The 72089-nt window shown below is 31.1% G+C and overlaps 1 protein-coding gene and 4 non-coding genes across 5 annotated transcripts; 3 read left to right on the top strand and 2 right to left on the bottom strand.

Moving 5' to 3' along the window:
- The first annotated feature begins 46313 nt into the window (after window positions 1-46313).
- Window positions 46314-71576, top strand: LOC135950760 (adenylate kinase isoenzyme 5). Its single transcript, XM_065500291.1, has 8 exons — window positions 46314-46317; window positions 46463-46759; window positions 46835-46977; window positions 68748-68930; window positions 69018-69544; window positions 69606-69822; window positions 70933-71097; window positions 71153-71576. Exons 1-8 carry the CDS (start codon window positions 46314-46316, stop codon window positions 71543-71545), a joined length of 1929 nt encoding a protein of 642 aa, XP_065356363.1. The 3' UTR covers window positions 71546-71576.
- On the bottom strand, window positions 54843-54964 carry LOC135952766 (U5 spliceosomal RNA). Its single transcript, XR_010576128.1, has one exon. It is a non-coding gene; the product is annotated as a U5 spliceosomal RNA (small nuclear RNA).
- LOC135952757 (U2 spliceosomal RNA) lies at window positions 59222-59418 on the top strand. The gene has a single exon (XR_010576121.1). It is a non-coding gene; the product is annotated as a U2 spliceosomal RNA (small nuclear RNA).
- Window positions 65113-65279, top strand: LOC135952737 (U1 spliceosomal RNA). The gene has a single exon (XR_010576102.1). It is a non-coding gene; the product is annotated as a U1 spliceosomal RNA (small nuclear RNA).
- On the bottom strand, window positions 68027-68193 carry LOC135952736 (U1 spliceosomal RNA). The gene has a single exon (XR_010576101.1). It is a non-coding gene; the product is annotated as a U1 spliceosomal RNA (small nuclear RNA).
- Window positions 71577-72089: the final 513 nt, after the last annotated feature.

The raw sequence follows: 72089 nt of genomic DNA, 5'->3' as shown, positions 1-72089 counted from the left end.
AAAATAAGAAAGAAAATGTTCGTTCGTATTTAGTGAGCCAGGCCCTAAATCTTGTGGATGTTTTGGGCGCTTAGATCTATGTTGTTGGTCCTGAATATATACCTCCTACTTGCAATATTTCCCTCGCCATATCAGATATCTGTGGTCTTCCTCAATTTATCTTTCGTGAGTCTGTCAGTTTAATAGTTTAATCGCCTCTGTAAGAAGTCTCCTCCGAATGGCAAGGCATTCTGAAATGATGGCAGCGTTTATGAAACTCGATAATTTTTTCGACATTCTATTGAACACTATTAGAACTAGGAGTTCGTATTTTAGCTCCTGAAAGCCTGGTCTGGTAGAACCATCAATATATCCTGGGTCTCTGTTACATTCGACTTTTTCTCCGATATTTGCAGACATTTTATACTTTTGGCGTTGTTCATAAACTGATGCATCCGAAATGGTAAGCAGATTTATGGATGATTTTATCGATGGATATTCTGAAAAAATATGTCATCGAAAATGTCGAATTTTGTGCCAACAAAACGTCATATGGGGGAAGTTTTGATTTACTTCTTTAATTTGAAAAAAAAGTGCTGCTGAAGTACACCGATTGCTCACCAAAGCTAATGGTGAACGAGTTCCATCGGTTTCAACGTGCGAGAGATTGTTTGTTCGGTTCAGAAGTGGTGAAGACCAAGAATTGGAGTTCAAACTTTACTCCATGAAGGTTGTTATCAAACTCAACAAGAGCTTGCAATATCATTGAAGCTATTCAAGCAACAGTTTCGAAACGTTTAGCGAGCAACAGTATTCATCGAAAAGCAGGGAAATTGGGTACCATACGAATTGAAGCCGTTAGACCTTGAAAGATAATTTTGCATCTCCGAAATAATGTTTGAAAGCTATAATAGAAAATAATTTTTGCACAGAATCAGATCGTATGTGAAGACCTTACAACCAGTCGAATCGACTCTGTATTTGGTGGTAGAAAGAGGGTCCTATATTATGAGCTGCTAAAATCTGGCTAGACCACCACAGTTAACCTGTGATTCGTTTGAAGCGAAAATTGGCCGAAAAACGACCAGAATATGCGGTCAGAATACGCCCATTTTTTATATTACATCATGACAATACAGATATTGCCACATGTTGCAATACCTGTTAAAAACTATTTGGAATGAAGTGGTTGGGAAGTTTTGCAAGGTTTTATAGTAAAGTCCTTGCTCCGTCCGACTACTATTTGTTTCGAACGAAGCAAATAGCTTCGTTATTGGCTTCAAAATATTAGCAGTTCTTTTGTCTCGGAATCCATATGTTGCCAGTAAGACGGGAAAAGGTCATAGCTAACAATGACTAATACTTTCAACCAATTTATATTGTACAAATCAAGATGTATTAATTTACAGGTGAAGTCAATAAGTCAGCTGATTATTTTTTGTTCGATTTGTTTTCTGTTTTCTAACTGTCAAAGTTTATTTACTTATATATAAAATTATTTTCCGTTTTCTAACTGTCAAATCTTTTTTATTTAAATTGAAAATTGTTTTCGGTTAAATCGAAATTTTTAAGAGCAGTTGGAATATCGACAAACGATCCTAGATTCCGTAATACTCCCGTTGATCTCCAGGTGGCGTGTCATAATGTCCATGGACGTTATGTCACACCAAAAAGAGTCATAGTGTCCATGGAAGTTATAACAATTTCAAATGTCCATGCACTTTGTGACACTTTTAAAACATAAATGTTTTTTAAAATTTGGTTAAGATTTAAGAAAGTGGCACTCTTATCCCGGATAGAATTGCTCGTAACTTTGGTGTTGTATTTTGGATTCATTTAAAAAAGTTTCCTGGATAACGTCCATGGACATTATGATGAAGGACATTATGACACGCCAGCTTATATCCACATCGGCATGACCCGTGCATTCGAAACGGTCGCTGTTTTTAATGAATCGAAATTCATGGCTCTACAAAACACACGGGACATAGTAAATGCACGGATAGCCTCATAGGAAGTATTAACAATTAGAACTGAATTAAAATTTGTTTCTTTTAAAATAAGAAAAAAATCAAATTATATTGCTTTTATTTATTTTTGTTTTGACATTTAGAAAATATTTTTACAAAAACAAAATAATGTTGTTTTTGCTTAGTTGTATTTGTTGTAGAATTGGGACTACCTGTAAATGATTATGCCATGGTACAAATGTTAAAAAATCGATATGCCTTCTATCAAAAAATTGTTTATTGTCTTTTAACATTGGGGAAATAAACCTGTAGATAAACAAAATGTCTCGCAATTTATCATCTTTCGGGAAACGTTATCCAAATATTAGGATCAAAACTATATGAAAGGATCCGATGTAGAATCTATTTGGATCAGTTGAATATAGGACTGTCATTTAGGCTGCCTGAGAGTGTGAAATTCACATAGAAAATTATTCAAGAACTCTAGAAGAGATAGCGAGACATTCATCGGTTATCCTTATATTGCTTCCTGAACATGGATACATTGAAGAAAACTGAAAGTGCTGATGCACTTGCGAAAGCTGGAATCACTTTAATTGGCACGAATTCGGTATTGGCATTCCTATATTGGGTGGAAACCAACTAATTTCCATTGCCAAAAAACAGATGGGCTAGGGAATGATTTCGACCAAGAAACATAGGACGAATGTTGAGATAGACACAAGGTATCACAACGGACCTAAGATTGGACTATGCATCAGGCGGCTGCCAAATATACCTAACATATTTGAAATTCTTATTGAATATTCTTAAATTTTCATATACGTTTTTCACAGGTTTCTTGCTTTCCCGAAAAGTTGTTAGAAGTATACAACGACAATATGTTGCAAACGTAACCATGAACTTTAATATATCCAACCTACTCAAAATATACACGGTGCAGGATATAACATGCAGGACGAAAACAACACCAAAAAAGAAATAAAAGTAACAAATACTAACAACAAATAAAAAAGAAGAAAAAAAACAGACTGCTAGAATTCATGAAATATTTATGAACTCTAGGTCTTGCAGTTAGTACGAGCGACCAACCGGCAGAGCTAAAAATTCAAACATTAGACAATGACAAAGTTTAGTTGGATTTCGAACGCTCAGGATTTCAAAACATAAAATCGGAATGAAAATAGAAACGTAATAAAAACTCACAAAGAACAAGTAGAAGGGAAAGCAAACTCTGTTCTGTATAAAACAATTATAATATTTACTATATTGTTGAATTAAATAAAATTATACTATTTACACCATACATGTTTCAAATAATTCTAACTAAATATTTCAAATACTAACACAAAGTGTTTTTTTTTTAAATATCAAGTAAATACTAAAAAAAATAATAGCCAAAACATGTTGCATGGAATGAGTATTAAGAAAATCAAGGAAAAATTTAAAAAATTAACCTGGCAAATTTTATTTAAAACAAAATTTCATTAAATTCTGAATTCTATTGAAAATTTTTATTTGTTGTTAAAAAAAAAGTAATAGATTTTGTTGAAATCATGGGAGAATTTATAATAAAAGAATTTAAAAGATTTTTGAAAAAGTGCCTTAAAAAATAATAAATCAATTGGAATTATTAATTTATTACCGCTAGCAGTTTAAGTGAAATAAAAAGCAATAAATTTTATTAACAAAAATTGTTTTATAACCTAAAATTTTTCAATAAAATAAAAATTAAAACAAACAAACAACAAATAAGTAAGAAAATCGTAAAGAAACCATTAAATTTAATTCTAACAAATTGTGCCGTGTCAAAAATTGTTGTGGTTGGAAAATAAAATCTACAAAATAAATTACAAAATAATATAGAGTTAGAAAGAAATAAAGAAATACAAAATAATAAACGGTAACAAAAACAAAACGGAAATAGCTGTGATTCTGCTATATTGGCTACCGAATGGATAATGGGTATTTGTTTAGACACAGGTGAGTCGCAACATTTCTTCCTTGTTTTTTTTTTTTCTTCAATTCTCTTTTAGCTGCTTGTTTCCTTTCTTTATTATAATTTGTTTAAGCATAAACAGCTTGGAGTGGACAAAATACACAATTTCCCACAGAGTTTTCAGAATATGATATCATGTTTCTATTGCTTTAAAAAAAAAACATTCACATTCACAACAAAATTGAAAGCATGAAAATCTTAAGACACTGTGAATTAAAAGCAAACTATTTCTATATACTTAGTTGTTTTGAATTTGCCTAAAATGTGGCTATTATTAAGTTTGTCTTTCGAACAACCATTATTGGCATAATCGACTAAAAATGTTCTGAAGATTAAAAATATGTTTACAAGCTAAGAAAACTTATTATTTTGTAATAATTATAAGCCCCATTTTTTCAATCTCTAGTTATTATACCCTTCACCTTCGTGAGAAGGGTTTTGTAGTTTCCAAAACCACAATATAATTTGTGGTTTGTTGTTTCCACAATATAATTTTCCGACCGATACTATAAAGTGTATATATTCTGGATCCTTATAGATAGCGGAGTCGATTAAGTCACGTCCGTCCGTCTGTCTGTCTGTTGAAATCAATTTTCTGAAGAACCCCAGATATCTTCGGGTTCTAAATCTTCAATAATTCTGTCAGACATGCTATCGAGAAGTTTCATATTTAAAATCAGCAAAATCGGTCCATTAATGACTGAGAAATGAGGAAAAAACCAGGACAACCTCGATTTTTACCTATTTTTGACCTATATCTGGATTACTAAGTCATTAATATAGACAATATGGATCTAATGATAAATATTTCAAAGACCTTTCAACGACGTATGTAAGACCATAGTAAGTTGAACCTACAATGGGTAAAAATCGGGAAAAAATATTTTTTAACCCGAATTTTTTTTTTCACAAAAAAAAAAAATTGAAAAAACAAAAAAAAATTAACACGAATTTTTTTTTCACCAAAAAAAATATTTTAAAATTTAAAAAAATAGTTTTTAAAATAACAATTCGAAAAAACAAAATTTATAATTTCGATATATGTCAGTCTATTTGTTAAAATCTACATTCCGAAGCCCTTAAATAACTTAAGGAAATTAATAAAAATGGGTCTTCCAATAGGGACTTCCGAACTTTGACAGTTGATATCGGCCATATTATTGTAGCTACATCTGTCGAATTGTCTTTCATTTATTAAGTTTTTTGTGTGTTCTATTCGGGAACATTCCGCGCGTTTTGCCCCTTTTACTCGTTAAGGCCCATTTTTGGATGAATGGGTAAATCAATAAACAAAATTTTAAAATTTTGGACCGATACCAATCTACATGAGATATACAGTTTATCACGGGAATTCCCGGGACGAGAAATTCCGTAAAATAATCAATCGGGAAATTGTGCGAGAATTCCCGGAAATATTTTCCTTAGTTTTATGTGATTTTTTTGAACTTGATTTTCTCTAAGAGATGCTTAAAGCACCAAAAATAATGCAGAAGATTCATTCAAGAAAAGAGATTAAACCCAAATAGACCAATAACAAGTTCATTATTCAAAATATTCCAAAAACTCGTGGATATTCAAGGCATTCACAAAATTCTATCCGATCGAAAATTGAATTCTCTTAGTATTTTGCTTTTTCACAAAGACAAAAATAATTTTTGTAATAAAAACACCTTCCGTGGAATTGAATTTTGTATAATATTATTGGGGTTTCTTCCAGTTTTAATTAATATCTTTATTTAATTTTTGATTTAAGAAGCAAAACAATGCAATTAAAAATTAACAGAAATAAATGGAAATTAAATCCATTCCGATACAAATGACAAATGATGACAGGTTTGTATATAACCAAAATTAGAAATCGTATCAGTTTATCTCTTTATATTAAATTTTTACTGGATTTTTTTATTTGTATCCAATTAAATTTTAAAACAAAAGTAATTTTTTAGATTATTAACGAAGTCTACATTCTTAAAATTGAATAATTTGTTTTAGGCGGGAAATTTCAAAATGAATTCCGATTTCCCGGGAAATGAAAAAGTGCGGGAAAAGAAAAACTGTAATGAGATCCAAGAGCGTTTAATGCATTCCGAAAATTTACTGTTTGTATGAATTGATTTTGGATGATATGGAAACCAACGACATATGGTTTAAACAGGGCGACGCTACGTGCCACGCAGCTGATGTCACATTGGACATTCTGCACGTGGATGTCATGTAAACTGGCCACTGAGATTGTGAGATTTTTTCTCGTTTCTTAAGTCACAGGTCTATGCGAATATTCCACAAACCGCAGCGGACCTCAAAGTCAACATAACCTATACTATCGGTCTAATTCAGCATGATTTATGCGTCAGAGTCATTGAAAATTGGACAATTTGGATTTGCGTCACTTAACGATGCCGCGGCAGACATAATGCCGCGGTGGAGTAGGTTGACATTGAAAATTAGGATAATCAGTTCATAAATAGCTGAGGTGGGATACAATTCCTCAGGCATAGTTAAGTCACAAATACTTCGTAGAATGGGGTATCAATAATTTGCCAAATCTGTACTTATATAGTTCAGATTTAAGCGAAAATCCGAAAAACCCGACAAATTAAAAAATAAAAACTGTTATAATATAGAAAACGGTTCAAGATCACTTATCGTTTTTAATGAATAATAAAAGAATAAATGTTTGTATAAATTGTATGCAGTTGAATAAAATGATACTCAAAATTTGACTATTTTTGAGCCGACGGATAACAGTTAAATGGAGGATATATCCCAATAAATTTATTTATTAAAATTTGATAAAAAAATTTAACTCGATGCTACATTTTATTTTTCGATTAAATGCTTATATAAATATCTTTGTAAGTTTGTTTATTTGTTTGACAATCACGCCTAAACGGCTTAACCAATTGAAAGCATTAATAGGCAATCTGTATTTTTATACCAGAAAGGGATAAACAGGGTATCTTTAGTTCTTAAACTATCAAGACTAAACAGCTAAACCGATTAGATTGAAATTTGAAACGTAGATATATCCTTAAGACCCAACTATAATATGCATCACGTATGTGACTATGAACTATAATGTACTTAAGAAAGTTTCGTCAAATTGTATTTGCTTAAAGGAGCACATTCCGTACGTAATTTTATGTAATTTATCTGAAATTGGTCTGGTTAATAATCGCGGATCATGGAACTTAACATACAAATAGGGTTTTTAATTTCCCGACCTTTTTTGATTCCCGGGAATCGGTAAAATTTTTCTCTACATTCCCGAGTACCCGGCTATTCCCGAAATATATAATAATACTGTAAACTATGAATATTATAACAAAATTTCATATAAAAACTTAATGTTATAATCATTATATATAGAGCTTCGTATTAATTAATTCAATTTGAGCTTAATTCACTAAAATCTTAATCCGTAATTAAAAAATGTCAGCCTTTCATTTCATAAATCCATTCCCAATATCTAATTCTTTAGCTTCCTTCAAAAGCTTCGTTTAAATTGAATTAATTTTGATGCTAATTAATAACAGAATTTGTTCAAACTTTGAATGATTAAATTTTTGTTGATTCAAATCTACTACAAATTCAGTTAAATGTTTTTATTCATTCAGTTTTATTTAGATTTTAATAATTTTCAAAATGAATTGAAAAATATATCTTTTAGTAAAAGGAATGAATTCAATGCATTTAACTAAAAACATAAAATTTATGTTGATCTCGAAAATTTCCAAATTATTGGATTCAAAGGTGAATTTTATAATACAACATCCGCAAAACACACTCATTATAAAGCTGTCATTGTTACCAAAATGGCCAAAATCAATTCTATATTTGAAAATACCAAATTGTGTGCCACCATCAAAAGTAGGGGAATTTGATGGCACCGGTCAATCTTGGCATTGAAGATTATTCACCTTTATTTCTAGATCGTGCAGTTTTCCATATGCTTTTTAAAATGATCATTCGAAAAACTCCAAATAAATAATAATAATGCCGAGATATAAACGAAAAACTGTAAAGAAAAACTTTTTCCTTTTTTTTAATAAAAATTGAGTTCTAACTTGTTTTTTTATTGCAGTTTCGTCAGTTTTTAATTCCCGGGAATCCCGACTAAAAATCCCGGGAATCGGGTAGTGAAAAATTGGCAAAAATTCCCGGGAAATTTATAACGGGAATTTCCGGGATAAAAACCCTACATACAAAATAAATAGATATTAACAAATATCTGGTGAACTGTATTACAGAATATTTGGTAAATAATAATTGTGAAAGTCTTTAAGATTAATACCACAGTAACAAGTTTAGCTAAAAACTTCGTAGCTTTAGGACCTCCATGTCTGAATCAGTTTCTTATATTTTAGGATGTTTGGGGTCGGATTAGAGGGAATATAAATAATTTAATATCTGGAGAATTATTTTAATGATATAAAAGTGGGTGTGATCAGAAATGTGTAGTGGTATCTTCCACACCAAGTATATAGTTATTTTCGAATATCAAGTGAATGTAATAGTGAGAGTCTTTCTGTTATGCTAAAACTTAAGGGAAGTGCCCGCTCCCATACAAAATTAATATGGAATGCAATTAAACACAAACAAGATATTTATTACATACATATATTCATATATTTTTTTAAATAAAATCCTTTCAAATTTTTTAGCTTATTGGGATAGGGGTAGCGAAGCGCACCGGGTTAGCTGGTAGATATAATTTGTTAAAAGTTAGGAGATATTTGTATTAACAGATTGCTCCCAAATTATTTCATAGAAGTTTGGAGTATGCATTTATATGTTAAGTAGTAGATATTCTCATTTGTAACAGGTTTATGCTTATTTGAATCGAAATTTGAGTAGATACCTAAGTAAATTAAACATTTATTGGTAAAAACATTGGATAAAATTGTATGAAAGTGATTCTGAGTCGATCGGTGGGTTTTTTTAAAGCAGCCATTGGCGTGGTTCTTATCGCCCCTGTTAGGCTTAACAAAAATATCATGTCGATCCTATTAAGTGACTGCCATAATTGGCAACACGCCTTAAGCTGGAGGTCCACACCACGCGTTTTGCGCTTTCTCCCATTATACGCGGCTGTCAAAAACGTAGAATCAATGAATTTGTACGCTGCAAGTTACAAGTACAAATGCGTAGAATGCCTTGACGCGTAGAATGCTTAAAGTAGATCTACTTTCTACTTTTATAAGCGTCACAAGCGGCTCACGAACATGTCAGCTGATTTTGACAATTTATATTTTTTTTTAATGTGTATTTTTCAATTTTAATAAATTAAAACAAGTTTAATAATAAAACAAAAAATTTACGCTTAAAAAGCATCGCATGTAACTTGAAGCGTAGAATGCGAAGTAGGTATGAAAAGCACGCAATGCTTTGACGTGTAGTGTGGACCTCCAGCTTTACTATTGCCGCGGCGCGCCCTGGATAACCAAACAAATAGCTTTGGTTTCAGTCTTCCTTTCATTCAAATAAGCTTCTGACATGAATGCCTTCCTGATTCCCTCATAAAAATTCAGGTTAGAAAGCAGACTTAGCTTATTCCTAGAAATTTTGCTGAATTCTATAACACGAGAATAAGTCTCGATACGCTTTTTTTTTATTACCTACTAAAAAACCTTAAAAATAAAAGTTGATAAAAAGTAAATTTTTAGCTTTTTCTGAAAATGCGCGCCTTGAAAATGTTTTTTTTTGGATATGTCGCAATGGAAATTTTTTCCCTCATGCCAAAAGCTATCGAAAAATCGATAGCACAATATCGATTGCTAAATCGACTCACCCTAATGTTGACTGTTGATGTCAATTCATTTCCAAAATATTTTGATTCTGTCCCACTGTTAATCAAAATTCTTATTTCATTGCATGTTATAAATTTTTTTTTCCAAGTAATCAACACTGATTTTATTCTATTTTTCCTGCAGCCTTTTTTTGAGTTCGTTTTACGAAGAAACGGGATTTCCGCGGACTCGCGATCTAAATAGTCTCATAAATGTTCTATGGGATTCATGTCTGGGGACTGAGCAGGCGAATTAATCACTCACGAACAACGTGGGCTTTATGCTTAGGGTCGTTTTCCTGATACAATTCAAAAGATCTTGCAATTCCCATTTTTTCTGCATATTGTTTCAAATCATCTCTCGAAATGTTCAAATAAACATCCTTGTTCATAACGCCTTCGATTAATACCAGTTTCCCAACCGCTTTCGCTGATATGCCGTTGATAGCCCCAAACCATTACAATTCTTCCTTTCCATTAAATTCACGAAATGTTTTTTCGGGTAATACGGCCGTTGAACACTTATTTTTTAATTGAGTGACTTATTGTTACTTCTGAAACTGTCTTTCCAAATCCCGCCTTAACTTCAGTAACAATTTTGGGGACACATAAGCGTGGGTTAGCCTTGATTTATCTAACAAAATAGTGCTCTTCCATTTCGGTAAGATTTTTTGGCCGCCCAGTTGGTTTTTTAAAATCAATTCGATTCTGGTTTTTATATTTTCGAATAATATCACCGACAGTATTTGACTTCATATTCAATATTTCAGCAATAATTTTATTTTTTTTTCCTTTTTGTAACGAAAATCACAAATTTTTTTTGCTCTAAATAAAAAACTTAAGAATGACAATGTTTATTCAGTTAACATTATTTGTTTGACGTTAATTAATGAGTGTATCCCAATTTTACAAATAATTTATGTAAATATGCAGGTTTACAGCGGTGAATTTTATGGTAAAACTAAAAAACCGAATATTAATAGGGGGTCAGACGGCATGTATTGCTTGTGTATTGGGACATGTATTCGACACATATGGAATTCCATGTGTATGTCAAAATGCACTTTATACATACGATTCATAATTTCCACGTTCAAACGTACATATGTAATTGCATGTGACATAACCTCTATTAGTTTATATGTTTGTTGTTTTTAACAATATATTTATTTAAAACATTTTTAAATAACAATAAATATATTCAATGCAATGAAACTTATTTTGTTATGATTTTTCTTTACTTTTTTTTTTTTTGTTTTGTTTTTTTTTTATTTTGCACTTACACAGTGTTGTATTTCAAAATACAACACTGTTATACACACGAAAATAGAACATGTTCTAATTTCAAAAATGTCACGAGTAATACACATGTATTTTACATACACAAAGTTTCAAATGTCCCAATACATGGAACAAAACACAAGCAATACATGCCGTCTGACCGTCTGCATTTCTGTAGTATTTTATTTTCTTATTATTTTAAAATATATTCACTCAATATTAATTAAAACCAATTAGGGAAAAGTGAGCTCTAAATATATATCTTTAAGTAAAAAAATAAAGATTAACAAGATTTCATTATATTCATTGAGAAATTTCGGATTTCAAAAACTGATATATAAAATCCGAATATTAATGAGAGTCACTGTATATCTTAATTTCGATCTGAGTGGTAGTAAACATTTTTATCAAAAAGTGGAGTTACCTAGTTTTTCAATACGACCACAGATATTGAAATGACGTAAACTTAAATTTTAGTTAAATACAACATCAGCTTTGTTTGGGCCACCATAATTTACATTTTATGTTCCTGTATAAAGTATGAATAATGTAAAAATGAACTTACCATAACAGTTTTCACGTGTTTAAGAATTGTACAAAGTAGGAAAAAATAAAAATTTTCAAAATATTTTTATTAACAGCAATGTGCTGGGCAAATAAGAAATTAAATGTAATTTTCTTTATTATAATGAGACCTTCGATTTTTTCTAAATGAACCTGTAGATTTGCAAAAACTTTACTCGTGAACCCACGCAAATAAACAATATTTGAATAACATACCTCTCGGAATTAGTTGTAAATCGTTTACGTATGCAAACATAAGTAATTATTGAAATTAAAAAAAATTATTAAATTAATGTGAAGGTCGTCGTATAATGATTACACTAATATTACGGCAAATTGCAACTGGCACTTTCGCCTTTTCAGCACTTCCGTCCAATTATCACTTCCGCGTGCCCTTGTACAAATACATCTTAATAATGTAAATAAAAGACGCTACATTTTAAAACTCATTCACTCTCTCTCCCGCTCTCCCAGACTTAATGACAGACTATTAACTCGCTAGAAATGGTGTTCCATATTAACAGTTAACTTTGACCCAAACATGTGTTCGTTCATTCGTTCATTTTTGTTGTTGTTTTTTTAAATAAAGAGTGGGTGAACCACCTCCTTTTACTTTTTCTACATCCGTTTATTTGTATACATGTGTTTGTTTTTGTATGGGTGTAATGTGTGTGTGATTGAAAATGTGTGTGTGCAGGAATTTAATTGTATTTTGTAGGTCTATGTTGTTGGTCGTCGGTCATGTGGTCATACTCCTATTTACATGTCTGTTTTGTTGTGTTGTTTTTATTTTTAATAAGTAATAGACCATTCCAATGTGTTCCATGCGTGTTTGTCGTGTTGTGTTGTGAGTGATTTGTTGTTGTTATTATCGTTTCTCGTATATACGACCTTGATCCTATTAGATTTTATTCTACTTATTGTTATTGTTGGTTTTATTGTCCTTTTTTCATTTCATGCTCTACTCCATTTCTCGCTTTCGCTTTTTATTTATTTTTTCGAGAGAGAAAACCTATTTGAGATGATTATCGTGCTAATTGTAAGTGGATAATTGTATCAAGTACTAGTTTGTTACCTTATGAATTATCGCTTTAATTCATTTTTTTCTTTTGTGGGTTTTTCTATTTTTGAGTTGAGTTTTTCACCTTGATTTGATTTTAAGATTTTTTATTTATTAATTTTTAACGTTTGGAAAAATTTATTTAGGCCAAAATTAAAACTGTTGCTTGCAGTTACATTTGTTAGAACATAATAGATTTTTTCCAGTTTCTAAACAATTTATGGAAGTTTTATGAATGTTAGGGGAACTTTATAAAATAGTTTGGATAGAAAAATAAGCAAAACCCGGCTGTATATGGACAAAGATATAGATATGTTTTTTATAGACCCATTCAATGATTTAAAGAGGATTTGTGAGCATGTTAAGCTCATTTTTGAAGGTAAAAACGGAAATCTGGCACTACATTTTTATGGAAATAATTTGGGAGAATGCGGGGTCTAAATCGGACTAGGTTCTGATTATATTGTAGAAGCTTTCAAATACATATTATTGTCAAAGTCCCAGGATAGCCCTTATGATTTAAAATAAAAGTTACACAAGAAATTGTTAATTTGAACGGAGTGCATTCATTATAATAATGCGAACTCCCTTGTATGAAGAATTTGATCGTTAAACTTAAACTACAGCAAATGTGTGTGCAACAACTCGACCTCTACTGAGAGTACTTCGTTCTCGGTCTATTCCACACATCATCCAATATCGGGGAGCATTTTGACAGACGCTTACAATGAACTTAACTTCATTGGGGAAATCTGCCTTTCTGGTATATCTTCAATCAAAATCCTATCGTCCCCAAGCGAATTTACTCGAATTATGTGACTGACCATAGTCCAGTGATTCATTCTCCAACACAATTAAGTCACCTTCATGATATTCAGTTTGCTTCGCACGATTTCATCAAACGGAGTTACTATGAGGCAACTCCACGGGACATTTCCGTAACTCATAAGTTTACTTTATAAAGTTACATTATTATTTCTGAGACGCCTTAAGTTAAGACTCTTAACACAAACCGAAATTTTAAGTTCTTAAAGGAATTATTAAAAATCTAAGAATATTCGTATTATGAGAAAATAAAGGTTTAGGTTAGGTTTCCAGGCAGCCACGAAATGAAGAAAAGAAGAGCAGCTCACGTGGGTCCAAGCAATGGTCCCTTTGTGTTACCTGAAAGTAGAAAAAACAGAAAAAAGAGGGACAGATAGAAGTGAAAAGAGAGAAGGAGAAGATTGAAAAAGTTAAGAAGGAGATGTCCGAAGAAAAAGAGAGAGAGGAGAAGATTTTAAAGGTTGCGTACCAATGAGTCGGCGGTTATTAGCTTACTCTAAAGAGATTCCCATGTCTGGTCTTTTTAACCAATTACTACGCCTTATAAAGGCATTAATGCACTCAAGCCTCATATTCAAGAGCTCAGAAAGACTATTTAGGAAACGATGTCCCAGAAACCTTAGGCGTAGATATCCTAATGCCGGACAGTGACAAAGAAGATGAAAAATAGTCTCATCCTCCTCCTCGTTTTGACAACTTCTGCAGAAGTCGTGGTTTGGCAAGCCAAGTCTCCTAGCGTGGTTACCAAAGGTACAGTGTACTAATTTGTAGCTTGCATTTGGATAACGGAATCCCACATAGGAAATCTATGTTTCCGTCATGTAACATGGCGCCTTTTTTCGCCATGCCCGTAGTATCTCCGTGTCCCCGTACCCACATGAGTACGACTGTTGAATGTCTCGCCATCCTGTTTAAGTCTGCCCGGCATTCCTGTACTAAATTAGATGTTGTGTATACACCTAGACATTTTATTGCGGATTGACTGTCAGTATATATACGAATATCCCTGCCTGATATCTTGTTATAACTGAGCCAGTTAGCGGCCCTTTTGATGGCTGATATTTCAGCCTGAATAATGCTACATTCATTTGGAAGTCTAAAAGATAACCTAATGTCGAATTCCCGAATGTAGACACCTACTTCAACTTCAAAGAACCGTATAATGGTTTAAATTTGTTACAAAATATCACGATTATAAAAAACTTTAAGTTATTCGGACATCCTAAATTGTTTTGTAAAATATTATCGGAAACGAAAATATTTTTTTTATTTCCCGGGAATGGAAAAGGTCTTGATAATGTCTTCTTGATCATTGATAATCACCTTGAGTAATCCGAAATAACTCTTTATTATTGGGTGTATGACTTAAAAATGTGGATTTTGTTCAAATGTTTAGCTTTTATTTTGAAACATTTTTACAATATAAATTTATTCAAAGTAAGAATGGATTCCGAGTCAAAATAACTGCTCATTTTTTGAGGCCAAGAATGAATGAAGCCAATATTGTATACTCTATTTCAAAGTGAAGCGTATCCCAGAGAGAGCGTTCTGCATCGATCGAAACAAATTGTAGTAGGACGGTGCACGCTCTGGACAATACTTCCCAACCACTTCATTCTAAATACTTTTTAACAGGTATAGCGTTGTCATGATGTAATATTACGGTTTCATGACTGGTTTCATTTCGGCCAATGCTAGCTTAAAAACGAAAAACGAATACAGATTTCAGCATCTCATAATAGATAGGACCCTTTTGGTCCCACAAAATACACAGCATTACCTTTGCGCCATAGATATTTGGATTTGGTGTTGACTCGGCTGCTTGGCCGAACTTCACATACGATATCTTACGCTTCGGGTTATCGCAATGGATTTTATCGCAAGTAATGATTCGATGCAAAACTGATTTTCTATTATAGCGTTCAAGCAGCATTTCAGACAGGCAAAATCGTCTTTCAAGGTATCTCGTCTTCAATTCGTATGATACCCAATTTGCCTGCTTTTGGATGAAAGCTGCTGCTCCCAAATGTTTTGGAATTAGTGCTTGAGTAGCTCCCAAAGATTTTGCAAGCTTTTTTTGAGTTTTACAACAATCTTCATGGTCTCCAATTCTTGGTATTCAAACTTTTTTGGCTGGCCTGGGCGATCTTTGTATTCCGTATCAAAATCACCTCTTCTGAACCGCACAAATCATCTCTCGCACTTTGTAACCGTTGAAAATATCTATATCATCTTATGGATTTCGGTACAACAAAACAATTTCCTCCTTCCTTAATCGGGTATAACCGAGCATTTATCAAATCACATTTATGTTAATTTAGATTACAATTTATAATTTTTCAAAACAGAATCGAAAGCATTCAAATCTGTTTCCTGTAACTACATCGTTAACAAGCAGTCATCATTATCCATAATGAACTTCATAATCTGAAACTTCAGGTACATCGTGTTTTAAACCTGGTGAATAAATAAGGGCGTCAATATGTGTCATACCAACCGATGAACTGAAACTATCACAGTTAACCTCTCGAACTTATAACTGTGGTATTTCGGTTCAAATTTTAATTCTTTTCGAACAAGTCGACAATATTACAGGAATTTCGGAACAATATTGAACTAGAAATTACAATCGTTCCGGTTGATATGTGTGGAAGAGTGAAAGGCTCCAAATATGCTCTCGATGCTAGACTGAACAATTCTCACTTCTATGAAGATATCGAAGACTTTATGTAGGGTATATAGTAGGAAAGCCTAGAACATTATCAGTCCTCATATCCAGCATTTGTTCAATTTACATTAGAAGAACGAATTGGAGTATCTTGAAGTGTTATTTAGAGAAGATTGGGTTTCTAACCTAGTTGATCTTAGGAGAAGATATGTACTCATTAGATCGCATAATGGTTCAATGAACCAGCCAAGAATGTATAATGAATTTTACATTGTGATTTTATTGCACGTGAAAAAGGGTGTACTGTTTTGTAAATAAGATCTTCTAGGGAAATGCCTAAAGCTATCACAAGATTTTCGCTTAGGAATAATTATTTCAAAATAAATGAATTATAAATATTTTTCATAAGCCAGAAATAACTTAAGTTTACAGAAATTATAAACTTAATTTGTTTAACCACTTTAAATACATCCATTAAATTGTATTGCAAAATTGATTTTCATGATAAATTCTAAATTCATAAAATAAATACTTACTTTACATTGGCATTTAAAGGGCCAGCTAAATAAATAATTTCTTACGACCATCTGGTTTCTTCAACGAATTTTCCCTGACAACATTGTCTTATGAAAATCTTTAAAAATAAATAATAAAAATACAAAATATTAAACGATACATAAGTAAACTCCCACAAAAACCTCCCCAACTTGCAACATACCATAAGGCACGTGTTCCTTGGCTTGGGTTGTGCATATGTAATTGATTAATTAACATACATATGTATCTATATGAATATTTTGGAAATTGTAGGTACTTTTCAAAATCTATGACCATGAGAATATTTAAGAATGAAAAAGGACAAAGTTTATGATTTATTTGGTTTTGTAAAGACTGCTATTTTCGGAAACATATAAGGGTGGCCAAGTTCATTTCACTCGATGCCATTTTATGACACGTCACGAACTTTTAAGAACATACATCTTTTAAGAACTATGTATGTCATTCTACAACTTTATTTAGTAATGAATCACTAAAGAATTGGTGTAGCCTCAAAACGCCATTACATCCAGAAAAACTCACTGTTTGGTGCGCTTTATAGGCCGGTGGAATCATTGGTCCATATATCTTCACAAATAACGATGGTCAGAACGTACAGTCAACAGTGAGCGGTATAGGGGCACAGAATATACAGAAGTGTCAAATTTGACGTTTAAAAAACGCCAAATCAGATGTTAGGGCAGTTCTCATAAAAAGAGATAGCAACATATTTTGTACTACAATATCAGTGATGTGTTAAAGCAAAACGCTATATACAACACGAATTTGGTAGACAAAGAAATGTGAACAAAACAAACAAATAAATTTGTAAGACAATTTTTTCGTAGTCTGTGGCAAAAAATTTTTTAAAATGGAAAATTATAAAAATGTGTGTATTGTTTACGTGTAAATTTAAATGAAACAAAATTCTTGGTTGTTTTTTACGTTTTCCACATGTACAATGGCAATTAAAAGTGAAATATTACAAAAATAAATGATTGCATCAAACTAAATCGGAAAGAAATTGAATTATTGCGACAGAAAATTAAGACTAAAACAAAATGAAAAGGGCAGTTACTAAAAATGAAACAAATATATAACTATATTATTTTCTGTCTCGTGACGCCTCTGTATACTTTGTGATAGGGGTTAGGATAGGTTATAAAGACAGCCAGTATTACCAGATCACTTATGTCCATGAATCGGTCCCATTGTGATACCCTAAGGGTTCATGTTCAGATACTCAAGAGGTCCTTCACATATCTGCTAGCCCGTGCTTAAAAGGACTACCCATTGTCGTAGTTCGAGCCCCCGGTAGAGCAGGGAAAAGACAGTGGAGATTTTCATTGTAAGGAGTATTTTCAGTCTTCTAGTATGCGCACCAATTAAGCAGTGCCCTGTAAGCTCGGCTATCAAAATTCGTACCCGAGTTCGTGATATTTGATAGTTTGATTTCCATGTAAAACTTTCACTTGGCACCGGGATCTAGAAAATAAGGCCCTAAGATAACTTCTACATTTGGATCAATATCCTAATTTCACCATATCACGATATCGCTAAATTTTTACTATAGGATTTGTAATAAAATGGGGTACTCATCGATAAATATTATGTATTTATCCTTAATTCAGTAACCGATGATATTCCACGTCTTTTCTTCCTTCTTCTCTACATCTAAACAATTTCTAGAGCAATACTTTCAGGGGTTCAGACCATAGAATAAACATATAGAACGGAAGGAGAGAGTAAAATATTGAAAAATTACTCTCTTTTCACACATACGGGTGATACAATAACAAAATAAATGCAATACATTCTCATGAATTAGGTTTTTGACAACAGACTTAGGTTTTTGGCTCTCAGTTACCTATCTAGTTGTTGCCTATGGTTCAGACATTCTTTTAAACATACAGTGCCCAATAAGTGCAAGTGAATACCATCCGGTAAATCTGACAAATTTAACTATACCTGCCACTTTAGACAGTCTAGTAGAAAAATATCTTAGCCTGCACTCCTGTAGAGCGTGACATTCATATAGAAAATGTTGATCCGATTCTTTCTCCTCATCATACAGACAACTTCTACAATAGTTGTTACGTAGGCAATCCATGTATTCCGACACATATCAAATCATATTGTACCTAATAAGTCCAATCGAGCTCCTAGCAAGAGTTGAGAGAGTCTTAATATTTTTCTGTGCCAGAGGTCCAGAGCATTCCCGATATTCCATCCATCTGAGTTCCGTCTCTTTCAATGTCCATTCATCAGTCAATTCGAAACATTACCTGATGGGATAACTCTTGCGCCAAAGTTTGAATTAAGGACGCATTCGAGTATTCGTCAGCAATTTGATTTCCTCGGATGCCCTTACGTCCTGGAATCCCAACTATTTCAGCAAACTTAGATGAGCAAGATAATAGATGCAATTGAAAAGACCTTATTACGTTGAGAGCTTTTGATTGATGAAAGGCTGTCCACGTAGATAATTATCGATGTTACGACATTCAATTTTCAGATTTTGCTCACGGCTGTATCGGGCAATCTAAGAGAAATAAAAAAGCCAAGTTCATTACAGAAAATACCCGTTTCATCCTTAAAACACTAACGTTTTAGCCTGAAAATTATATCCAGTATTTTGACAAGACTGTCCTAAGAAGAGGATTTCATGGATCAAGTAATAGGAATACAAATTAGTCGCGGTACCATGTATACAATGGAGTAGCTTGTTTTAGTGATCACGTATCTCTACCAAACACCATAGATCCCAATTGGTTTTATGAACGCTATTAATACAGTGTAAAATAAAAGGTATGAGCCAACATCTCTTGTTTTCTTTTTTACAAGTATAGGAAAAGGCGCATAATTACTCCAAGATATTTGGCCTCCCTCGATAATTCCAGAACCGTGGCAAAGTTTGGTTCCTAGACTGATTTCCTTACCCATGATAGTAGCGTGCTAATTTTCACAAATATTACTGGAAAGACAAAAATTTTCGAAAATCCTTGGTTATAAATATTTTTTAAATCTGTCAATGCTGTTTTATTGCTAACTTGGTTTGATTTATAATGACTTATAAATTTATTTGGGAACTAGCTCATTTTTATCACTTATTTTGTTTTTATATCCTTCACCATGAGTGGCAAGGGTATATACATATAAGTTTGTCATTCCGTTTGTAATTTCTACATTTTTCATTTGCGACCCCGTCTGTCGGTCTGTATGTTGAAATCAACTTTCCGTAGCACCCAAATAACTTTCTTACGTGATTCATACATCAATATATCGAGACTTCTTCCGGCTCGGTTGCTTGGAATTCGACAAAATCGGCTCACAAATGGCTGAGATATAAAAAAAACCGGTACAACCTCAATTTTTGGCCTATTTTTGATCTATATCTGGATTACTAAGTAATTAATATAGACAATATGGATATCTAATGATAGATATTTCAAAGTACATTGCAACGATGTATATTAGGCTATAGTAAGTTGGACCTTCAATGGGTCAAAATCGGGAAAAAAATTTAACCCGATTTTTTTTTCATAAATTTTTTTTTCTCAAAAATTCTTTTTCCAAAAAAATTTGGAAAAAAAATGAAAAACCAATTTGGAAAAAAAATTAAATACATTTAAAAAAAAAATTAATTTTGTTTAAATAAAAATATATATTTAAAAAAAAATATATTTTTAAGTATAATTTGGTGAAGGGTATATAAGATTCGGCACAGCCGAATATAGCTCTCTTACTTGTTTTAGTGTCTTTAAGTCTTTAGTGACAAAAGTTACTTTCAAAAGGCAATGGAAATGATCAAATATTTATTTAAAAAAATTTACAAAAAAAGAAATATTTGCCTGTATCAACCAGATCAGTTGCGAGTAACGGAGGGTTAATATCGTAATTGTATTTAATTCCATTTTACTGAGTCAATTTTGATATAAAAAAATGGACTTAACACTTTTGCACACCACAGTATAACAACGAGAATAAACGAAATAATTGTAAACTTTTTTACTCAAACAGTGTATTTTTGCTTGTTCTAGCGTTTTGCATTAAAATCTAAAATGTAGACTTAAAACGTTTGCACACTAAGCTAGCTATTAGTTATACTGACAGTATGAATGATGACAAACTGATTGATCGTATGAATACATAGGTTCCTGATGAAAAAGAAATCTTAGCATATATATTAAGCCATTATTTATGCTACTATAAGTTAATTTTTTTAATAAACAAAAACAACAATTGGTTCAATGACCCCAAAGTCTTGAATCTATTAATAATGCTTCACTTATTATGCATTTTGCTTAAAATTCTTTGTTTTATCTCTTCCTATTCTATTTATTTCTCTATAAAGCTTTAAAACAATTATTTACTTTTGGCAACTCTATTCTCATCCTTAAGTTATGCTATAATTTTAATCTTTATTTACACATACTCAAAACACAATTGTTTCCTAAAATTGTTAAATATTTGTGAGTGTATGTGTGTGTGCCGGTGAGTAAATAACGGTATTAAAAGAAAACTAAATTTTGAATGTGTCTGTTACACAAAAAAAAAAAAAAAAACACAACAAACTAACGTGAGAATTGTGTCATAAAAATGGTAAAAAAAGCAAAACAAAATAGAAAACAAGAGAGAGCTTACAAAAAAACACGAAACATCATAAATTACTATTAAAAAAAATGAACACAACAGCAAATATTTTGTAAATAAAAAAACCAACATACACATAGAAACTAAATAGAACTGAAACATGTATTGAAGAATTAGTCCTTGTGTGTTCATGGATGTTCATTGACCACCAAAATGCAATAGAATAATATTGTACAATTGTTGTACTCACGAACAGCGGTAGTAGGTGTAATAGAAACTAAATACTCTCGTACTCGGCCCCCTCTCCTTACTCACAAACATCGCCTAACATCATACTACATATTTACTGACAACAACACCACATCCTGCCGCCAGCCAGCCAGCCACTTTTAAATGACAATCCTGTGAATAGTAGACAAACACTTTTTTGTACAACTATAACAGCAACAGAAATATACGACATTCAAATAAAAAAACATGTCAATTAAATCGTTGACTGACTCTGAGTAAAACAACAACAGGCATAACAGCAACAACAAAACCAAGAGAAACAAAATGTAAAATCGAGGAAATCAATAAAAACATGAACTGAACAACTTTTCATCTGTGCACGAGTACACGCTTTTCATTTTCATGGGTGTTTGTAGTTTGTATGTGTTCAAAATTACACTACTCGACAGCCAAAAAGGACTTCTCTAAAAAAAAACATTTTAAAATCGTATGGGCAGTTTTCGAGATATTTTCACTATTAGGTTTTCACTAAAATCCCGTTGTTTTAGCAGTTTCAGTTAAAATTTGTTTTTAACTATTTATAAAAATCTACGAAAGTAAGGCTCTTAATTGAGTACAATTTGTTATTTCAACATTAACCCACCATCAATATGTAGTTTTGGCCTTCTATGGGAACTTGAAACTTCTGCAGCTCGATCAACGCCATCAAAAAAGTGTTTCCAGTTCCACCGGGAGCGTCCAAAAAAAAATCCCTCCAGTTCCTTCTTTCACAACTTTCATAAGAGTGTCGTAAGCATATTTTTGTTGACGATTCAACGGAGAAACGTTGGTTTGAACTGATTTCCTCAAGGCATCTCAATCATATCGCGTCGCAACTCTTGGTTAAATGCGTCGTGCATTATAGGATTGGGAGCTGTCATGGCTAACTCAGATAATACCTTGTTCGACATCATCAAACACATGTCCTCAATTTATATCAAAGCCTCGTTGTAAATTTCCTCACTTGATGTTCCAATTAGGGTTTTTAATTTCCCGACCTTTTTTATTGTGGGAATCTGGGGGTTCAAAACCCCAAGTGTGAACATAGCATAATACACTTAACTGAATCGTTAAGAGTTAAAATTAATTTTGAACCCGAAAATGGAATTAATTCCTTCGATCCTATTTTATATATGTATGTTATAAAGTCTTCATTTAATGATTTGTTATTTACAAAATATAAAAGTTTATACAAATAATTTTTAAAAAATATAATGACGGAAGGCGAAAGATGAAAATTTTCAAATTATTGGATTCAAAGGTGTTCATTTACAAAATCAAGATGATTATGAATTTTTGTAATACAACATCTACAGAACACACTCATGATAAAGCTGTTATTGTTACTAAGAACTATTTCTGTGTTTCCTTTCAAGGCCAAAATCAATTCTATACTTGACATAGTTGGGGGTAGTGCACTAAATGTTGATTGAAATCAGCATTGCACTATCACTCACTAAAATTGCAAAAAATTTAGTTTGCACTATTTTTTATCAGCTTTAGTGATAATGCTTATTTCTTAACTAGCACTAAAAAAAATAGTGATAGCGATAATTTTTTAACTATCACTAAACGAAGATTTAGTGCAAAAATCTGCACTACAATTAATTAGTGCAAAATTTTAACCTGCAATCAAAAAAAGCTGCATTGAACATACTATCAATTTTCAAAAATGATTAGTCATGAAATTGTTGAATCCAAATTCGAAAAATAAAAATTTTAAATATTTTTTGTTAGTTAGTTAGTTAACTTTATTGAGACTTCTTTTTTTCATATTACAAGATTTACAACATTAAAAATTATAAGAAAACTTAAAACTATAGCGTATTATTTTAATTTCATGAGTATTCATTTGGTTATGCGACTAGCTTATCAAAATTCTAGAAAAGTAATTACTTATATGTAAAATTAATTATTAATATTGTGTGAAACAATGTTTGCTCCCGACATTTAGCAATACGAGTAGAGTTATATATACATTTATTGAACTTAAAACTAAAACACTTAAAAACTAAATCTTAAATCTAATTAACTAAAACCAAAACAAAAATTAAATAAATAATAAAATTAACAAAAAAAAAATAATAATAATTAAAAATAATGTTCACCCCCTATGTATTCCGGGAGTTGTACTTGAGTATAAGTTTAGACCTGGAAAATGATTTAGTGGTTCATGTAAAATTCCAACAGTGGAAAGGTAATTAGTGTTTGACCAACTAAATCCTTGCTCGTTTGACAGAATATCTTGCATTACATTGCCTTCAAAATAAGACAGTCTGTCAACAAAGCGTTTCGTCAAATCCAGAGCATAGAAAGAAAGTGGAGATATTTTGGCCTCCTCATAAATAAATTTATTTGAAAACCTTTTATTATAAGCTTTGAAATTCTTCTCTATGCACTTTCGTACAATATGCCGTTCAAAAATATCCATCTTTTTCATCATTGTCTTTGAAATGCTGAACCATATTGGAAAAGCATATAGAAGAATTGGTCTTATACTTACTTTGTATAAAAGTAATTTAGTATTAATTGACAAGAATTTGCTATTAAATAGCTTTGAAAAGGCACCCTTAACACGATTTGCCTTCTCCATGTTAAAAGCAGCATGTTTATTAAACTTTAAAAGTTTACTAAAGTTAATTCCGAGATATTTTATGCTGTCCTTAAACGTGATTTCAGAACCATTTAACATTAATTTCAAATTCTTGCTCTCCGGAACAACAGTATATTTACATTTACCGGAAGCATTTCTTAAACAGATTGCATTGCTTTTCGAAGCATTAATTTTTATTCCCCAATGAGAATAAAATTCATCAACATTCTTAAGGTGCAATGAAACACGTTGAAGTGCAGTTTGAGGTGACTCATCATGAGCATAAAGCAATGAATCGTCGGCATAAAGTATTCCTTTGGAATCATTATATTCATGGGGAAAATCATATATAAAAATATTGTATAAATGAGGTGCCAATACAGATCCCTGCGGAACACCACAAGAAACATCACCCTGAGATGATAACACATTATCAATCTGTATGCAAAATCTCCTCTCATCGAAAAAGCTCCTAAAAAGTTTTATAATTGATGAATCAAAATCAAATAACTTCCCTAGATTAGAAAGTAACGAAATTGGTCTCAAGTTATTAACATCGCTATTACCCTTCTGTTTCGGAATAGGAACGATTTTAGCAATTTTCCACACACGGGGAAAATAGCAATTATTTAAACAATTATTATACAATATTGTTAGATACTCAAAAGCCTTAGCTGGAAATTTTCTAATTATATAATTTGATATATTATCCAAACCGCACGACTTCTTATTATTTATTAATTTAGAGATGTCTAAAAGAGAATTTAAATCAGTAAATTTTGGGTTGCCTAGATTATTCAATGATGTTATGTCATCATTGAATGTTATACAATTTGAAACTTGAGAAATAGTGTCATTGATTGTTTCATTTATTTCCGAAATATTTCTATTTGGAGGAGAACCTTGATAAACAGTTGCAAAATGTTCCCTTAAAACGTCTAATTTCCGATCGAGCTGTGTAATTTTGACACCATTTACTGAAACTTCCTTAACGTGAGAACGATTCTTATTTCATATCATCTTAAAAATTTGTTTATAAGCCCATGGACCTGGTTTTATTTCCCTTAATCTCTCATTGAAAAGGGTTGCCTGTTCCTTTTCGATCTGTTCCTTTATAATAATTTTAAGTAAATCAATTTGTTTCAAAATAAGCAAATATTCAGGATGTCTCCTGTTTAAAGTTCTAGTGAATATCCTCTTTAAATCTTTTTGCCAGTTATATTTAATCTTCAACAACTTTTTTACTTTCTCCGAAACAATATATTTTCGATTTCTGTTTTCAATCTTTTTAGAATGTATTTCCGTTACAAAACTAACAGAAGTATTAAATTCCTCTATAAAATAATCTATTTCATCATTAGTTAAATTTCTATTGTTTGGGGGGAAGTGATTTAATAGGCTATTACTTATATCCATTTTGAATGCATTCCAGTTTGTTTCTTTAAAAGTCACAAAACATTTTGGAGTTTCAAAAATAAAGTTAAAATCTGAAAGGCATATCTGAAGTCCCAAAGGAATATGATCCGAAAAAGTTGGTAGTGTAGATGTCTTAAAATTTTGGTGAGAATTATTAATAAAATTTGTGCTTACTATAAAGTGGTCTAAATGGGAGGAACCGCCAGGGTATGTTGGGTATGCATCACAAATTCTAGTAACCGAAATAGATTCGTCTTGAAGCCATGTCGATAGCACTTCACCATTGAAATTGTTGTTAACATCACCCCATGAAATGTGTTTCGCATTTAAATCACCTCCAAGTATCAACCCATCATAAGAGTTAGAAACATTCAAAATTTAAGAAAGACCACTACAAATAATTTGACGATTACAGTCACATTTAAAATAAATTGAACCACAGAGAATTTTCTTAATACTACCATTTATAGAAACATTTACTTCCACAAACAAATTTGGAAACCGAAGATTTGGAATACTGATCTTTGAAAATGATATAGATTTCCTTAAAGCTATACTAACACCTAATGAGCTGTCATCCCTCAGAACAGTATAATTATCAAAATATACATTTGTGTCCGAAGACAAATGCATTTCCTGTAAAAAAGCAATCTCAATATTAAATTGATTCAGTAGCCTATTCAGCTCAATTTTCCTTCCTATATGGATAAGAGAACCAACATTAAATGTAATTAAATTTAGAGAATTACGGACCATATACATCTTGAATATCTTTAATTAAACTCAAGCACTCTTTCCTTGCCTGATCTCTTGACATTGTCTTATAATTTTGCATAAAATTATTAACTTTTTCCTCTAAAGTTAGAGGATCAGGATCAAATAACATTTTCGCAAGCTTTATAAATTCTTGAATTAATAAAGGTTTTTCCGGTTTGCCTTGTGGCGGTACCTCATTCAAAACATTGAACAAACTGGCAAATGGTCTATTAGCTAAAACGGAATTGGAGGGATTTAATGCTCTGGCAACATTGTCAGCTGCGGACATTTTCCTATTTTTTGCTTCCTGATATGACTTTTCCTTAAATGAAACGTATTTCTTGTAAGCGGGACAGCCCCTATAACTTGAAGTATGACCATTCTCATTACAGTTAACACAAAATGGTGTTACATTACTTTCAGTAGTAATAGTGCATTCACCAGGGTTGTGCTTATTGTGGCATTTTACACAAGAAAATGGACGTCTACAATTTCTTGAATAATGCCCCCAACGTTGACATCTCCAACACTGGGGTATTTTCTTACTAGCCTTTGGCCGTTCCCATGACACTACTTGATTCAGAATATACTTCAAACCGAGCAACTCATTAACTTTATGATTGGGCTTAAGGATCACCAAAAACAATCCTGTGTCGGTACCGTTTTTCCTAGAATATTCAGTCGAAAACTTCGCAATAGAATCAACCGTATCCGGAATAATTCTATCAATTTCCGACTTAATATCATTAATATCAGACTTATAATAAAGGCCTCTACAAACTACGCTCTGTCGTTTATATTCCTTAGGAGTATACGTGTATGAAGGAATTTTCTTTTAATAACTGCATCATTTCCGCATGAGCAGATGAATCTTTAAAATACAATTTACTTTTGTATTTAGACTGATTTTTGATTTTAAATTCTACATTTTTGGAATTTAACTGGTCAATAAGAGATTTTACATTTACATTCTCCAGAAATATAATGGGACAATACGAATTATTTTTGTTAACACGTGTTTGAGAATCGTTATTATTTCTAGAATTATTACGTTCTGAATTTATGTTATTAATTGGCCTTTCGGCTTCTACATTCAAATCTCCTAAAAGTGAATACTTATTTGTACGATTAATACTATCAACTACCTTATTTATAAATTGACATTTTGTCAAATCGATTTTTACGTCACCTTGAAATTTTCGTTTTTTAATTTTGACAGTTTTAAAGACTTCTTCTATTGAGGATATTGAACTTGATTCTTGATCCATATAGAATTCTTCTTCCAATTGTACATTCTGAATTTGTATGTTCTCTAAAATTGTAACATTGTTGTTGCTAGATTCCAATGGTTTTTTAGAATCATTCAATTGAGTTGTTATTGACTGTTCAGCAAATACAGCATCGAAAAATTGTTTTCCAAGTTGAGAGTTTTTATCAACATCAATATTTTTTACAGCTTCTTTAAATTTATTTGCAATTTCTGCTCTTGATTGCGAGCCAGATGGTAATATATTCATTGCGCCATTGAGAATTGCTGATGTTTCCACGTTATCATTTGTTAACGATTTTTGGGAATTGTTCGGAGGACGTCCTCCAGTCTGGGAAAGCAATGGATCCCTTTCCATTTAAATTGTTCAATTGAAATTGATGGAATAAGAGTTTTTAAATGTTTGATTTAGCCAAACAATTTAAAATAAAATTTGTTATATTTAATTTATTTTTTTTTGACAGGAAAAAAAAAATTATTTTAAAATATTTTTCAGAGCTTTTTTTAAATACGTCTGCTACGTTTCACAGTTGACAAGAAACTCCATATTTTTTGTTATTTTTAATGAAATATTAGTCTTAAGTTTTAAATTAGTGTACAGGAATAAACTTAAACCATTTTGAACTTAAAAATTTAGTGCACAATTTGAAGTTGCACTCAAATTAGTGCATACAAAAAAGTTGCAATGATTGCATTTTTTTAAATCAACGAATTTAATTTTGAGTGCAAAAATTTTTAACTCACTATCACTAATGTTTAGTGAGGCTGCTAATTTTCAACTCAGCACTTAATATGAACAAAATGATTGCACTAATGTTGCACTATCACTAAGTATTAGTGCAAACTGCAAAATTAGTGCTATACTATCTATGATACTTGAAAATACCAAATGGCCGCCATCAAAAATAGGTACCATCGGTCCATCTTGGCATTGAAGATTATTCATATTTATTTCTAGATCGTGTAGTTTTCATGTCTTTTTAAATGTCAATTCGAAAAACCCCGAATAAATAATATTACGTGGTCTATTATTGCCGAGATATTAAAGAAATAGATTAGAGTTCCAACTTGTTTTCTTTGTACTTTCGTCAGTTTTTAATTCCCGGGTATCCCGAATAAAAATCCCGGGAATCGGGTAGTAAAAAATTGGCAAAAATAAAAACCCTAGTCCCAATACGCATCTGATGCAAAATATCATCACGCATGATATATTTGTATTTGCGGTTTGGAAGGGAAGCATGTTGAGATAATTGAGGAGCCGCAGAACAAAAGGTACTTTTTTGAAAATTTAAAAAATTTGAGAAATTTCTAGAAGATTTCAACCCAAATATTATAAAAATAACAAAAAATCACTTTGTAAAAAAATTCGAAAAAGTACCTTTTGTTCTGCGGCTCCTCAATCACCATTTCGCAAATCTTGGAATGATGTTGGGCCAAGAACGTTGACTAATAGCAAACGCAAATAGAAACACGCATCGTTTCTTGGATGGACTGTGTAAATACCACCTAATGCGTCAGTAGAAAATAGATGGGGAAACCTGGAACTGGATTTCCTTGTTTTCGCACATGAAATTTCTTTGACGATTGATTCAAGTATAATTTCATGACATTACGGAGTATAGCAGCATTTGGTAAAATTCATCATTCCGATACATTTCAAAAAATCTGGTCAATGTTGTAGATGGCGGTCGATCAACACTCTTTGACCATTTTCCAGATGTACCGTTAAATGAACAACAGTTCATTCTCCTTAGTAAAGTACACTATTTGACTGTTGTTCATTTAACGGTACATCTGGCAAATGGAAAAATGCGCGAAATTGCATCGTTACTGCTAAAATGGATGCCCATTTGAAATTGAGTGACTTCGTCGTTGGAATTCTCCGCACTAACTACAATCACAACCATGTCATTTATTTGCACATGTATTTGATGGATTTCATGGAATCGCAATATTCGACGTTAATGTTTTCTAGAGTAGAGCGATAACGGAACAATCCAACGGATAAAATTTGCCGACGATTTAATAAAAGTGGTATCTGTCTGTAAGAAATTTTGTGGACCATTGCGAACATTTAAAAAAATTTGCCAAATCGGTCCAATTAATCGAAAAAAGTGGTGAATTTTTATTTCAGTTAAAAACTTAAATTAGATTACTACGAACAGTCATTTTCCGATTTTAGATAAATCAAAAAAAGTGGGCGTGTTCAATTTTTGTTTCCGTAAAAACGTAAGTTGGACTATGACGAATATTTAAAAAATATTGTCCAAATCGGTCCAGCCAGACATTTGATTTTTATTTATATAAGTTATGGGTATGTATAAAAATATCTCGAAAATTCGAAGTGCGATTTTAAAATGTTTAACATATTTTTAATCAGTGTCCCAAAATTGTACAAAGATGTTTTGCCCGAGGAGCCCGTTTCCAATTTTTTTTTTTTTGTATAGTAGTGTTATTAGTTTTTCTAAAACGATTTTCAAACTAAATTTAAATCGATTTGAAAATTGCCGTTCTTTGTAATATACATATGTACATATAAACACTTTAGAGTAAATTTATTGTAAAATACTTGTATGCACAATAATTATAGCTGGCCATGCAATGTTTGAATTGGTAGAGAGGCACTTTGAATAATACGCCCAGCAATTTTACAAATAGCCAATGTATACCTTATAGACAGTAATGTTCACTAATGTCTGATCACTTGGCTGGCACCAATTTATATATTTTGAGTCAATTGTCACGTATGTGATCTTCGTAGTAAACAGAGAACACAATTGGTAACTTTATACATCCCTGGTAATGTAGAGTGTAGTCACTTTTAACATTTATTTGGTACTCAGGGGATGGCCCCTACTCATGCAAAGCATTGTTTTGGAACTAAGAAAATAGGCTATGGGAGTGAGAAAAGAGGGAGTGTAGATATTCGATTTGAACTTTCCTACATTGAAAACGACAGGATACACTTCAGCTAAAGAACGAATTTTGCCTGTAGTGTGTTGTGCGGTCCACTGGCCAATAGACCACAAAGGGGTGTGGTATTGATGAAAAAGGAGTATTACGTAAAAATCTGCTGGTATCAGGAACAAGTTACAAGTTCATCAGAACACAATCCTTTGTAGTACCGATAAAACAGTGCCCATTGCGACGGTGGACAGAGGCGCCATTTGATTGCAAAAATCACAACATTTGAACCAAATGAGATAATCAAAAAATTTAAATGGAATATGATAGATAATTGATCAGCCTATGAAATGAGTGTTTGAAAGTGGTTCTATGCCTTTCACCTAACCTAACCTATGGATTACCAAAGTTGAAATTTGTAGAAAAATCAATTTTATGGGAAGTAAAATAAAATATTTTTAAATTTTTTATGTTTTTTTTAAAGGCTTTTATGTTTTAAAATTATTCCAGAAAAGAGTAAAAAAATTTTTTTTGGTTTCTCTTTCACGGTCACACTATTGGAACAATGTATTTTTTCAAAATTTTACCTCTAGCAAAAAATGGGGCAAGAACGGGCAGCTGGAAGTTTTAGCATTTGGTAAAGGAATAATCAAAGAACTTATTTTGAAAATATGGCAAATATAGAAATTGATGGTTTTTTAATTTTCCTCATTTAAAAAATGTATAGTTGGTAAATATCGATTTACCTGGACAAATACAAAGCAAACAGTACAATTCTTTTCTTAATAAATATATCTATCTATCAATAGAATAAAAAATAATGACGATCCGCTACATAGTTTTCGACATATTGTATGTGAAAGCGGACCAAAATACTTCAAAATTGTTTTTTTTTTGAAAACTGAAAATCAGTCAACTTTGAAGGTGACACAGAACTACTGTGCGATTAAACGTTTTAATGATACAATAACAAGTTTTTCAAAACAAATAATAATAAAAACATATTTAAAAGCCTACTTTTAGGCTTTTTTGTTTTTTTTTTTTTCTTGGACCAGCACTCAGGGGATGACCCCTACTCATGCAAAGCATTGTGTTGGAACTAGGAAAATAGGTTATGGGTGGGAGGATAGAGGGCGTAGTGTTTGTGGACATTAGATTTGAATTTTCCTATATTGAAAGTGACAGGAAAGACTTCAGGAGGAAGATTATTTCACATACGGACAGTATGGCTAAAGAACGAATTTTCTCTGTAATGTGTTGTGCGATCCACTGTCCAGTCGACAACGAATTGGTGAGCCCTTGCCGAAGAACGTGTGTTGCGTAAAAAACTACGGGTTTCGGGAACAAGTTCCCTAATTTCTGCAGAGCACATACCATTGTAGTATCGGTAGAACAGTGAAACACAACCCACATTGCGACGATGTTCCAGTGAGTCAATAGAGCTGGATACCCTACTGTCACCGATAAGCACCTTCGCCCTCTCCTGTACTTCGAAGCACCGGCCCACACCTGAGAGTTGTATTCCATTTTAGGTCGGATATAAGTGGTGTAAATAGTAAGGAGATCAGATGGAGTGAAGTAATTCTTACACCGTTTAAGGAAACCAAGGCACTTGAATGCTTCTTTCGACACTCGAAAAATGTGTTTTGTCCAGCGGACATCGCACTGAATACTCATGCCTAGAACACCAAGAGCTTCTGATTCCTTAATATTTACACCACCCATGAAGACAGATGGAGCAACATGATCTGTGGTGCGTTTGTGTGTTAACATACAACATTGAGTCTTGCGTGCGTTGAAATCGACTCTATTCGCACAACCCCATTCAGAAATTGTCACAAGATCTTGGTTAAGCGTGTCATTCATGTTTTGCCTCATTGCCCCAATCTCCGACAGGCTTGGTCTATAATTGAATGCATATGAATGGCAAATGTTGCTGTCATCTGCAAAAGAGTAGATAGGATTGGAAGTTTGACGTAGAAGGTCGTTTATAAAGATAAGAAATAGAGTAGGAGAAAGAACGGAGCCTTGCGGTACCCCTGAATTCATCTTGAACTCGTTTGATGAGATTCCATCTATAACAACTCGTATAGTTCGATCTCTGAGAAAACTCGATTTTGCTACTGTTAACTAGGTAAGTTTTAGTTAAGTTTAGTAAAGATATTTATAAACGGCAATACTGAGTATTAACACTTTTCAAATTTAAAATATTATTGAAATCTTTCGGTATGTCATGAAATCGTTTCGAAAAATACATTTCTTGTTTACACGATAGTATTACAAATATTTTATTTCTTTGTTCATTGATATTTTTCTTCTAACTTTATTTTTATTTTATATTTTCTTGACTTTTTTATTTGCCTTATTTGTTTTTATAAATACAAACCCGATACATATGAAAATAAAAAGTTTTTGAATTGTTTTAAACAAATTTTCAATACCGACCGTAAATCAAAAAAAAATCATTTGTATTTTTTGAAAATCTAATACAAATTTTGTTTAGACGATGAAATTGTATTATGATACTTGAGTTTTTGACAAATATTAATACTCAGTATTGCCGTCTATAAATACCTTAAGTAAGTTTAGTTTTTGTAACAGGAAAGCTAAAATCTATATATATAAAAGAGTAACGTTACTGACTGACTGACTGACTGAATGACTGACTGATTCATCATCGCACAGCCCAAACGGCTGAAGCTAGAATCACGAAATTTTAACTGTGGATTCCTCCCTCCCCAAAACGATCCGATAAGAAGGGATTTTTGGAAATTCGAACGTTTAGGGGGTAAAAAAGGGTAAAAACGGGTAAATTCGGTAACCTTATATCTTCAAAACTAATAAAGATACAAAAAAACTTAAAGTTGCATGTTACTCCATTTAAAAAATAAGCTGACAGGTGTTTCGTACTTTTTCGAAATTCGAAACATATAGGGGAGAAAACGGGTAAAAACTGTATTTTGGTACTTTTTTGCACCCTATGTATCTTTTAAATCAATAAACATATAAACAAATTTTAAATCGCATTCTTTACTTATCAAAAAATAAAAAATATAAATTTGGTACTTTTTGGAAATTCGAACCCTTAAGGGATAAAAATTGTGTTTATTTTTGGTACTTTTTCATAAAATATGTTTTTCTATAATTTGACATAGGCATACGAATATTTTATTATGAGATCCCACCACGATACAGAAATTTATTTGAATTAAATTTTACCAAAGCAATGGGGATAAAAAAGGTACCAAAAAGGGGATAAAATCGGAAAAATACATTTTATTGAAATTATTAAGCCAATGTTTATAATTTTTTTTAACACTGGTTCCTGGATTCATACAAAAATTAACTAACAGGGTGTTATTTGGAACTCGAGTGCCAAGGTGTATATTGGGCCAAATCCGGGTAAACAGTTTGGTACTTTTTTAAAACATATTTTTTCTTGGGCACATTAACACAGATTTTAATATTTTGAGACATGTCTGTAGCATAAACAATTTTGGCAAAATGGAATATTTTTAAAGGTCGAACTTGAGGGGTGTTCGAGGAAGAAAAGGGAAATTGGTACTTTTCTCCTAATGGTACTTTTTTAATATTTTAAATTATTGCACTTATCGACATTAAAGTTAGCTGATTTGTATCTGAGTGAAGTTTGTGTTAGGCATAGGGTATAATATTTAGGTACCAAAATGTGTGAACAGAACTATAGGTACTTTTTTGTTCTTCTAATGGTACTTTTTTGAAATTTCTATAACAATGGACTTAGAAACATGAAATTAAACATATATGGTCCTAAGTGAGTGAGAATTCTAGGGGGAGACTTTTTGGTACTTTTTCTTTATTGGAATGGTACTTTTTGTAATTTCTTCACCAATGAACCTAGAAACATAAAATAAAGCTTATATATAAACCGAGTGAGTAGGAAACCACAAGTGTGGGTTTTTTGGTACTTTTTCTATATTCTAATGGTACTTTTCTGAATTTTCTATAACTATGGACATAGAAACATGAAATTAAGCATATATGGTCCTAAGTAAGTGAGAATTCTAGGGGGAGACTTTTTGGTACTTTTTCTTTATTTGATTGGTACTTTTTGTAATTTTTTCACCAATGAACCTAGAAACATGAAATAAAGCTTATATGGAACCGAGTGAGTGGGAAACCACAATTGTGGGGTTTTTGGTACTTTTTCTATATTATAATGGTACTTTTTGAATTTTCTACAATAAAGGACCTAGAAACATGAAATTAAGCGTATATGGTCCTATGTGAGTGAAAATTCAAGCGGATACTTCATGGTACTTTTTTTTATTATAAAGGTACTTTTTTTTAATTTTCTATAACAGTGGACTTAGAAACATGAAATTAAGCATACACGGTCCTAAGTCAGTGAGAATTCTAAGGGGAGACTTTTTGGTACCTTTTCCCTATTCGAATGGTACTTTTTGTAATTTCTTCACCAATGAACTTAGAAACATGAAGTAAAGCTTATATGGACCGGAGTGAGTGGGAATCCACAAGTGCCTGATTTTTGGTACTTTTTGTATATTGTAGCAGTACTTTTTGAATTTTCTGTAATAATGGCCATAAAAATATGAAATTAATCGAATATGTTCTAAAGTGAGTGAGAATTCCAGGGGGAGACTTTTTGGTACTTTTTCTTTATTCTAATGGTACTTTTTTGAATTTTTTATAACAATGAACTTAGAAACATGATATTAATCGTATATGTTCTAAAGTGAGTGAGAATTCTAGGGATAGACTTTTTGGTACTTTTTCTTTATTCGAATGGTACTTTTTGTAATTTCTTCACCAATTAACCTAAAGCCATGAAATTAAGCTTATATGGACCCGAGTGAGTGGGAAACCACAAGGGGGGGCTTTTTGGTACTTTTTATATATTCTAATGGTACTTTATGAATTTTCTGTAATAATGGACATAGAAATATGAAATTAGGCGTCTATGGTCCCAAGTGAGTGGAAATTCAAGGCGCTTGGTACTTTTTCTTTGTTCTCATACGTACTTTTGTGAATTTACTATAATAATAGACCAAGCGTTTCCAAAAAACCAAAGAATTTCAAAACCGCGGTTTCGTTTTTTTTTTTGGGTTTTGTGATAATTTTTAAATATTAATTGTTATAGAAACAAAATTAGTTGATAATATAGGAAAGGCTATACAAATTTAAAATTCAAAATTGACGGGTTATGGTTTAGTGAATGCGAATTCAGAAGTGATAATCAATGGTACTATTTGTTTATTATGGTACTTTTTGAATATTTTATAATAATTTTAGGCACACATGATTTTAAATGAATTTGAATTCACAAAAGGTGACTTTAGTGGTAACTTTCTTTTGCATTTTCTATAATAATGGACCCAGAAATATGAAATTAGACATTTACAATTAGATTCACAAAGGGAGACTTAATAGTACTATTTCATTCTTCTAATTGGGGTGGCGAAGCGCACCGGGTCTGCTAGTAATATATAATTTGAACTCTTATTGTATGACTTACAAATGCGGGATTTACAATAGATGGCGGGTTTTATTTTTAATAACTTATATGTAATTTTGAAGGGTACATATCTGTCATTTATTCTCACTTAGTTATTGAATATTATAGTGGAAACATTAAAGTTTTTTTTTGCTTCGAAAATGTATAAACAAAGCGTCATATGCGGGAAGTTTTGCTTTACTTCTTTAATTTGAAAAAAATGTGCCGCTGAAACACACCAATTGCTTATGGTGAATGTGTTTCATCGTGCGAGAGATGGTTTGTACTGTTTAGAATTAGTGATTTTGACATGGAACCAGGCAAATATCCATGGTGCTAAGGTAATGCTCTGTATTTGGTGAGAGCAGAAGGGTCATATCTATTATGAGCTACTAAAATCTGGTCAGACCATCACATGGAACATGTACCGAACGCAACGGATTCGTTTGAAGCAAGCATTTGCCGAAAACTCCCAGAATATGCTGTCAGACATGAAACCGTAATATAAATATACTTTATGAAAAGTATTTAGAATGAAGTGGTTGTGAAGTTTTGCCTACTAACCGCCTTATAGTCCAGACCATTGCTAGGCGTTCATATTGTTGAGATTACGAACGTTTTCGTGAATTTACACGTACACAACCCGAAAGTAAACAAAACACACAGCAAGAGCGTAAAAAATTCAAATAACTCATTTTGTTGCAAACAATAGAGCGTAAAAATACAAATATTTCATTCTGTTGCTTGATGTTGTTGCGGATTTTTTATTTTTAACACATACATGCACACAAAATATAATTTCTCTTTTTGCGCTTCCCTGGTCCAGACATTGCCCTGGTCGTATACTATTTGTTTCGATAGATGCAGAACGCTCTCTCTGGAATACGCTTCACCTTAGAATAGAGTATCCGAAATTAGCTTTATTCGTTCTTGGTTTCAAAATATGAACAGTTCTTTTGTACAAATTAATCGGAGAATCTCTTTATTTTAAATATTCATGCTCTTTGGATAACAATTTGAAAAATTTCTCCCAACACTATTCTTCGCGCAGGATTTTCCGTGTCTTTATAACATCATATGAGATTTCACATTTTAGCACCTTGTATAGACAGACATACATTAGCAATATGATGAAGGAATACTTTGGCAACATTATCTCAGTTTGAAACAATTTTTAGAAAAATTGAAACAATTTTTAGGTGTTTACGACCACAAAATTACAATTTTAATGTGATTTTATTTGCTCTTTATCATTACAGCTTGTACTATACTTCCTTATAAAAATATATGTTATTTTTCTGGCCAAACTTCCAAATATGCAATGTCCCGTTAGAATCTGCAAATTAATCTTGTTTAAACTTAGTAAGTCAAAATTTTTAAATGTTTCGCAACGATGTGATTGATGGCACTTTTTAATTTTTGTTTGATTATCAACAATATATTCGCAATTGCACTTTATTTCAACTAAGTTTTATCTTTTACATAATTCCTCGAACTTTTAAAACCCTTCACCCTAAGTCGTAAAAACAACTTTGTTATGGATTCGAATGGATAACAGAGTCAATTTAGCAATGTCCGACCGATTCCCCAAAATAACATTCGACATGATACATTCATGTAGGTTCATGGTTCATTTAGAGTTTTTGTTGGATGTCGGAATCTTTAGATATTTAATTGTTAAGGATAAATTACATTCGATATGGTCCAATTTTATATCAATCTTTCCAGCATTGCTACCGGTATCTCTCGAATTTCTGCCGCAATATTCAACACACTACGGACTGAATTCGCACCCATATCATCCAATAACATACACTGTGACTCACATTTACGGATGGATTTGTCAATAGTGGGTTTAATAGCACTGTCCAACAGCATTTTTGGAACAGAATAGCGACCGTATAATTCTGAAAGGGCATGTTGAGTAGATAATTTTTGTAGAATAAACTTATAGTCCAGCTAAATATAAATTTTATGGGATAATTTTTGTGGAAGATCCCCTGTCTTTGGGAACCAATTTGACTCTTTTTTCGAGAAAATCAAAAAAGTCCTTACAAAAAGGACATTTAAGGATTAATATATTCTACAAAATTTTTTGGTTAAGATCTTCCACAAAAATGATCCACATAAAATTCCACAATATAACTTTGACAATAAGAATTCTCTCAGATATTAACCTACAACATTTTTTTCAGATAGTATAATGCTACCTTCGATCAAAAAATTAAAACTTTGACCCACTGTAAAAAAAAATTCAGACCAGCTGGACTATAAATTTATTCTACAAAAGTTATCTACTTAACATGCCCTTTCAGAATTATAGGGTCGCTATTCTCTTCCAATCAAAAAGTCTCAATTTGTTGGACAGTGTAGTTTTTCAATCAAAAACTAAATAAAACCAAAAGTTACTACACCATATTTCATTGAAATTGAGAAAATTGCAAATGAAATTGAGAATTTCCATTTTAAATTGAGAAAATTCCAATTGAAATTGAGAATTTCCATATTAAATTGTGAAAATTCCAAATGAAATTGAGAATTTCCATTTTAAATTGAGAAAATTCCAAATGAAATTGAGAAATTCCATTTCAAATTGAGAAAATTACAAATGAAATTGAAAATTTCAACTTTAAATTGAAAAAATTCCAAATGAAATTGAGAAATTCCATATCAAATTGAGAAAATTCTAAATAGAATTGAGAAAAATTATATATCTAAATTATTTTAAACTAAAAAAAAAAACAAAATTAACGATTATATCAGATGTGGAAAGATGTGGTGGTCTGGATAGAGATATCCATTTCAATTTATTTTGTAGTAGAAAACGTGGTTGGTCTCGTGTTGGATCTTGAACAATTCTTTCGATACCTACTTCCGGTGGCCCCGACATCCACCTGATAAGTGCAATTGTATCGCAGACATTATTTAAATGGATAGTCGCAGAGGTTTGTTCACTGCCGAAAGCGCAAACGAATGGGTCAAAATGTTGATAGCAAGAGTTGGGTAATCAGTTATCTGAACTCGTTCTAGTATGCGACAATGCCCCTTGCCACAGTCGTTTACGTGAAATTTTCGACAACTCTCCAGCAACACTTTTTCCATTGAGTCCCTATTCACCAATGCTTAATCCTAATAATTTGGTCCAAAATCAGAAGTATTGTGAAGTCAAAGATGAATATACCAACCGTAAATCCTCCTAATGTAGGAGAGCAGAGGATTTTATATCTTCAAGAATTAATTAACGATTCCAAGTCCCAATTTCATATTGCAATTCTTTATTTCATTTGGAATTTTCTCAATTTGAAATGGAATTTCTCAATTTCATTTGGAATTTTCTCAATATCATGTATAATGTTCTCAATTTCAATGAAAAATGGTGTAGTATTTCATTTTCATATTACTTTTTTTCGACTATTTAATACAAGCCAGATAAATTTTAGCTAAATAAAAAAAAACATTTATACTGACTAGACAATAATCAGGTTAAAGTAGGATAAACTTTTATGTCTAAAAATAATTTTAATACTTTTTAACACATTTATTATACAAATCCTCCTCATATCTTGAAACCTGATAACGCACAGTGTGGTCGTTCTAAAAAAAAGTGTTAATAAGTTTGAACCTTCTAAACTATTGGTCCGATTGTTAAATGATGTTTGAACAAATCGTAGAGGAGGGCATAGGCTTTTTGTGGGTACCCTGTTGGAATACAAAGTGCTGCTTAGGAAAACTTTCTACATATTGTAACTTTTACAAATATGGACAGATTTCAATAAATGAAACATAAAGTGATAAATCAAGTAGGAAGGTAAAGAAATTCCTGTTTATTTCACTTAATTATTTTTTATAGTTTAAAATTGCTGCTTGTTTATCAGCATAAACTTCACGCAGCCTCACAGGAAATAATCGAAACATCTCCATATTTTCAAACAAAAATCATTGATCATAGTGCGCACTAAACGTTTAATTTTTTCGGGATGTAATGGAGTCTGTAGGGTCTTTTGTAGATTGGTCTCACTCCATATGCGTAAATTTTCTCTAGTATTGGATGTATGACTTAAAAATATGGGATTTTTTAAATGTTTAGCTTTTATTTTTAAAGATTTGTGCAATATAAAAGTATTGGCCATTGTTAGCTATGACCTTTTCCCATCTTTCTGGCAACATATTACTTCCAGGGTATTGCAACATGAGGCCGAGCGAAGTCATGATGGAATATTCGGTCTCAGGTCTGGCCGCATATTCTGTGCGTTTTTCGGTTAATGCTATCTAATCTGCATCTAACGCAAACGAATCAGTTGCGTTAGATACAGGTTTTCTGTGATAGTCTGGTCAGATTTCATTAGCTCATAATAGATATGACCCTTTTGCTCCCACCAAATACAGAGAATTAAGTTAGCGCCATGAATATTTGGCATGGGTGCCGATACGACTGGTTGGCCGGGCTTCAAACGATCTCTTCCAACTCTGGTTATCACAATGGATCCATTATTCATCGCAAGTATTGATTCATTGCAAAAAAATATTTTCTTTATAGCGTTCAATCATCATTCGGACATGCTTGAATGCTATATCTCGGCTTCAATTCCTATCATACCCAATTTCTATGCTTTTCCTTTGCCTTGCAATTTAAAAATGTTTGCGATATAATAATTTTGCAATCTCTTGTTGATTTTTACAACAATCTTCATGGAGTAATGCCTATAATTCTTGGTCTTCAAACTTTTTTGGCTGACCTTGGCGATTTTTGTCTTCCATGTCAAAATCACCACTCCATGTCAAAATCACCACACGTCGAAACCGATGGACCACATTAAAGCAAAACTTCCCGCATATGACGCTTTGTTAGACACCAAATTAGAAGGACTATATAGACATATTCTATATCAATGGAAAGATAAATAAGTGTACTTTTATATTTTATTAAAATATCAGTCCTATTGCAAAACAAAAAACGAGTCTGATTGATAAAACTAAAAAATTAGCTATATGGTTTAGATAATTCTGATTTATTAGCACTTCTTTTACGGCCGATCCCACTGTATATCATGAATTAAGTTCAAATAACTTCATACAACAAAGTTTTACTAGATACTTGATACAAAACAAAAACTTAGCAAAACTTTATAGTCATTTCGTGCCATTTTTAGTTCAAAACAAAAATGGCATTCCCTTTTTAATACGTACACCGGAAACACTTACTTCCACAATACACTTAAAATTTTACACGAAATGTCTGTTGATTTTCCGCATGTTTTATTATTTTTTTTGCTCTATTTTACTTCATTACTTTAGTTTTATTTTATTAATGTCTGCAGGTAACAAAATACTTGTAAATTACAATTAAAATGTTTAACAACACGTCAACACGAATTGTAATCGTTTTTCCGCAATTTAACTGATGATTAATAACCCACCTTCTTATTTCCGGTTTAACTGTTTAGCATTTTTATTTTTATTATCCTTATTGCCCTTAAATACACACCAAAGAGAATTGTTTGACAAACATGCATTTCAAAAGTCTCTTTTTAAATTTATTTAGTAGACATTTTTATTAATTTTATGGTTCTTAATTAAAGTGCAGGCAATTTAATTCAATTTTGGGGCGAATTTTAACAATGTTGCCTACGAATTGTGGGTAATAAATTAGATGTTTAATTTGAAGGACATAGATACAATTTGTTTAATAAATTGGGCTATTCACTACAATATTCCACTAGAGTGAAGTGCTTTTACATATGATTCCTGAAGTGATGAAATTGTGATTCACTAGGAAGTATTTTTTGAAGCACCCAATGGAAATTTCCAACTCGGTATCTAACTATGCCTCTCTGTATTTATATTACTAATATGCATTATTTAGAATTAGTTTAAACAATATTTCTTTTATAAGTATGATGATTTAATATTAAATTGTCGTGTTCTTTTGTTTGTTTATTTATTTCTTCGAATATTTACATTTGCGTTGCAGTAATAAAGAGTTTAGTTTTAGTACTTTTAAACATTGTATTTACTGTATTTATCTATGAATAAATTATTAGATATTTACATATCTTTTATCACAAAAAGGTGGAAGAACAATTTTGCATAAGAAAGCCTATGAGATACGCAGACCCAACTGCCTGTTTAATGTTTCTCACTGTTTAAAAATGTGGAATTGGAACGAAACACAATCTAAATTGCAATGATTCTATAGTTAATCAATATATTAGATATCTACCCCCTGTTGTTTGTAAATAAATTAAATTCCTTCACATTACACTGAATTTTCATATCCAGATTTTCAAGAGCTTCCTATTCCTTAATATTTACAACTCTCAGTACTTGCCCCTTGATTGGTTCTACTAGGTTACGGAGCTCCTAGTTCTATGATACGGATCTGTCACATTAACATGGAGTTAGTCCAGGAGGTGAACTATAGAAAATTTCACCTAGTTTTATGGCCATAATTAGTTACAGGCAAACGACTGGACCGATATAAATGATTTTTTAGATTTTACCTTTATAAGTCTCTCCCGCCGAAAGCCCTCAAATACCTATAACTCTTAAATAGAGGTCCTTATATGGGTGCTATGACCAATTATGGACCGATGTTCATAAAAGTTGTTGCGGCGATTTTGATATATATTAGAATTATTTATGTCGAATTTCAACCTAATAGCGGCATTTGCAAGATATTTATGCATATGGAGGCTATGGTCAAATTTGGACCGATCCAAACAGAAATAGATATTGTGAACGGATTTATGGCTGACATTTCTTAATTCAGAATTAAGATTTCTTAATTCAGAATTAAGAGCTCAGCTCTCGATCTAATCTTCATCAAGTCAAATGTAAACATGAGATTGCAAGTTCAACTCACGGCTGGGGCAGATCAATTTTTTTGTGATTTCTTTTTACATAGAACTTGAATTTTGTATGGAGACTACTATTATATAGGCATTTATGTACCATCTGGTTGGAGTCAAATCTCTTTCCGGCGAGATATATCTTCTGGTTTGGAAACAGGTAATAGTCACACGGAACTAAATCCGGAGAACAGGGCGGTTTTCACACACAAAGAAAAATCAACATAATTTTAATTTTTTAAAATTTGATTCTAATTTAATTAAAAATAATTAATTAATTAAATATATAAATTAATAAAATTGTAATTAACAAAAAAAATAAAAAATTTTTTGCCACAACCGAGGATTGAACTCGCGACCTCACGGTTAGAATTATATTTTAATTGGCTACAAAATAAGCTACAGTTCGTCCCCTTAACCCTGTCCGAATATGGATTAATGGAAATTAGTATCAGGAGGTAATAAATACATTTTCAAACTAAACTAAAACATTGATATTAATTAGACAAACAGATTTTATCGCTTATTTTAAGGATTAAAAAGCTACAGAACAATTTCTGTTTGATATGAAGCAGGCATCTCACAGTGGTATGAGAATAAAAAAGAGGGAAATAAATCTGTAACTTTTAAACCCTTACGGCGATTTGAATGAAATTTCACATGCGCAAATAAGAAGTGTAGTCGAGTTTAAGTTTTGAATTTGGACCTCATGACCCCACCAGGAGCGGGACCAGGGGTTCCCAAAGTAGGACACCTCGGGTATGTTCAATTTTTAAAATGATCCTATTTCTTCGTTTGTGTTCCGATTTAAAAAAAAATACACATACAGTATCTCCTCGTCGAGCACTACATAAAACCTCCTAGCTATTTGCTATTCGCATTTGAAAATATAATTTTCTACATTTTTACCCACCCTACACCAGTTTTTTGGTGACCGCGGTTCCAAATATTCATCGATTTTATCCATTTTTCATTTATAGGATTAACAATAGATCTATATATCAAGTACTTTTATTCTTTTTAAGTTATCTAAAAATGTTCTAAGAGGATGTATAATGAATTCATACTTTTTAAAAAGCTAACTTTATGCCAAATATTTTAAATGAAAAAAACATTTATAATTTTTGATACCGTCCGGATCAGGTCCATTAAAAAAATGCCTATTTTTTATGTAAAATTCAACTTTAGGGTAAAAATTCTCAAATCGCATACTCGATATCAAAATATACTAACCTATTTTAGATGGCCCAATAAGTTCTTAATTATCTTGTATAGGGTTCCGATAACCCCGCCCCTATTAATATCCACAATAGCCAAAAAACAAAAATATCTAATTTTTGGGATTTTTCAAGATTTTTTTGGGAATTGCGGGATACTGGATAACAAATTTCAAAATTTGTTTCTTTTTTCCATTTTAAATAGAAAAATCTACATAACTGTGAAATTTCATTAAAAAATATTCATAATTAAAAATTTTATTTCAATTTGAAAAATTCGTATCTATGCAAAATTCAATAAAAAGCATTTTTTGTCATATTTTTCAAAAAAATATTCCATGAATTTTTTAATTGTCAAAAGTTATATACATTTTTGAAAAGTAGACAAAATCCTCTATCCAATGATATATAACATGTCTACCTTATGTTTTTTACGTGTCAAATAAATTAGGGAAAACTTAACAACTCGCTGAGTGTAATTTTTTTTAAATCGGAACACAAACGAAGAAATAGGATCATTTTAAAAATTGAACATACCTGAGATTTCCTACTTTGGGAACCCCTGGTCCCGCTCCTGGTGGGGTCATGAGGTCCAAATTCAAAACTTAAACTCGACTACACTTCCTATTTGCGCATGTGAAATTTCATTCAAATCGGCGTAAGGGTTTATAAGTTACAGATTTATTTCCCTCTTTTTTTATTCTCATACCACTGTGCATCGTTTACTTGAAGTTTTTTTTCCATTACCCTTTTTTGTTATAGATGTTGATGGTAAAGCGTACTTAAACTGGTCTAAATTCAAGAGAATTTAATAATTGCGACTATTGTTACAGAAATGTAAATTTTTTCTTAGTTCCTCAAACCGTGAAATATGCATAGCAGAAGCTATACATGGCACCCCCATATCTGGATCAGTGGACCAGTAGCTTCGGAATATTCTAGTAGTTTAATAGGCCTAAATATATAAATTTTTATATAAACATCATAAAACATTGAAGGGAAAATTTCCACACTCTCGACCTTTCATACATATTGGGACACCTGTGTGCCTTACAAGAAATCTCGTGTTGCGGATAGTTCAAAATCATCTTTTTAGCAAAAATCAATTTAATCGCAATCTTTACTTACCATTCTAACAAAATCAATAGAAAAACTGCTTTTAAACTGCACTAATGTATTACAAATCACTTTTTAATATTATAAAAAAAACTTCGAAATTACCAAAAATAAAGTTGAATTATTTGTTTTACTTTTTCTGATCAGTGGTACCAAACTTCAAAGAAAATAAATGTTAAACATTTGGCACACCGGTGTCCCATAGCGTCAAAGGGTTAATAAAACAATAGTGTATAATTTTTTTGCCATTTTGAAGTAATTGAGTTTAAAATTTTTGTGTTAGTAGGCATCTAGAACAAAAGTAATATTTCAATTGATCTTTTGACCCACTTTGTGGAAGTAGAATTTCTTATTATGCAAATAAATAATGGTTATATGCTGATATTTATTGAGGGGACGAGTTGATCTTATAAAAATTTTTCAGGCTCTGATGTATTGCAAATTGAATTACAAATGATTCATTAAAAACTTTTACCAAATCATTATCTAATTTCCATAAATTTGACTTGATTTTTTATTCTATAAATTTTTATATTATGATTGGGTGTATGACTTAAAAATGCGGATAAATTCATAACAGAATTCATTCAACATTTGATTAATTACATTTTTGTTAATTCAAATCTAATACAAATTGAATTAGACTTTTTTTCATCATTCTGTTTGGTTTTTGTTTAGCTTTTAATCATTTACAAAATGACTTAAGTATTTTTGCAATAGATTTAAATGAAAATTTAATCATTTCATATATTTTTAAAGCTATTTTGTAATGGATTTGAATTAATGAATGAATTTTTTATTGAATTTGAATGATTCAATGAATAACTAATTCTATAAAGTATAAATTCTCAAGTGAATAAATTCAATACATTTGAAATAAAATGGAATTAAGCCTATGAATTAATTCATATTGAATTAATTTCGAAAATGGAATTAAGAGTTAATTCTTTCGAACTTTGGCCGAGAGTATTGTGTTGGTTTTCTTCAAATAGAGTTGTCTGATTCTAACTTGTGCAAAGCTTGACCCATTTAAACCATAAAATACAAGATTTTTTCCAATGTGAAGCCAAGAATGTAGCGAACATAGATTAAACAATATTACTACTCGGTTAACTCTCAAGCATTCTCGATCTACATATATAAATTTTCTGAATTCCGGGATAGAACCATGGGTTGTTTTAATTTATTCACCACAAATAATATGTCCAGACACCCTGTGTTTATATATATATTTAAAAGGTCCTATTTGCTACAATTATTTCTATTTTAAGAATAAGTCCGTAATTAAACATTAAATTGCTTTGACTACCATTTCAGATGCCAGTGCAGCTCAAGACACCGGCGAACAAGGCAACGAATGGAATCGTACACAGAATCAAAACAGTGCCAGCGGCGACGGTGGACGCGTAGGCGTCGGATCGGCCAACACAAACGTTATCGATATGCAAAATGCTGGAAAAATAAAATTCGATCCACCCAAAGTCCCAGTGATATTTGTTTTAGGCGGCCCAGGTAGTGGCAAAGTGACCCACTGCGACACATTTATGCAGGAGCGCCGTGGGGTAACACACATCAATATGATGGATCTCTTACAACAATATGCCATGGGGAACGGTAATATTAACATACTTTTTAACCTTAATCAAGTAACATGTAACCATTTAAATGGCATTTCAATTTGTCCCTTAGATATGCAAGATTTTTCCCAATTATCTTCAAAAACTGTAACCGAAGTTTTAATGTTAGAAATGAAAATGGCTCCAGCTGCCAAAGCATACCTAATCTCAGGATATCCACGTTCAATGCGAGATGTAGTCGAGTATTCCGAAAAGGTAAAGTTTCCACTAAATTGTATTAAACATTTATATTTAAGCAACGAAACTTTTCATATGTATGTTTTAAGAAGGGTGGTCCCCTCTAAGTTTATAAGTTTTGTCGTGTCCTTTAGATATTCGAAACAATACAAAAAATACATATTTGTTTTAATGCCCAAAGAAAAACACAATTGACACAAAAAACTCAAAAAAAAAAACAAAAAGCAAAAACAATGGAAAACATTGAAATGTAAAAAGGTAAAAAACGTTCTCCCACCGGCTTTGTAGTTACAATAGGAACTCGACGTAGTCTCTATTCAATTATTTACACAATAAATTGTAATCAAGTTTCAGTGGCACAGTTGTTTCCAAAATCTCTAGTGGTGTTTTGCCACCAGATCTCCCCCACCTATTGAACTCTACGACTATGTTTAACATTAGTTTTGGTCTTTGGTTTGTAGTCGTCGTCGTTGTCATTGTCGTCGTTTTAAAAGTTTCTCTTGGTGTTTGTTTGTTGAAGAACATTCAAACTGGTGAATTAATTAAAATGTTTAATTATTAATGAAGCATTCATCATTAATAACCAACCAACTAAACTGAACTGAACTGGCCCTGAGAAGGACGGACAATTGACGGTCTTTTTGGGTGAATAAACAATTAATCCTGTTCATAAACAATTCTCAACTCTACTAAATACCTACTTTGCATATTCGGTGAGTGGTGGTCAGATTGTTCGTATTCTGTACCTTCTCAAAAATAGTTTTTGTTTTTCTTTGTTTTTATGTGTAACACTGTCACCAGTTTAAATTTCCAGTGGGCGTTTCTTTGACATTTTCATAAACTGTGGGAAAACTACCAAGAAGTTTTCCTTTCAAAACTGATATTTTACATTTCAAATATTTATGAATTTAAAGAATTTTAAAGCAGAATTTCAAAGACCAATACGAGTACTTTGTCAAGGTCGAGTTTTATAAAAAAAAACTATTTTGCTCACTCCTTTTATTTGGCTTTAAATAAACTAGTTTTTTATATATAGGGTGTCCCAAAATATATGCAAGATTTAAATACTAAACACAGTTTTTCATTCCGTTTGTAATTTCTACATTTTTCATTTGCGACCTCACAAAGCATATATATTCTGGATCGTTATAGATAGCGAAGTTGATATATGTAGCCATGTCCATTTGTCCGTCTGACCGTCTGTATGATCAAATCAATAGCCCCCAAATAACTTATATACATGATTCATACATCATTTAAAATCGAGAAAATCTCCACACAGTTTTTATACCCTCCATCACCATAAGTGGTGAATGAGGGTATATATAAGTTTGTCATTCCGTGTGTAACATTGAGAAATATTCATCTGAGACCCAACAAAGTTGATCCTTATGAAATTGTAAGTTGATTGAGCCATGTCCGTCTGTCTGTCCGTCTGTGTAAAACACGCTCACGTCCAAACTACGCAAACAAGCTTAGTAGAGTTGCAAGAAAAATGTTTATTATTGTACTAAGCAGTTTGGTATTGAAAATCAGCGAAATCGGTACAGTGGAACCAAAGTTAATATAGATAATTTTCACATATTTTCATTTTTGTAAATATATTGCAGCTAATATCATAAAATTTTGCACTCGTTACTTTTATGATAAAAGGAGTAACTCTGGTGAAAATTATAAGAATCGGTCCATGATTTCTCCTTGGCCCCATACAAATTTCTTCCCGAAATATGGTCTATAAATGCCTACAGAATAGGAATATCCATAGAAAATTCAGCAAAAATAAGTTTCGTGGCAAAAAAAATTATATTGCAAAATTTTTCGTGGATCGGCCCTTATTTGACCATAGAACACTTTCGAAAATCTCTTAAATAAACATAAATGTCTTATAAATGTCGCTATCAAGTTGAAATTCGACATAAATAATTCCCATATACACCAAAATCGCTGTTCCTAATTCTATGAAGATCGGCCGATAATTGGTTATAGCTACCATATAAGGACCACTTCCGAAAAACACAATAACCTACATTAATATCTTAAAAATATCAATATCAAAACAAAATTTCATACAGATCCGTAATTTATATTTAGAAATCATACTACAGGATTTTGTGAATATCGGTCCATATTTGACCATAGCTCCCATATAAGGTCCACTTCCAAAAATCAGTTAAGTACTCATAAATCTCTTATAAATACCTTTATCATGCTAAAATTCGACAAAAATATTACTCATATACATAGATATCACTGTACCAAATTTTATGCATATTGGCCATAGCTAAAAAATATTTAAAACATATCGATATCAAAATGAAATTACGCACATATCAGTAATTTGTATCCAGTAATCATACTTCTGGATTTTGTGAATATCGGTCCATATTTAACCATAGCTCCCATATAAGGTCCACTCCCGAAAATCACTAAAATCCTCATAAATTTCTTACAAATATAGTTATCAGGTTGAAATTCGAAACAAATTTATTCAATATATACAAAAATCGATGTACCAAATTTTATGATGATAGGTCCATAATTGGTCATAGCCTCCATATAAGAACCACTTCAGGAAGACACATTAACCTGCACAAATATCCAAAAAAAATCTATACTGAACCAAAATTTTACACCGATCAGTAATTTGTATCCAAGAATCGTACTACAAGATTTTTTAAATATAGGTCCATAATTCGGCATAGCTCCCATATAAGGTCCACTCTTGTTAATAGCGTTGTTTATATGAAATTCTACAAAAATAGCCCCCAAATACTTAGGACCATAATAGGTCATAGTATCCATATATTGAACCAAAATAGTACACAGATCAGTAATTTGTATTCAAAAATCATAATACTGAATTTTGTGAATATTGGTCCATAATTGGTCACAGCTCTCATATAAATACATAAAAAACACGTTAAAATAGGTCATAGCTCCCACATAAGTTCCACAACCAAATATTTTGAAATTTGTCTAAATATATTTGTATACTCTGTTTTGTTTATACTCTGTTTCTTCACTTGAGGTTAAAATGGAAATATGTTGATCCAAACGTATTAACTAATTATTAAGTATATAAATTGTTAAATTTCATACGTTCTAATAGGAATTTCAGTTATATATTGCTGAATTAGATACAATTTTTTGTACATTTGAAATAAAATATCTTCTGCGTAAACTAGTCTTTCTAACAATTGTTTTATTATTTCAGTTGTTATACCATCATATTTAGGTGGAGGGTATTTAAGATTCGGCACGGCCGAATATAGTACTCTTACTTGTTTTAACTTTTGTTTACCTAAAACTTTTATTTTAATTTATAATTTGGAGAAGGTATATAAGATTCGCCACAGCCGAATATAGCACTTCTACTTGTTTTCTTTCGATTTTTTATTGAATCTTAAGCCGTGTGTCCACTACCAAGTTTTCTAGCGGAAGTTGCTTCCAGAAGTAAGTTGCAGAATATTTTGACGTGTAATCACGTATTAGAAGTCGACTTCCAGAAGTCAGGGCTTGCCGAAGAAGTCTGGTAAACGGATCGTGGTTTTCTCTTCTGTTTTCAGTTTTGTTTTGAGTTTTTTTTTTTGGAAGAATAATTAAAAGCCGGCCTGTTGGAAGTATAGTCAATCTCTTTTTAGGAGGTATAGTCAACCTGCTTTTGAATACTTGTTTGAATTAAAGATAAAATGTATTTAAACTGTATCATTGCACTTTCTCAGAAAATGCACCCAATTTCTCACCCAAGTCCTTATTTTTGTTTGTTATTTTTAATTTGTTGTTTCTTTAATTAAATATGCTGCGATGGCAGCTGCCAAACTTATTTTGTTACAAGACATTTTTATACTGTCATTCGTGAAAAATGCAAACTGTACTGCAAGCTGTACTCACATTGTGTGGAAATACGTCTGCAATTTCTTGCAGCAAGTTCGTCGTAATAACTTCTACAAACTACTTCTGGAAGCAGTCTTTCACAAGTTAAAGCAAATACCTGCAGAAGTTCTTCCGCAAGTGACTTGCTAGTGGACACACGGCTTTAAACTACATAGGATAGGATTATGTATGGTATAGCACATCGGCCATGTCAAAATTTGACATTACGATGTTTTTTGACAAACACGTGTGGGTTTTCCGAACCCCAAATGCGACAATTTTGACGATTTTATTTTTGCAAAAAGCGGGACAATTTTAAAAATAGGTGAAAAATGGCGGGATTTTCAAAACTTACGCGGGACAAAAGATAATAAATTATACCTCAATAGGGTTTTTAATTTCACGGACTTTTTTGATTCCCGGGAATCGGGAAATTTTTTCTACAATCCCTATTCCCGAAATATATAATGATACTGTAAATTAGGAATATTATAGCCAAATTTCATATACAAACTTAGTGTTATAATTATTAAATATAGAGCTTCGAATTAATTAATAAAATTTGAGCTTAATTCACTAAAATCTTAATCCGTAATTAAAAAATGTTAGCGTTTCATTTCATAAATCCATTCCTAATATTTAATTGTTTAGATTCATTCTAAAGCCTTTGTTTAAACTGAATTAATTTTAAAGTTAATTAATAACGGAATTTATTCAAACTTTCAATGATTAAATTTTTGTTAAATCAAATCATTTTCAAAATTAATTTAAAAAATTGTCTTAAACCTTTTTGTACTAGATTTTAATTGAAGAAAAATTTAAGCATTTAATCAATTTTTGAAGCTATTTTGTTATGGATTTGAAGAAGAAATTTAAATATTAATATTTATTTGGGGTAAAAAAAACAGAGTTCTAACTTGTTTTTTCTGTGTATTTGTCAGTTTTTAATTCCCGGGATTCCCGACTAAAAATCCCGGGAATCGGGTAGTGAAAAATTGCCAAAATTCCCGGGAAATTTGTACCGGGAATTGCCGGGGTAAAAACACTATACCTCAACTATCTTAAGACGAGCGGAGTTCACTATTAAGTGCGAATGGTCTTGCATCATTGCAAATGCAAATGTATTACGGTATAATTGATGAAGCAAAACTTCCCAACCACTTTATTTTAAGTGGGTTTTAACCTTCGCTTTACCAAATGTTTTTTATGTTCATGGTTTACCAATACCCACCCGGGTGACACTACACTTCTATAAATATATGCGACGAACGAAATTTTAAAAAATTGAAAAAACCTTATAAAAAGTTTAAAATGTTTCTATTAAATTCTATAAAACTCTAAAATTTGTTCACTGAGTACAAATTTCATTTAAATCGAAACAAAATTAAAAAAAATATTAATCCAATAAAAACGATGTGGTCACCCGGGTGGGTATTGGTAAAGCGAAGGTTAACAGGTACTGCAGCATTTCGGACCTAAAAAATGTCTTTCAACGTGTTTCAGTTCAATTCGAATTTTCCTGCTTTTGGATGAATCCTGCTTCCTGTAAACGTTTTGAAATTGCTGACTGAGTAGCTCCTAATGATTTCGCAAGCTCTGGTTGAGTTTGACAACTATCTTCATTGAGTAACGCCTCCAATTCTTGGGTATTTCAGTCACGGACAACCAGCCAGAAGATGGAAATAATGTTTTTTAATTATTCTGAGTCGATTGATCATTAAGAAATAATGATCAATCGACTGAATAAATATTTGCTCACGGGAAATACATACATAACAGTTCCACTTAATTGTTTGAATTTTTTTATACATTTTCAACACAATTATGTTCTTTAAAACTAGATATGAAATAAGATTTGGAAAATCAAAAAAGCGGGAATTACGAATCCCGCGAAAATCGGGACATTTGGCAACCCTAGTATCTACACAATTTTGCTCCAAATAAGTTTTATATATTCTGAATTCATGTCACCTAATTTTATGATGATCGGTCTATAATTAGTCATACCTCCGATATAAGGCCCGCTTCCGAAAATCACTTTAACGCGCAAAATTCGACATAAATATCTTCCATATAGATATAAATCTCACGTCCTAATTTCGTGGCGATCGGCCCATAATTAGTCACAGCTCCCATATAAGGCCCGCTTTCGAAAATCTCTTTAACGAGCATAAATCTCTTAAAAATGTTGGTATAAACATAAAATTCAACATAGTTAACTTTAATATGGACATAAATCACACTACTTAATTCCATGGCGATAGGTTCATAATTAGTCATAGGTCCCATATAATGCCGTCTTCCGAAAATCACTCACGAATATATATTATTGATATTTTAAAAGAAAAATGTTTTTGCTCATTTACTTAGTCGGGCTTGACCGACCATACTTTCTTACTTGTTTTTAATTGAATCATAACCTACATAGGATACGATTATGTATGGAATACTCACTAGTTTGTCAACATTTCACATTACCATGATGCCTCCTATCCAAAATCCTCACCCACACCATTTGTTTTTTGACAATCACGATTTCACTGTAACGATGTGCAATTGACACATCATTGGTTTCAACGTGCGAGTGATAGTTTAAGCGGTTAATAAGTGGTGAATTTGACACGGAAAACAAAGATCGCCCAGGCCAGCCAATATAGTCTGAAGGCCAAGAATTGGAGGCATTATTACACGAAGATTGTTGTAAAACTCAAAGAAAGCTTGCAAAATAATTGGAAGCTACTGAAGCAGCAATTTCAAAACAGCAGGATTCGTCCAAAAACAATATACATAATTGGTTACCATAGGAATTGAAGCCAAGATACATTGAAATACGATTTTGCATGTCCGAAATGATGCTTGAAGGCTATAAAAGAAAATCATTACTTGCGATTCGGCCAAACAGCCGAATTGACACCAAGGTCAAATATCCATGCCAATAAGCTAATGCTCTGTATTTGGTAGGAGCAAAATGGTCCTATCTATTATAAGCTACTGAAATTCTATGGAATTCATGTCTGGTTATTGCGGAGGAGTCGAGAGAATGTGGGGAACATGATGCACTTCCCATATTCGGACGTCATGGACTGTGTGTTTGGGGTCATTGTACTGTTGATAACAGAAATATTCCAAAGCTTTTACTTTAGAGCACATTGTAGTAGGTTTTCTTTTAAAATATTAAGGTACACTGTTTTGTCCATTTCCAATTTAGTGTACAACAGTACAATGACCCCAAACACATAACCCATGACGTCCGAATAAGAATAGTGCATCATGTCCCCCACATTCTCCCGACTCCTCCGCAATCACCTGACATGAATCACATAGAACATCTGTGGGATAAATTTGCCAAACATGTAGGAAAGCACCATATTATTAGTAAGACTCGAATTAAAGAATTCCTGTTACAAGAATAGCAAAATATTGGAGCTGACGTCACCAAAAATTGGTCGATTCAATGCCAGGACGATTAAAAAGATAGGCTACTCCACAAAATATTAAACTATAAAAAAAACGATTTTCCTATTAAAAATTAGAAACTGTGTGAATATTTTTGTCCCCTTAAAATCGAATTTCGAAACATTAGTTAAATATTTTTTCTGAAATGTGCCAACTTATGTTTAGTTTTTCCATATATTTCAATAAGTTATACGTAAATAAATATTTTTTTGAAACCCGTACGAAAGTTGTGGCCTTCGTTTAAAAAATATGGATGATTAAAGATAAATCTGTATGCTGTGTGAATATTTAATATTTGTGAATATATTACTGTATGTTTTCGTTCACTTTTTAAATACAAATTTAAAATTCCTAGACCTTTTTTTAATTTTCCGTTTTTTTAAATTCGAAATGACGATTTTTTTTTATCGGGATATTGACGATATTTTTTTCGTTTAAGCACTATTGGACCCACTTGAGCACAAATTTATACATCAATTTGATATACACTAGTGACGAAAATCTACCAATATCACAAAACTTACTTAATTTAAAGAATGAAATTTATTATTTATGGCCCTCCTTTCGGAAGGCCTATGAAAAAATTTTTTTTAGACTCATTAGAGTGCTCCTCTCCACGGAAATCTTTAGTAAAAGGCGAAAGATTTATTCGACAACTGAAGAGAAGCCAGAGTAAAGAATCCAGTCACAAACTCAACATAATATACAAAACAAAAGATAAACTAAATGAGAATTTTAAGCTAATAAATATTCTCCACAAGAAAACGTGTAAAAAAAAACACACACACGAAATTAAAAAAAACAACCACCATTATATACTGCAAACAAGAACAAAAAATTGTCATGTACAAATAAAAGCAGGGATGGAATGTTTATATCACTATGAAATGTATTAGTAAATGAAGAAAAATATGTAAGTGTTAATTTTTTTCAAATATGTAATTGTTTTAAAACGGGTTTTTATTTTAATGAACGTATTTAATTTTTTTAAATTTTTACAAAAAATTTAATAGATTTATACATTTTACAAATTTATTATCTCAGTCAGATGCAATTAAGTAAATATACATTAATATATAATAGCACTGTTTATTAATTTAATTAACAAAATAAATCATAATATTTCTAAGGTAATATTTGATCATTTTGAATTTTATTATCATATCCATCACCTTTTGAGAGCAATTTTAGTGACAATAAAAACGTTAAAAATAAAAAACAAAACATAAGAAAATATGTCAAGTTGTCAATATATCAAAATACATAAAAGTATTTGAAAATGTAGCCCTTGTACTCCATGTTTTCGAGAATTACTGGCCTTAAATCACAAACAATGTTGGCCTCAAAGGCTTTAATTGTTGATGGTTTATTAGCAACAATCGCACGACCTTGGAGGCCAATTGACCGGTACTGATCATAAATGCCAAAAAGTGGGCGCAGTGTGACAGTTCGTTTGACAGAACTAAAGAAAGAGTCATTTTCATTCAAAGGCTTTTATTTGAATGGAAATATAAATATAATTCAATTAATTTTATAAAGCTATTTTGTAAGCGATTTGAATTAAAGAAAACTTGAATGATTTAATATAAATTAATTCTGTTGGGAATTAATTACAAAGCATTGAAGTACTAAGGAATTACGCCAATAAATTAAATCGTAATGAACACTTCAATGAAATGGTAAAAAGATAAAATTTAATTTCAAAATTTATGTAATTAAGAATTAATTCTTTCGCACACTTGATCATTTCATACTTTCATAAGCACAAAATAGAGGATATAGAACTCCCATCGTTGTTCGTACCAGTTGGTGTTGCCAAATGACACAATTTTTGCGGGATTGTCCCGCTTATTCTAGATTTTCCGAATCTAATACATCATATCTAGTTATTAAAAAACAGTAGATTTTAAACTAACTTAATTTAAAAACTAGTTCTTGGGTAACTTCGTGTACTTACAAATGTTCCGCAGTTATTTTCAACCCATGTTAAATTTCAATACTACTAAAAACTAATGGATCTTAAGGATCAATCGATCCGAAATTTATTACAAATTGTATCGTAAATGTCTGATTTTAAAATAGTTCATTGTGTTCTTATATTTTTAAACAGGCAATATATTATAAACAATGTAATACTATGTTCACATTTGCAGAGTTAATCATCTCAAACTTGATTAAGCTCTAATCACTTCAAAATCGAGATGATTATCCATACATTTAAATGATTTGTTAATCACTTCAAATTGACATGATTAAATCTAAATCACTTCATTAATCACGTAGAATCAACTGAACATACCTCAAACTGATGATGATGTAGCATCGGCCACTTTGTAGTGTAGTACCGATAAATAAATTTTGACAGAAGTTTTTTTTTCCTTAAAAAACCTTAAATAATTCATCAATGTTCACAATTTCATAATTAAAAAGTTTAAAATAATCTGCTGATATCTTTAATAAAGTATTTATTTCCATATTTAATGCCTTAAAGAAATATAAATTTGTTTGTTGTTTTTTATTTGTCAACTTAATCATCTCAAATGTAATGTGAACGGCTTTGATTAACTTAATCAAAATTTTGCTTAAACGCGTTTAAAAGCCCAAGTGTGAACATAGCATAAGAGGTAACGATAATGATACTTTTGATTACCTCGGTAATGAGTTATTTATATTTTTTATTTTTCGTAAAGATCAGGACTTTTATTTGTGGACTTGCTAAATAAATGACAAAAATTCATCGGTTGAAAATAACGCTTTAATATTAAATTAATAACTGATTGAATTTTACAAAAAAATATCGAAAATTTTTCAAAAAATCAGCCTATTTTCAATTTTATTTCTCAAAATAAATATAAATTTTAAAAAACGATTGTAAGAAAATCTTCATTGTCAGACAAAAAATTAATCTGCCAACAAAAATTGTCAGTTCACACGATTGTCAGATTTTTGTATGGCAAAAATAGCTAGACCGTTTGCTAGACATTGCCCGAACTGTCAAAACATTTTAGACAAACAATTTGAAATTGTTCATCAGTGCTTTAGTCTGACCTTTTTCTTCTGAATGTTTCCAAATTGCAATTGAAAGAAGTGCGGAGATTTACCCATTTTCTTTTGCATTCGTTCAAAATTACCTGCATGGCGACCTCTTGCCATAAAAATATCTTTGGGAAGTTTATACTCAGCGCAACCAGCTTCGCCGTGCCTCTACTTCCACAAACCTATTTTTTATGTATTAAATATCTCTGGCAGCTCTGATTACACAGGGCTACAAAATCGAAAAAATTCTATGGATAGATTTTTTTTATTCCGATATTGAAGTATACTTAAAAATGTTCAAATTTACATAACCGGTTTAATCCGGTTATATATATAGCATATTAATCGGCTCAGTAGTTTCGGAGTTATAATAACAAATTGAAGCAAAAATATATTTTTTACGTGAAAATAGCAAATTTTTGTGTTTTAAAAAACTCATGAAAAATCGAAAACGGCAGAACTTGTTCAGGTTTACTTCTTTTCCGCAAAGCTGCATATAATAGCAGCAAAATGAGATATCGAAGATAAAAATCGATTGATTCTTTTCGAATTTATTCACAATTAAGTAAATTCGCTCATTTTCACAAAATTTAACTTTTTTTGTTTGATATACATACATAATATTGACTAGTTAATGTTCTTCTTTCGATTGATTGAATGTTAAAAACATTTTCCCCATGCTATGTACAAATTTTTACGTATATATATTGCGTTTTAATCGGCTCAGTAGTTTCGGAGTTATAATAAGAAATTGAAGCAAAAAATATATTTTTTATGTAAAAATATCCAATTTTTTTGTTTTAAAGAAATCATAAAAAATCGAAAACGAAAGCTTATAGCTTTGCGACAAAGTAATAAACCTGAACAAGTTCTGCCGTTTTCGATTTTTCATGTGTTTTTTAAAACACAAAAATTTGCTATTTATTTTTTGCTTAAATTTTAACATTTTTAAGTTTTCCTCAATATCGGAATAATCGTTTTTGAGTTATCATAAATTATGTGGAGAAACATCTAAAAAAATTCACAATTTTAGAAAGACCTATTTTTAAAAAAAAATCTATCCATAGAATTGAAAAATTTTACCATTTTTGTACTTATGTAGGTAATGACGCATCAAATCTATATAGTGGTTAGTGAAGCCTTTTTTTTTTGCTGTTGACCTGTGTTATTTGCAATAAAAAACTCTTGTTAAACAGTGATGTGTAGAATAAATTAATCTTACCAATTGTGGTACTTTCATTCTGATAGACAAAACAGGTTGGAAAATTATCAACTTCTCCTCAATTAGCGTACGAGAAGACATTTGGTATAATTTTGTGTTTAACATATTGTTTGAATGTTCTGTTTTCTGGTATAAAAAATAAATTAAAATATATATGTACATAGGTACTATTTTTAGTTCAATTAGTACCTGAGAAAACAATTTTAGTTTCATAAATTTTGCCATTAATTTATTTTATTCAGAAATAATTGTTATGAATTCTGTATTTTATTCTGCTAATATCGAAATTAAGTACATACATTCCAATTATCATCAAAATGTACCATAAAAACCTTATACCAACCATGTTGATTCGTCATCATTCCAAATATTGCACAAACAAACATACAAACCTCTGTATTCAAACAGTGAGTGGCTGGCTAAAATCAACATTATCAACCAAACACACATGTTGCTCATAGGCGCACAACAAAAACAATTCATACAAATGCAAAAAAAAAAGCAAAGATTTTAGTGCTCTAGTGTGGCGTTACTAAGGGGTTGTTGTTGTTTTATTATTGTTCATTTCATTCGTCTACATTTTCTGTAGAATATATTTATTATTTTCACGATATAATTCTCATTTAGTTTATTGTTTTATCGGCATAAGTAACTTTAGTTTGTGTTGGTAAAGTTATCGCTTCTCGGCCTTATGGCTAAGATCAAAGTGTAGTATCTGTTCTTATCAGCTTAACATCTGATAGATCCTCCATCGGAGGACAACAAATGTTAAACTGATTTTTGGAAATAGATGGGATGTTTAGGGGCTTGCTCCACTCCTGTCGCGGGTTGGCCCGGTATTGCAGTACCGCCGGGATTTCGGCCCAAATTAAAGATAAATTTCATAATATTAGTTATATGCTGGATTCTTCAGAATCTGGTCTAGAAATGAGGCGTTAATTATCGTATGGACTATATCGCGCCATAGTTCAAAATTAAGTTCAGCGTTGTCAACTATTTTTAACCAAACCGCGCTAAAAATTAGATTTTAATAAGAAATCACTCAAGGTGAGTGCGTCCCGGCAACAAATACAACAATGCAAAAACAACAGGCAATTTGTTTTTGTTAAAATGTACATTAAATGTCAAAATCAAGGCGAATTAAAATATTACTATGTTATTTACAATAACAAATGTAAACATAAACAAAGTTTGACATATAGTGTACATAAAACCACAGCGAATTAAGAAACAGCTGATTTTATGCACTCACCTTGTTAATACGCCTTGAAATCACTAAAAATAATATTAATTAAATTCAACTTGATGTTTTTTTAATTCTGGCACAATAATACATTTTACATTAAAATCAGCGTTGCCACTCATAAAATATTTTTCCTACCAAAACATCCAAAACCTACCAAATTTTAAATATTTGTGAAATGCTATTTGGATTCCTTTCAAAATTAATAGTTAAATTAAAATTATATTATTGCTGCTATAGCATGGTAGAACCAACCAGGTACAATTATTAGGGAGAGTTTTCAATATTTACCCCTACAACGTCAAATAACGCATTTACTCTAATCACTTTTTATTTTCTTTTCTCAATGTTTTGCACGTTATATTAAAACTAACACATATTTATTTGGAAAAAATTTAATTTGAATTGAATATTTTAGGAAAAAAAGTAAATACACAAAAATTTGTTTAATTATTTTTTTTTGTCTTAGACATTTCGTTTTGTTTTTTTCTAATTTTCTTTTGTTTGACGTTATAGGGAATGTATAATTGAGAACGTACTTTCTAATAATTGTACCTTGCTTATTCTGCTATGCTGCTATAGCATTACCCTGAGGATGAATATTATTTAATTACACTACAATCATAATTATGTAACATCTAAAAATTGTGTGTGAATCGTTTTATAATTGACCATAAGCCCCATATAAGGCCCATTTCTAAAACTTATTTTAAGGAGCATAAAACTCCTAAAAGTGTTGGTATGCCGACAAAATTCAACACAAATAAGTTTAATGGCGATCGGTACATAATTGGTAATAGCTGCCCACTTCTGAAAATCACTCACGAAAATAAATTATTGAAATTTTAAAAGAAAAATGTTTTTTCTCACTACTTATTACTTCTTTTAACATGACTACAATTTAAATAATATGTGTTATAATTTTGAAATATTTTATGTATAATACGTTAACAGTTTTAGTATTGCAAGGCCTTTGGCATTTTTTGAACTGAACACTACTAAATACGTACACATTTACTTGAATAAACTAAAAATTTCATATTCATATTTTATAAATAATTTTATTTTTGGATTAACATAGTTTTTTTGTTAAGTTTTTTTGTTAATTTGTTCTTAAAAATACATATTCAAAAAACCTACCAAAATGCGACAAAAATCGGAACAAACCAACCAAACTACCAAAAGTCAATTTGTTAACTTAAAACTACCAACTTTGGTCCAATTGGACCAAAGCGGCAACGCTGATTAAAATACTATTTTTATGTTAAATATTTCAGTTAAATTTTTCATATTTTAAACTATGTTTAGTGTAGAAGAAATTTTGAAAATTCCCTATAATGATTGAATAAAATACTTGCTAAGATTTTTTGGAAGTATGTAAACATTTATTTAATGAAATTTTATGCAGAATTCTTCTATCCACCAAAATGATTTCGTCTTATATTTCACTGGCATAATTTTAAATTTTTAAGATTGTTTTCCATTTTGTCAAAATGAAAACAATACAAGGAAAACGCGCTGGTTTAGCGCTTTTTTCAAGAAATGCGACTTTTTGTTGTTAAAAAGCACTAAATATAGTGCGAAAAGCGCTAAATTGATAACGCTGATAAAGTTTTTTTTCATTATGGCACTAGTTTATGAAATAGTTAAAGAATTTTATTCTCATTTTGTTATTGAACATGAATTAAAATTTTTAGAATTTTAATCATTGTGTGGAAACAACGAAATTAATTTATGTAATTTTTGGAAAACAATTACTGAAATAAAATGGGAAACCTAGTGCGTATTCGCGGACTACTTTTGAAAGAAATTAAAATAAGTAAAGAAGATCCAGATATTCAATTCTGTTGTATGTGTTTTATTTAAATTTAGAAAAAACGTCTAATTGCGATTTGACGATTGACGCTATATTATAAATAAATTGAGATTCTCTTTTTGATTTTAGTGATCAATGACTTATTTATAAGCTCCAATTTTAAGAAATCGTTTTTGATATAGTAGATTATTATGAAATATTTGTTCGTTATTATTTCTTGCAATTTTGTTACTAAGATCGTGATAATTTTTTGTAGTACAAAGATTTAGTTAAATATTACAGAATTGAAAAATGCCAGAAAAAAGGTAATTTAGTTGATTTACTATAACCAACTGTTAAATTTGGAAAAATGTCAGTAATGATTTGTATCTCAAGCGAGGATGTAGCAGACTTAGCTTGTATAGAATCAACAATGGATGCACAGCAATACTTAGACATTTTAAAGACCCATTTCATAACCAGTGCTAGGAAATTCGGGTTCACGAGAGACAACAAACCACAATTTAAATTTTATCAGGACAACGATCCTAAGCATATTGTTTTTTTATAAGGGAGGAAAACTTATAGATACACCTGCACAATACCTCGACTTAAACCCCATTGCGAATTTGAGGGTGTTTTTGAAGAGAAAAAGTAGCTAAACGCCAGTCAAAACTGCAATAATGGAAGAGTGGCAGAATATGATCTAAAATAGTTGGTTAATTAGGAGGTCATACCAAATATTAAACGTCTGAAAAAATGTTTTTATAGACCGCTTAATACAAAATAAACACATATCCTAATTTTTGTGAAAAGAGTTAATTGACATTACAAAATGTGAACAAAATTAGTTTTTATCATGGTAGAACAATCAAGGTACAATTATTAGAAAGTACGTTCTCAATTATAATTTCCCTAAAATGTCATTTACATACAGAAAGAAAGAAAACAAAACAATTAAAATAAACGTCAAAAATAAAATAATATATGTGCAGATTTTAAACAATATTAAACAATTTTCATTTTTATATTTAATTAATTACAAAAATGTTTATAAAATGCATTGTTTGTAAATGTTCATTTGAACAAAAATATGTTAAATTTGTCCAGTAGATAAAATAAAAGTTTGGAGTGATGCATGTGGAGTAAATCTGAAGAAAGACTCCAAAATTTGTATGCATCATTTTAAAATCAAGAAAAATGTTTTTTAACGGTTACAAAAGCAAATCCATTTTGTATATAATTGTGCCCCTAGTAATTGTTTGTGTTTAAATCTAACTTAAGGTCAAAATAACAATATAAATAATGAATTAATTTATGAAGATGATTTTGAAACTCCATCAAAAATCCCACCATCTTTAACGGTCTCAAGTAAGAAGAAATACTGAACATGATGTGACTAAATTTTGAATTTAAAAAGGCCTGTTTGCAAATTAGTGAAACCAAATTCTTAATGAAGCTAATGAACTGACATGTGTCTTAGACACCCAACTTGATTCTTTTGAAGAAGATGCTTTGGAATATGTAGCTGGATACATAATACAGAAACTTCATCTTTCAAATTGTAAATCAAAAATTAACGAAGAAGGCTTCACATGGGTTGATCAAGTATCTAAAGTTTGTATTTTAATATGATGAATTGAATTTTAAGGTCTGAATTAATAGTTAGCAAAATATTTATAAAGTCAATTTGCATTTATAAAAAATTTGTGTATCAATAAAACTGATTATATTTTAAAAACAACTAACCTTCAAATGACAAAATCAAGAGCAATGATTTTAGTAATACTTTTTTTGACATTGAATGTAAAATTCGCTCTGAAATTAAACCTTTATAAGTTAATATTAAAATATGGAAACCGCATACAGTCACGTTCTACTGTATAGGTGCGAATTTTGTGCAGGTTCTACTATATTTAAATTGTAAACAAAATATTTTTAAACTAAAATCATTCTGTATTTTATTTTGATTTGTTTCTTACATTTCTGTAGTTTGACATAACAAGGTAAATAATTGACAACTCTCCCTAATAATTGTAGCTGGTTGATTCTGCCATGGTTTTTATTACATTTTTTATTTGTTTTGAACTGAATTGGTCTTATTTTTTGCTTAAGATTTTAGAAGATACATATGTACACTGATGGACAAAATTCATTTCCCTTTAGGATGTGTAAAGGACCGCCACACTACGTATTTGTAAATTAGGTTAATTTAAAAAGACTTGTTTTAACTGAAGTATAATAAAAATGAATTATTGTTTTTGTTGAAAAAATAAAATTTTGTGTTTCAATTATATTTATAACGTGGTAGTCCTTTAAACATTCTAGAGGGAAATGGCGGTGACTTTTGTCCATCAGTGTATGTACATACAGTGGTGGCCAGTAATTTAAAACAAAAATTGTTTGCTAAATTCCACGTGATTGTCAATTATTTTTTCAAATATTTCCACAAATATGTATGCATGAGGACTGTTTTAACACACAAGTGTGTTTTATTCGACTGTGTCAATTCATACATATTCACCACGAACACATAAAATTTTTCTACAACTTGACCAAAAAACGTTTTTAAATAAACATATTTTCTCACATTTATATCATTATATTTTTATTATTAAAAAATATTCGGACCAAATTTCGTATTTTTAGTTCCATTAGTTTCGGTCATATTATGTTATTAACAGCGGATGTTCGCTGAGGTGGGTCAACGTATTTCCACATATCTTTGTCCATATATGTTTTACCGATTTTTCCAAACATTTTTCAGAAACTAGAAACATTAATAATAAATTTCATACCCTTAGAGGTCCTTTTATTTTGGCTCTATCGCACTTAAAATTCAGTTGATGAAAAAAATTAAAGTATTTGTCTTAAATTGGTGGCCACCACTGTACATAAAGCCATGGTAGAATCAACCAGGCACAATTATTAGGGAGAGTTGTCAATATTTACCCCTACAACGTCAAGCTATGGATGTTATACTTTATATATTCATTTGATTTGTGAGCGTTTTTAGATATTTTGAGCGTTAAACTTACAATTTCAAATTTTTATTTCATAAAATATAATTTTCTTAATTTTTTTCACAAATAAACTTTTCAATTAAATTTAATTTATTTTTTTCTTAGACTTTTCATTTTGATATTTTTTATTTTCTTTTGTTTGACATTTTAGGGAAATTATTATTAAGAACATACTTTATAATAATTGATTCTGCCATGTTAAATAGCACTCTGGACATACTGAAAATTTTAATTTTTATGTGTTCGTGTACTTAAATAAAAATTCCTATTATAACAACTTTCAACATATGTACTTTTAACATGTGTACATGAAAGTGGTGGTTGTTTATAATTCGAATTTCTATTCATTTCACATTGCTACTTATGCATGTTATTTTGGTGGTGTTTTTAGAAATATTTCCTATCACAACATTCTACACCGCATTCAAAACATTTTCTTTGCTATAATTCTCATTTAGTTTATGTTACAAATGATATAAGTAGTTTAGTTTGAGCTGAGAAAAGCATACTTACCTGGCGTAGGGGTAAACCGTGATCATGAAGGCGGTTCCCCCGGAGTGAGGCTTGATCATTGCACTTTACGATTGAGTTGACCTCCGCGATTATTCCTAATGTGAATAACTCGTGCGTAAAATTTTTGGTAGCCGGGAATGGCGTTCGCGCCGTCCCGACATTTAATAATACATTTCAATAATTTTTATTAGTTATGCGTTTTTCTTAAATAAGAATTAATAAGTTTTTTGGACGAGTGCTCGAACATTTTTGTTTTATCTTTATTTTAAAATTTAATATTGTGTTCAATTTTGTTGTTGTCAATTTTTTAATTTCAAATAACACTGAACTCAAGAAAAAACGCATATTTTTCGTAAAAGAAGCTCCAAAAATAGATATTACTTTTTTAATACAAAGTATTATGTCAAAGTACAATTTTGATGATAATTAATCAAACTGCATACAAATCTTTCCGACCATCATAGTAGAACTAAAAAAGTTGTTTTAAAATTAACGAATACTTATGTATTTGATAAAATAAAATTTATAATAGAAAAGTTGATTTATAAAAATGTTTAAATAGTCCCCAAAAACAATTGCTATCATAAAGAATAATTAATTATTGTTCTTTTGTTTATAAATATTTTTTGAAATACGAAGAATCCTTCGTGAGGTAATTTTTCAAAATATTCAAAGACTTTATTAAAGTTAATTTATAAAAATGGTTAAATTGTGATATAAATCTTTAGTATAGTTAATATTACAAATGAATTAGCACAACATTTTAATGTAATCATGTCTAAAATTGCGTTTATTTTCATAGTATAGCAAAATTCATGATGTGTACAATTTCATAAAATTAAAAATTTAGGGTAGAACTAGAGGCGTAACTCTCTCCCAAAATTTTATGGCAGACACAAACACATTGATTTACTTCAAATTGTATGAACAAAAAGTAGAAGCATTTTCTTTTGCAATATATTTTAATATTAGAGATTCGAATACTTAATATTCATTAGGTTTTTGAATGTAAGGTGAACGGAATATTGTCCAGACGAGTAATTCAAAAACTTGTGGAGTGGAATCTTATACCTAAAGAAGGATCTTATAAATATCCTAATTGTCATCCATTGCTATTAGTATGTTGGCAATGCTTCTCATTTATTTCCCCTTTTTCGTTTTTAGTGTTGCTTTCAATTAGGATAAAATATTCGTTAATTTTCTTTTTTTCACTGATTGTTTTTAGTAATAATAAATTTTTGAAGATAACAACTAATTTTTAGAGAAAAAATGTATATCTGATTCTAGTAAATTTATATTAAGCTAAAATGTATTAATGTACAAACTTTTTTATATAGTTTATTTCAATTATTATTAAAAGTATTCGAATGACGAATATTCTGTGATAAAATAAACATACACTGTTATATAATTTATTTTATTAATTTGTTTTTATTGACATTTTGTCAAATTTTAACAAAATTTAATGAATTTCTATGTGGAAACACACAGTTATAATTCCGGAGTGGGTATATTAGATTGTGTGGATCTTCTTCCACAATATTTACACATTTTATTACTATATAGCGTTGCAGGTTAAAAGTAAATGACAAAAATTCCAATCAAACTCACTTGTGAACCTCATGTAGTTCACTGCCGGAGGAATATCAAACAAAATCATATACTATTAAGCTTGAGGTCCACACCACGCGTTTTCGCGTCAAAGCGTTGCGTGCATTTCATACCTTCTTCGCATTCTACGCTTCAAGTTACATGCGATGCTTTTTAAGCGTCAATTTTTTGTTTTATTATTAAAAAAACTTCGCGTTTTCTGCAGCTTTTATTTATTTTTTCACCATTAAACTTGTTTTAATTTATTAAAATTGAAAAATACACATTAAAAAAAGAATATAAATTGTCAAAATCAGCTGACATGTTCGTGCGCCGCTTGTGACGCTTATAAAAGTAGAAAGTAGATCTACTTTAAGCATTCTACGCGTCATGGCATTCTACGCTTTTGTACTTGTAACTTGCAGCGTACAAATATATTCATTGTACTTTTTTGACAGCCGCGTAGAATGCGAGAAAGCGTAAAACGCGTGGTGTGGACCTCCAGCTTTAAAATGGAACTTATTCGCCAGCGGAGTGGAAATTGTGTTTAGCAATTGCAATAGTATCGTCTGTTATTCCAAATTTATCTTTAAAATCCTCCTTTTTAAGATAAAAAGAATTCCTTAAAATAGGTTTAAAGTAGGGTTGAACCATTATTAAATTTCATATATTTAACAATGGTTTACTACAGGTGTTTTAAGCTAATTTTCGTTTTTGGATATACTTTTATCGAATTTAGCTTAACAACGGTTAGTAAGCCTGTTGTAAGTTTTTTTGCATAAGACTGTAAATCTTTATTATGACCCGAATGAACAACCTCTGACATTACTTTTTAATTAAAACATAAATTCAAGCTTGTCGGCTTTAATTGAATGGGGTAATGTCATTATATTCAGAATAAATTTTGTCAAAATAGAAAAAGTTGATTTAGAATATTCCCGTTTTATTTAAGTACGTAATTTATTTACAAAAATTAATTTAAATCTAAAAATTTTAATTGACAAAATTCAAAATATTAATATTGCTTTTCATATTCACCAACAAAATGAGAAAATTCTTTAAATATTTTATAAAATAGTACCATATTTTCATAATGCAGAAAATCATCATTTTCGAGAAAGAAATCGTAAAATCGTCAAATTGCTATTTTTGAAACCAAAAATCGTCAAATCTGGCAGCTATGGACACAACATGCTGCCTAATATTTAATATAAGTATAAAACAGAATTTCCATCGACTTGTACAAAAAACTTAGTAAATCTCATTTAAAAAAAAAATTACCAACTAATAAAAATTATTGAAATGTATTATTAAAAGTCGGGACGGCGCGAACGCCATTCCCGGCTACCAAAAATTTTACGCACGAGTTATTCACATTAGGAATAATCGCGGAGGTCAACTCAATCGTAAAGTGCAATGATCAAGCCTCACTCCGGGGGAACCGCCTTCATGATCACGGTTTACCCCTACGCCAGGTAAGTATGCTTTTCTCAGCCCAAACTAAACTACTTATATCATTTGTAACATAAACTAAATGAGAATTATAGCAATGCAGATGTATTGAATGCGGTGTAGAACATCGTGGTAGGAAAAAAACACCACCAAAATAACATAAACAACCACCACTTTCATGTACAAATGTTACGAGTATGATGAAAGTTGTTATAGTTAGTACTTTGCTACATATTGGTAGAAGATGCAAAAATGAAGACTCATAACTAAAAACATATGTAGATTAGTGGTTAGGAAGTTGGACTACAATTCCTAAGATTGTGAGTTCCAGTCCAGAGATTTTTGTTTATCAACTGATTATGTTTATTTGAGGAAAATAAATTCTAAAGTACTGAATAACTTTAAATATTATATATGTATGTAGGATTGAATTTAAAAGATTTCAATTTCCTCCTCTAAAACAAACGTCATGTTAAAGTGACAGATCCCTTTCACATAATGGGTTACTGTATATTATTTTGCTACAGACTTGTTTTAATTTTCTAAGAAATTATGCATTAATATATTTTCGTTGTTAAATTCCAGATCCAAGTTGTGAATGGTGTTATCCTGATATCGTGGCGTCAGTCGGTGTTACAGAAACAAATCGATTATGGTGCCAAATTAGGTCATGTTGTACTCTCCTTAGCCAAAATGGAATTAGATAATTTCTTTAAAAATGTCATGCCAGTAGCTGATTATTTTGATCAAAGTGATATGTTAATAGCGGTAAGTAATTCATTTGCATTTTTTTCTATAAAGTTTGATCAAAATTAAAGTATTTTTATTTATTTTTTAATTTGAATTAATTTCCAGGTGAATGGTGAGAGAGCGCCGTCTGAAGTGTACAAAGATTTCCGTACGGCTGTGCTTGACATACTGAGTACATTGGAAAATCAGGAGGCCATTCTTAATGGAGTAACAGGTATGGGCAGAGGGATTAATGATATACCCGGCAGTATAGTTAGCGTAGATACGGCACCTAGTCAAGCACAGAATATTCCAGGGATCTCTAATCATAACGCTGCTCCAATTTCAACAGTTTTATCACAGCATCAGCAACAACAGCCAGCCGCAGTGCCACAGATGTCGGAGGATCCCTCAAGAAATATAACCAATGCCGTGATCTCTCACATAGCCTCGAATGCGGCTCAGGCGGTGGCGCCAACGAGGCCACCTGATTTTATAACCCAACAGCCGTCACTGACAAATGCTGCCACCTCCATGAGCACGGACATGCATAGCTTGCCGCCGGTAATATGGGTTATTGGAGGACCAGGCAGCAACAAGGCCACATTGTGTATGAAAGCAGTTGGTTTAAATCCGGGTTGGGCTCATTTTAGGTAAGAGAAATACTTTCTATATTTTATATATGATTAGCTAATTTGTGTTAAATATTTATAGTGTGGGCCGTCTCTTGCGTTCGATTACCGATTCAGCACCACGTGCCAATACCGAAAGTTATGCCGTGAAAGAGGCATTAGCTGCCGGTGAAATGGCTCCAGAAAAAGCCCTTAATGTTATATTGGAAGCGAATTTAAAACAATTTACGGATAAAACTGGCATCATTATAGATGGTTTTCCAAGAAATATGCAGCAAGTTAAATATTTTGAAGATAAGGTAAGAGATTTTACTATAAAGTGAAATTATTTTCTAAATTTACATATTTAATCATACTCTGCAACTGAAGTGGTATAAGGCACGTTGTGTCAAGTCTGTTTTGATTATTAAGTTACTGATGCCAAATTATCCATAAAAAGTTTCTGTTTGCTGCGAATTTTGTGACGAAGTCATCATCAGTCCGTACTGCTTCGAAAACGAGGTTGAGGTTATGATTATAACTCGCCGAGGTTTCAAGAATTGGACCCAGCTGGACTGTGGTTATCAGTATCAACGTGAGCTCTAGATATCAATGCTAACAAATTTGATTTGTCCAGAATTGTATAATATGGAAGACACTCGACGTGGTTTCAAGAATTGGTCATCAAGATCGTGCTCTTGGACCCAGCTGGACTTCATCTGGTGGAGTTTCCTTACTGCTATGAATTTAAAACTTATTCAGAATATTATAGTCCAGATAATTCTAAATATACTCAGACAGTTTTACTAAAATTGGAAAACGTTAAAGCTTAAATCGTTTCTAATTTAAAGATAGCGAAATGTTAATTATTCGTTGATTAAGGGCCTCCCTAATGTACATATAAGGAAAAACCTCGATTTTTGACTTATTTTAGACCTAGTATATCTGGATTACTAAGTCATTAATATAGACAATATGGATATCTAATGATAGATATTTCAGACATTTGCAATGACGTATATAAGACCATACATAGTAAGTTGGACCTACAATTGGTCAAAAACGGTAAAAATATTTTTTAACCCGAATTTTTTTGTTCACCAAAGGTTTCTTTTCGCTAAATATTAAAAAATTAAAAAAACCAAAAAAAATTTTTAAAATCAATTCGTAAAATTATTATTTCCAAAAAATTAAAAAACAACTTTGGAAAAAAAAAAAATTTTGTTGACCTAAAAATATTTAAAATTTTTATTTTTAAGTATAATTTGGTGAAGGGTATATAAGATTCGGCACAGCCGAATAAAGATCTCTTACTTGTTTACCCTAAAATTTACTATTGATAACTTAGAATAAAAAACACTCCGTCCATAAATGGCAGTTTCACATAAGTGAAAATGTATTTAATTTTTTATATTTTTCGCTTTTTTCAGTACAAACAACGTCCCCCCATTATATTATTGGATTGTTCCAAACTGCAACTAGGACGTGGTCGAATAGATGATACCGTGTCCTCATTTCGCCGTAGACTGGAACTATTTCGAGAACAAACTTTACCCATGCTTAAGGCCATGGACAATAGCAATCGTTTACAAATTGTAAGTTTTCTGAATAGAAAAGCAAAGTATAAAACTAAAATATATTCCATTACAGATCGATGGCGATACCGATAGTCCATCGGTTCAAAGAGAATTTGAGAAATCCATACGCAATCACATACAAAATCTCACAGGCAGCCAATTGAATCATGTACAGCGGCCGATGAGCAGACAGCCGCCACATGTGGATCAACAAACCGATGCCATACTACAGGATCTGGAGAATAATGTGCCTGGTGCAGTGCCAACAATAAGCCATCATGTTAGTCTCATGAATGGTCATATCAAAAATCGCAATACAAGTGCTAATAATCATTTGGCCAATAACAATAATCACAATAAAATCACCAGTCACATGAATGGTGATATTGGACAAACCGGACAGAGAATGGATTTCCGGCATATGCTAGAGGAAGCCGAACGTTATCCGGTGGATTCATACATGTAAAAATACAAAAGCAACAAACAGAAACCTAAAATAAACACGAAATTCTTTATAATAATTAGTTAAATAATTTAAAAAAAAATCATTTTGAATTAAAGAAATTGAATTACAACAAGAAGAAATGTTCGCTGTGACAAATGAATTTGTTGAGATTCGTTTGTGTTTACCTTATTTTGGTTGCCTCAATCGATTTTCAACAAATTTAGTTGCCACAACGCAACTGTTTTCTTGCAAACCAACAAAAGGGAAACAATTTTAAAATTAAGAAACAAAACATAAATTAATTTATATTAAGAAATTTAATTAATAATTAATTAAATACAAACAAACAAATACTTAAATAGCAAGTATTTCAATGGTTTTGAGCTTTAAAAGAAAATTTATATTTAAATATAATATATTTATTAATAAATACATATGTACTTAATAACAAAAATAGGCAAAATATTTTAGTTTTGTTTTTTTGAAAAACTTTATTTTTATGTTAAATACATACATATTTACTATAAATCACTCACACATTTAATGAATTTAATTATATTAAAAA

Source organism: Calliphora vicina, chromosome 2 (assembly GCF_958450345.1).
Source record: "Calliphora vicina chromosome 2, idCalVici1.1, whole genome shotgun sequence".
In the NCBI taxonomy this organism is placed as follows: Eukaryota; Metazoa; Arthropoda; class Insecta; order Diptera; family Calliphoridae; genus Calliphora; species Calliphora vicina.
Note: the sequence above shows the minus strand (reverse complement) of the source record. Positions and strands in the feature narration are given on the sequence as shown.

What these genes read in the sequence shown, in the direction of transcription:
- LOC135950760 (XM_065500291.1), top strand. An exon ending in ACAATATGCCATGGGGAACG is followed by an intron (nt 46,760 to 46,834) that starts GTAATATTAACA and finishes TTTGTCCCTTAG; the next exon opens with ATATGCAAGATTTTTCCCAA. An exon ending in TAGTCGAGTATTCCGAAAAG is followed by an intron (nt 46,978 to 68,747) that starts GTAAAGTTTCCA and finishes GTTAAATTCCAG; the next exon opens with ATCCAAGTTGTGAATGGTGT.